Source organism: Crocodylus siamensis, chromosome 6, assembly GCF_052110815.1.
Source record: "Crocodylus siamensis isolate JL-2025a chromosome 6, ASM5211081v1, whole genome shotgun sequence".
NCBI lineage: Eukaryota > Metazoa > Chordata > Crocodylia > Crocodylidae > Crocodylus > Crocodylus siamensis.
In genome coordinates, this window is record NC_143400.1 from 45,206,920 (window position 1) to 45,278,118 (window position 71,199).

The 71,199-nt window shown below is 43.5% G+C and overlaps 7 protein-coding genes and 1 non-coding gene across 8 annotated transcripts; 3 read left to right on the top strand and 5 right to left on the bottom strand.

Annotated features, from left to right (window-relative positions):
- The first annotated feature begins 7,287 nt into the window (after positions 1-7,287).
- Positions 7,288-8,235, top strand: LOC149862541 (olfactory receptor 6C74-like). Its single transcript, XM_090053983.1, has one exon. The coding sequence runs from the start codon at positions 7,288-7,290 to the stop codon at positions 8,233-8,235; it is 948 nt and encodes a 315-aa protein (XP_089910109.1).
- Positions 8,236-18,539: 10,304 nt separating this feature from the next.
- On the top strand, positions 18,540-19,487 carry LOC149862542 (olfactory receptor 6E1-like). Its single transcript, XM_090053984.1, has one exon. The coding sequence runs from the start codon at positions 18,540-18,542 to the stop codon at positions 19,485-19,487; it is 948 nt and encodes a 315-aa protein (XP_089910110.1).
- A 7,029-nt stretch (positions 19,488-26,516) lies between these two features.
- Positions 26,517-27,473, top strand: LOC149862543 (olfactory receptor 6C74-like). Its single transcript, XM_090053985.1, has one exon. The coding sequence runs from the start codon at positions 26,517-26,519 to the stop codon at positions 27,471-27,473; it is 957 nt and encodes a 318-aa protein (XP_089910111.1).
- A 6,683-nt stretch (positions 27,474-34,156) lies between these two features.
- Positions 34,157-35,080, bottom strand: LOC149862544 (olfactory receptor 6C4-like). Its single transcript, XM_090053050.1, has one exon. The coding sequence runs from the start codon at positions 35,078-35,080 to the stop codon at positions 34,157-34,159; it is 924 nt and encodes a 307-aa protein (XP_089909176.1).
- A 12,825-nt stretch (positions 35,081-47,905) lies between these two features.
- LOC149862545 (olfactory receptor 6C4-like) lies at positions 47,906-50,001 on the bottom strand. Its single transcript, XM_090053988.1, has 2 exons — positions 49,961-50,001; positions 47,906-48,861 (listed from the first exon to the last, which is right to left on the bottom strand). The coding sequence occupies exon 2, from the start codon at positions 48,845-48,847 to the stop codon at positions 47,906-47,908; it is 942 nt and encodes a 313-aa protein (XP_089910114.1). The 5' UTR covers positions 48,848-48,861; positions 49,961-50,001.
- Positions 50,002-54,728: 4,727 nt separating this feature from the next.
- Positions 54,729-54,801, bottom strand: TRNAR-CCU (transfer RNA arginine (anticodon CCU)). The gene has a single exon. It is a non-coding gene; the product is annotated as a tRNA-Arg (tRNA).
- A 217-nt stretch (positions 54,802-55,018) lies between these two features.
- On the bottom strand, positions 55,019-55,963 carry LOC149862547 (olfactory receptor 6C74-like). The gene has a single exon (XM_090052984.1). It carries the CDS (start codon positions 55,961-55,963, stop codon positions 55,019-55,021), a length of 945 nt encoding a protein of 314 aa, XP_089909110.1.
- A 9,259-nt stretch (positions 55,964-65,222) lies between these two features.
- LOC149862548 (olfactory receptor 6J1-like) lies at positions 65,223-66,170 on the bottom strand. Its single transcript, XM_090053989.1, has one exon. It carries the CDS (start codon positions 66,168-66,170, stop codon positions 65,223-65,225), a length of 948 nt encoding a protein of 315 aa, XP_089910115.1.
- Between the last annotated feature and the right edge of the window lie 5,029 nt (positions 66,171-71,199).

The following is a 71,199-nucleotide window of genomic DNA, read 5'->3' on the forward strand; positions in this document are numbered from 1 at the left end:
CTTGTAGATCTTCAAGTCCGACCCCTGCCTGGGCAGGAGAAAAACTTGGCTCAAATGACTCCAGCCAGGTAGGCATCAAGCCTCTTCTTAAAGACCCCCAGGGTAGGAGCCAGCACCACTTCCCTTGGAAGTTGGTTCCATATCCTAGCCACCCTGACTGTGAAGTAGTTCTTATGGATATCTAATCTAAACCTACTCTCCAACAACTTATGGCCATTATTCCTTGTTATGCCAAGGGGTGCTAGTGGAAACAAAGTCTCTCCCAAACCCTTCTGGTCTCCCCTAGTGAGTTTATAGATTGTCACCAGGTCCCCCCTCAGCCTTCTCTTAAGAAGGCTGAACAGGTTCAGGTCCCACAGTTTCTCATTGTAGGGTCTGCCCTGTTGTCCCCGAATCATGCAGGTGGCCCTCCTCTGGACCCTCTCAATGTTGTCCACAACCCTCCTGAAATGGGGTGCACAGAACTGGACACAGTACTCCAGCTGTGGCCTGACTAGTGTCACGTAGAGGGGGAGGATCACCTCCTTGGCCCTACTTGAGATGTTCAATGTAGGTGCTTGAATCACCTCCAATGGCAAGCTATTCCAGACCCTGGGGACTCGGACAGTAAAGAAATGCTTCCTTATGTCCAGCCTGAAATGGTCTTGCAGTAGTTTATAACTGTTTGACCTTGTCATCTCTTAGGGTGCTCTGGTGAACAAATGTTCCCCCAGACACTGGTTGTCACCCCTGATAAACTTATAGGTGGCCATCAGATCACCCCTGAGCCTGCGCTTTTCCAAGCTAAAGAGCCCCATGGCTCTCAGCCTGTCATCATAAGGTCTGTTTTCCTGACCTCTGATCATGCACGTGGCTCTTCTCTGGACTCTCTCAAGCTTCTCCACATCCTTTTTTGGGCTCCTGCGGAGCCCAAAACTGGACGCAGTACTCCAGCTGCGGCCTCACCAAGGCCAAGTACAAGGGGAGAATGATGTCCTGGGATTTGCCTGAGAAGCATCTATGGATACAAGCCAGCATTTTCATCACTTTACTAGCTGGAGCATCGCATTGCAGGCTCGTGTTCATCTTGTGGTCAATGATGACCCCCAAGTCTCTTTCTTCCACAGTGCTAGCCAGCAAAGCACTGCTGAGCCTATAAGGATGCCACAGGTTTTTCCTCCCAAAGTGGAGAACCTTGCATTTTTCAGTGTTAAACACCATCAGGTTCTCATCCGCCCATTTCCTGAGCCTGTCCAGATCAGCCTGGATCTCCCCCCCGTCTTCTGTTGTGGATGCTTTACCCCAAAGTTTGGTGTATGTTAGGGTGGGACATGTCCTGCCTCCATGGAGCCAGCCTGGCCCAATGGCACGTGAACAGTTGGAGGCAGAACCCAGCCCGGACTCATGTGTGGCCTTCTGAGTGTAGCCAGGACCCTGGCTGACAGCCAGAGCAGCCCGATGATGGCCAAAGGTGCACCACCTGGGCCAGGTCATGACATGCAGCACAAGCAGCACTGGGTCTGAGGTGGCCAGAGCCGTTCCACAGCAGAGGGCCTGTGCCAGCAGTGGGCCCTGAGCACCCAACAGCTGCTGCTGCTGTGGGGGAGGGGCTGTGCACCCTTTGGGGGACCCACCCCACCCCCCAAGAAGCAGCCCTCACCCCTACACAACCCACACACCCACAGTCCCCCAACACACCCACAGTCTCCTCGCACATAATTCCCCCCACCCCCACAACCTTACTTAACAAGGACAGGGCCTGGGTCTGGGTCACACCACAGCCTTCCCCACTTCTATTTGGTGCTGGGGCAGCAAGGAAAGGGGCAACCATAGAGACTCTCTGGCCAGATGCCAGAGAGTCTCTCTGGAGGACCCTGTCTCCAGTTGCCTCGGGGTGTGTTTCTGGACCATGCCGTGTCCCACTTTTTCTCCACAGGTTTCTTTTTGATATCTGGATTCCCAGTTATTAAATTTAGAGCCTGCGCTGCAAATATGCAGTTTCCGCCGTGCCTCTTTGTGATGTCTCAAACTGTTTTCAGACACCTTAACAGACAGACGTGCACTTGTCTGGATGTGCCTTTTCTGCCTTTCTGTCCATTGCCCCTTCACATGTCATCTGGTTTATGTGCTTTTTTTAAATTTTCCCTTTTTTTTTTTAAAGGCTATACATATGGTTGGCTACACATGATTTAATACGGCAGCAGGTTTTTTTATTGTTAATTTGGTTTTACTAATTTTCCTGGTATATCCAAATAAAAACATATATTTTTAGTAATTGTTTTTTCCAGAAGTTGGGCCAGAAGGACTGATTAAGTTCATCCCTTTGTTCCTCACCAACAATAGCCATTTAGAGACCATCCTGTTCATGGTTCTCCTCTTCATTTTCCTCTTGATCCAGCCTAGAAACCTCAATCATTGTCACTGTCATTTTGGTTTCCTCAGGCAATAGGGGCTTTTCCACCTGTTCTGCTCACCTCATCATGGTTACGATACCATACTTCTGTGCTATTTTCAGAGACATCTGGCAAGTCCGGAGGGCTGTGAAGAGACTTTAACAAAACAGTTCCCTTTATTCTATGATGACCCAGTTGTTCAACCCCTACATCACAGAAAGAAGCAAGTAAAAATAATCTAGAAGAGCTCTCTTCTGCAAAGCATTTTCTCAGTTGAACTGGACACAAGAAATAAAGATAGCAAGAAACTCCACACTAGACTTTGTTGTTCTCTGTGATGGGGTGCAGGTTACAAGAAGAGGTGGAATAGAAACTGACCCGATCATCAGGAGTTGTAGTCAATGCGGGGTTTTCTTTTGACTTCAGTGGGCCCGGCATTTCATCCTTGCTGATTAGGTCCCTTGCATTTCCTATTAAAGTTTGATTTTCAACAGGCCTACATGGCTTTTTTCATCCTCTCTCTTTTCAGAAAAGTTCTCCAATAAAAGTGACTGAAGAGAAGACTAAAAAAAGCCACACTCTCCTCGAGACACTATTGTGTGATTTGGGGGTAAGAGCAGAATTTGTGCCAGACACATGGCTATTTGAGGCATTTTCAGTAAATACAATGGACATTTTTGTTTGTAGTGGGATTCATTCTTATGTGCCAGCATCAGTTCTGTTGGAGAGGCAATGGTGGTTCCTGTATAGGTAAATCTTTAAGGTAGCTCAGAGTTGGTAATGTGGTGGGCCAGTAGGGGGTGCTCCTGTGCTAAGCCACCTGCCTCACTGTGCCCAACCAGAAACCATGCTTAAGGTGCCTCCCCTGGGGTGCCTCCAGCTAGCCAACCCTCTTCCAGGAGCACACCCACAAGCCTCAGGTAACCTTCACCACCACCTGGGCCTTGGTCTTTGTTAGGGCTCTGCGCAGCCTGGGCTACACAGACCCTGTAGACCTTGGCGGTTCTTAGCCCCACTGTGGCATCTTCGGGTGCTTCTGTTAGCTTGTAGCATTCAAAAGTAACCTTCTCTACTGAAGTACTCCAGTAAAAATCCACACCCACCTTAGCTAGCTGAGCCAAGGGAGCTCTAACAGCTGTCTGACCCCTTTCTCCACAGGAATCCACAGCCAGCTCAATACATGCAGGTAGCCTTTTATTGTTCAGGAAAAGGAAGAATGGGATAGATAGAGAGCAAAGAGATTTTAGAGGAAAACACCTTGAGCAAAACAGAAGGGGTTCAAGGACCCTCTGAATCTGCAACTAAACTACATATCCCTAATATACTAACAAAATTTCAGGTAAGTTACCCACTTCTACAGCCAGAGGGTGGGAGAGCTCAGGAGGCACATCCTTCTGTGTGAGTGAGTTCTAAAATGACTGACTGTCCTCTTTGCCTCTTGCAAGACAAAGGAAGAGTGATGAAATACATTTTCAGAATGCTTTTTAATTATGCTGATCTCCTCTTTATTATAAATTTACTATAGATACTTTTATAATTGTGCTGTTGAGACCCTTAAGCGAAGTATGGGGTCCTGATGCTTTGAATACTAGAAGGCAAAAAAAGGAAAAATAAAAGTTTGAAGCATGTTTCCAGTTTGGGTTTCTAAACAGAACAGATGAAGGGATTCATAAGCTCTAAGATGAGCAGTTCAAGTTCTGATAAAATAAATGATAATATACATGATAAAAATGATTATAAAAGTTACGGTAAAGAAGTTTGGTATAAATACTGATTCATGTAAAGCCGTATAGTGAGTGGTTGTTCTATGCCATTATTTTGTTGCATACATCAAAGCAGAGCTCTCTTTGGGACTGGTGAAGTATCATTTTAGGTCTTGCTAACTGGTTCTTGTCATTATAAAATTAATCAATAAACTGATTGTTGGTTCCTTCAACCCTCCACCAGGAAACAAAATCCCTAACACTCAAAAATGGTCATTATACCTTTTTTCAAAAGTCTGTCTAGGTTCAGATTTTAAGACTGGAACACACGAACTGTTATTTACTGGAGCGCACTACTGGGTTGTCACCTAGCTTAGTGTTGTGGCTAAGAGGGGATGCAGAGGGGGTGGGTGAACATGGCACATCCAGATTTTTCCATGCCCTGCTCCTCTTCCAGTGCCATTTTCCAGAATTCAGAGGCATAAGGCAGTGCTGATTCAGACCCTGCACCCCCATCAGTCATTCTGAAAACCTGCTAATGCACCCTCCCTCCTAGAAAGAAGGATCCTCACAGCAGATCAGTATCATGATCCCCACTTTACAGCTAGGGGAATCAGGCCACTGAATGAAGCTATCATTTGCTTCAGGGCAACAAGCAATCCAGGGAGAGAGACAGGAATACGTCTCAGGTCATCTGGGTTGCATTCCAGTGAACTATCCAACTGGCTTTGCTTGAGGAGGAAAGTTTTGACAAGAGTTTTCTGAACTCATGTGGCAAAAAAATAGTTCTGTCTTCCTGTAGGGGAAAAGTCAAAAGGATTGAGCTTCATTTTTTTGTTTAGAAAGTCTTCTGCAAATTCTGTTACCTAATTGCTCTCCAGGGACAGAGACAATGATAGAATCATAGAATCAATGATCATCGAGTCCGATCCCTGCCATGGGCAGGAATAAATGTGAAGAAACAATGTGAAGGAGGCACTGTATATCACAATTCTTATAAACAGAACCTTACGCAAGGAGCAGCTATTTGCTATGGGGAACCACCTAATTTTTTATGCATTCTGTACTGAGGCATCAATCCACACATCTAAATAAGAACATTTCAGTTTGGCTGCTGCTGAGGAAGAGGGTCTGCTGTTTGTTTAGTTTTACCTGCATTTCTACAGTTTCCATCATAGCAGGGTCTGACTTAGGCATAAGGCTTGAGTTCTGCGGTGGTAGCCTAAAATGCTCATGACCTACATAATTGCAATGTAACAGGAATTTGGGATTACATTAGAGTAGTGCAGTCAGTGTTCTGGGACCCAGAGTAATAAGCCAACATCATTTGTGTTTCAAAAGGTTCTGGTTCTTGGTAATAAGCTACAGGCAAATATATCTGGTTGATAATCAAAATGGAGAGGAAGTAGAAAAGAAGAGTGAAAAAGTGATGAGAGGCAGAGGTCAGGGAGAATACACCTCCTCCATTGCATATTAGTGCTGAGATTTCAGAATACATTTGAGATTGAAAAATATCATAGGTCTGTAGATACTGCATGGTATGAGATTGATGAGCTTTGCTTTCGGCTTAGAAGAGCACATGCTGTCAGACTGCAAGAATTAATGGATGAAAGGGGGTGGTGGGGCAGGAAGCTCTCTTTTTATTCTTATTTTGGAGTAGAAACCATGCCAGCTGTCTCTGCTTTTAAAACCTGGTAGTAGTAGTCCTAACACAATAAGAGACCCTCAGTCTAATGGTATCTGTCTCTCAATATGAGTTGCTGTGAGGCTGAAAGGACCTGCTTGTGGTACAGAGTCAAAGACAAAGCCAGCATTGGAGCTTGGAAACAACCATAGAAATGCAGGAGACCAGATCTGAGTGAAGCACCCGGGTAGAAGCGGATTCTTGTTCCAGGTGTTAGTCCTGATAAGTGTTTTCATCGTCCACTGTCCACATCTCCAGACTGGTAAGTACCACCTTATGGGCTTCATTATTACCAGCGGTGATCTGAAACCAGATCTGGAAACTTTAGTAGCATCAGTATTGACTTTGAGTTGCTTTCCCTCAGCTGAGAAAAAGATAGGAGCTGATCAGTCTGAGTATTTCAAGCCTAGCTGCCAAATATGCTTTGATTCAGTCCACAGGAAGTCTCGTGCACTGAACAGCAAGCAGAATATGAAGCCACAATGTGTGAGGGAAAAGAAATTTGTAAGGACTTGGGGAAAATAGAAAGCTCGTTATTACAGCCTAACAACACAGACGACAATAACATAGTGACTGGTTTTGAGATGGGATGCAGAGGGACAGGGCAAAAATAGGTAGGGAAACTAACTGGCAGCTGCAGTCCAAACTTTCCCAGTTCTGTTCTGGGGCTAGTAGGAAATGAGGCTAAAATTGGTGAGAGCATAAATTGTCTATGCATCGTATTTTTTTTTTCTGTCTGGTTAGTTATTTCCTTTGCATGATGCACTTCCTTCAAGGTGTGCCAGAAAAAGTGATGACTTCCAAATATGTTTGTTAAGCGCCCATCTCACACTCACAGTTACTGTTATCATCCTCATACTTTTTGATAAGTAGGGCCAAATTCTAATAGCATTTCTACATTTTTTCCAATTGATTTTTCTTCCTGATAAGCCATAAATGTCTAACTAAGCTGCCATGACATTAAAACATTCACTTTAGCACATTCACACATCATGAATGTAACTGAAGTTTCCGTGGTTTTTGTCTCAATTTACACTGAGAACTAGGAAAATTATTCCAGCCATGTAGCTATTCAGGGCTGTTAGATAAAGTGCCTAAGAGGAGGGTGAAATGTAATAGAACAGAGGGAGCACAGAAGAAGAAAGTTATGTCCAGCAGTGTCTTGATACATACAATTTGAACTGGCTTCATTCATGTGTAGTCATAGGGAAACTTAAGCAAAAAAGCTTGAGGACATATTTCTTCTTTTTGCCCTTTCTTCCCTTTAGCTGAATACAGTCTCTCTCACTCCACTGATATATCATTTGTGTATCTGTCCTGATCCACGCCTGTGGTTCCAGCTGCCCTGATCTGTGTTTTCACCATATCCATAGCAGCTGTGTAGACAAAGCTTCTTCCAGGATGTTGAATCTAATTATTTTAACAATCAGTACTCAAACACTGTATCTTTATATCTTGTTTTCACAATGTATCTGTGCTGTCTAACTGGTTTCAATTGTGTTTTTTCTCTTAAGGTGAGCCAGAAGCAATGAACCATACCACAGTAGTGGAGTTCATCCTCTTGGGTCTGACCAGCGACCGCCATTTAGAGATTCTCCTTTTTGTAGTTCTCCTCATTGTCTTCCTCTTCATCTTGTTTGGAAACCTCACTATCATCACAATCACTCTGGTTGACTGTCAGCTTCAAACCCCGATGTACTTCTTCCTCCGGAATTTCTCTCTTCTGGAGATCTGCTTCACCTCTACCTTCATGCCCAGGACTCTCTACAGCCTCCTGATGTCAAGAAAAGCTATTTCCCTCCCCAGCTGTTTCATGCAATTATTGTTGCTCTACTGCTTTGGCTCCTCTACATATTTCCATTTGGCTCTCATGTCTCTTGACCGTTACATGGCCATCTGCCACCCATTGCATTACGCCACCATCATGAACAGCAGGCGCTGTGTTCAGCTAGTGCTGTGCTGTTGGGCAGTGGGGTTTCTCATCCTCTTTCCTCCCACAGTCATGATTGTCTTGTTGCCATTCTGTGGGCCCAACCTCATAAACCACTTCTACTGTGACATAGCCCCATTGCTCCAGCTCTCCTGCACAGACACACACCTCATTGAACTCATGGTATTTTTTGCAGCTATAATTATTGTACTTGGAACTTTATCAGTGTCTGTTGTTTCCTATGGTTGCATCATTGCCACCATCATGCGCATCCCTTCTTCATCGAGCCAGAAGAAAGCTTTCTCCACCTGCTCTGCTCACCTCATAGTGGTTGTCATATTTTACAGCAGCTCCATCATCAGATATGTCCGGCCCTCTCAGCGCAGTGGGAGAGATTTTGACAAATATATTTCTTTCCTCTATTCAGTGGTGACCCAGCTGTTCAACCCCTACATCTATGCTCTCAGGAATAAGCAAGTCAGAGAGGCCCTCAAGGGTAAGGCATTTTCTAAATGGTCTAATGCTATTGTAAAAACCAAGGCATGAATACTCTGGACATACATAATCATTGGATTCCTCCCACTTGTACGCTGCTTGAATGTGAGGCAGTGATGCACAGGATAAAATTTCAATAGACCTAAATTATTAATTTTACAAAGTCAAAAAGTAGCAGAACTTTTATTGTCACCATCTCTGTAATACAAGTTATAGAAGTGTGCTCAGAATAACCTACCAAGTTAACCATGTATGATTAAAGCGTATCTTCCGAAGAGGAACCTGAGGTCACTGAGAAATGCACCACCAACTGTAATAGGGTCAAGATTTCAACACTCTTTATTTCAGTTCCTATTCCCTTTCTTTAAAATTGCATTCATAACTGGCTTTCAGAGCTTTGCCAATCACCGTTGACCTGTTCAGAAAGTTTCCCCAGTGTAATTGACTGAAAGGAGGAGAAGGAAACATTTTTTTTCATGAGATTCAACAGTTGCTCGTCTGAGAACACACTGGCATTGATATCAGACACATGGTTTCTATAATTCTGTCTGGACACACAAAAGCTTGTGAATTTGTCATGAGAAAGCAACAACCACTATTCTCTCTGCATTCACAAAGCCTGTCACCTTATCAATGAAGAAGGTCAGACTGCATAAGATCAATTTGTTGTGGACAAAACCTTGTTGGGTTTTCTTTACCAGCTTCAATTGGAAGATACAAGAATAGAGTGTCCAAGTCCCACTGAAACTAAATGGGTTTTGTCTGTGTGTGTCTCTGAAACTCATTTGTGTAATTTCTTTCAGCTTCACCTTTTTCTTATTACCAAGTCAATGCCTATATATTTATTTTTATGCTGTTCACCAAATTCATGTCAGTTTAATTACTTATGCGTAAATAGAATCTATGTTAAAACATAGAGATGAAGGACTTTTCATTGACTTTTTAGTAGGCATCACATAAAAGGAAAGCTCTACTTTGGAAATTTAATATCTATCTATATGGATATTTTACTCTGTGTTTCCATTTCAGATGTTAAGAACCGTGGGAAAAAGCATACAAAGAATTCAAGACAACCAATAAAAAGGTTTCAGAGTGCTAAGCTAAATGTGGAGATTCCTATTTTCCATCACTAGCTGCAGCCACTTCACTTCGGGTTTATAGCACGTTCCTTTAAGACTGGGTGATGAGTTATTGCCATGATCCATAAACTGATTTAGCTAACTCTGCTTTCCAAATCCCGAAAGTTTTCAGATTCTCTGACTGCATCCAGACAAGCATGGCCATGCAGTATGTGGGGCCGCAGACACTCTATGATGTCACGTACTGTACCTTCAGCTGTTCTCCACACTGCAAGGAGCAGTGTGGGGACTTTTTTTTGACCCCTGGATATCAAGGTCTCAAAAAAAACTATGCAAAAAAAAGCAGAGTAGTGCATGTGGGGTCAGGATGCACCACTCAAAACCGTAGCCTGGCTGGGCGGAGTAATGCTTCAGCTGCTGGCTAGGCTCTGAGTGGCAGGATCACCACTGCTTCAACCCCAGGAGTGCCTGGCACCCCAGCTAAAGCATCTGGGGCCACCAAATTAAGCCAAATCTCTGCCGAATCAAATCAGGGACTGAACCTTCACACAACCCTAGTGACCACTATTTTGTCCTTTTATGTAGCTCTCCTCATTGTCTTTATCTTACTGGGAAACATCACTGTCACCATCAGATTTAATGAAGAATGCATAAGTAACTTTTATTAGTGTAGGAACATGAAGACTCTAATTTTGTTGCAATACAAAATGCCTGTATCAAACTGTATTGTGTTAAAACAGTGTGTCCCTTGTCTCTAGAAGGACTGTTCATAGAGAGACCACTTTAAGTATCAAAACAAGAGGAATTTTTATTGTTTTGTTTTAATTTTGTACAAGTTTTCACTTAGTTTTATAGAAAGTTAATTGACACAAAAAATCAAACAAAATAAAACAAAGACAACAAAACAGTTCCTCCATGCCCTACACCCTCAACAAAGGACAGTAGCATTTTTTAGGTGGATAAAAAATAAATAGGAAGAAAAGAAACACTGGGTCTTTACAGAATTCTTAGAGGAGCTTATCTGCAATTCATTCCATGGTATCTCCAGTAGAATTTTAATCCTTTCTTGCTCATTGTTTCCTGTGTGGAATCCATGAACCATGCCTGAAGTTCATCTGCCTCTGGAAAATGGTCTGCACATGATAGCACACCTTTAGAGTGTTTGCAGTCAAACTTTCAGAGGAGTGGGCCATGGAAGCCCTTGAGATATTTATGAGGGATTAAAGTGATCCTTTCATTCAAAATGTTGATGAGCATCTGCCTGAGCTACTTGCTCCAGAGGCATGCTCTCTGCCAATTGAGGCAGAAACCTTTATGAAATGTAGGGTATGGAATGTAAGGCCAACTTGAATTTTCCTCACCCAGTTCTAGAGGGATACTAAGAGGCCAGTAGTTAATAACATTCATTATAAAGGACTTAAGGTTATTTGGAAAAGGAAGAAACTGAGCAGTAGGAACAGCTGTCCCAGGGAGTGAGAGAATGGTCCCTCTTACTACAATGTGCTTTAATGAGACTTTGGAAGATGGCAGAGTCTATAAGTATCACAGCATCAGAGCATCATAGAATGATAGGGTTGGAAGGGACCACAGAATATCATCTAGTCCAACCTCCTGCTCAAAGAAGCATCCACAACTAGATCGTCCCAGCCAAGGCTTTGTCTAGCCAGGTCTTAAAAGCCATGATCCATAAACCGATTTACCTAACTCTTAGTTAATCTCCAAGGATGGAGATTCCTCAACCACTCTGGGTAACCTGTTCCAGTGCTTTACTACCTTCTTTGTGAAAATTCTTTTCCTAATATCTAACCTCAACTTCCCTTGCTTCAACTTGAGACCATTGCTCCTTGTTTTGTCATTAGCCACCATGCAGAGGCATCTAAGTCCATGCTTTTTAGAACGACCCTTCAGGTAGTTGAAGGCTGCTATTACTGCCCACTTAGTCTCCTCTTCTCCAGACTAAACAAACCCAGTTCCCTCAGTCTCTCCTCAGAAGTCATGTCCTCCAGCCCCCTCACCAGTTTTGTTGCTCTCTGCTGGACTCTCTCCAATTTGTCATAGATTTCATAGACATTAGGGCTGGAAGGGACCTTGGAAGATCATTGAGTCCAGCCCCCTGCCCAAAGGGCAGGAAGTCAGCTGGGGTCATAGGATCCCAGCAAGATAAGCATCCAATTTACTCTTGAAGGTGTTCAGTGTAGTCGCTTGAACCACCTCCAATGGCAGGCTGTTCCAGACCTTGGGGGCTCGGACAGTAAAGAAATTCTTCCTTATGTCCAGCCTAAAACAGTCTTGCAGTAATTTATGACCGTTTGACCTTGTCATCCCTTGGGGCGCTCTGGTGAACAAATGTTCCCCCAGATCCTGGTGGTCACCCCTGATAAACTTATAGGTGGCCATCAGATCACCTCTGACCCTGCTCTTTTCCAAGCTAAAGAGCCCCATGGCTCTCAGCCTGTTGTCGTAAGGTCTGTTTTCCTGACCTCTGATCATGTGCATGGCTCTTCTCTTGTCCTCATCTTTTCTGTAGCAGGGGGCCCAAAACTGAACACAGTACTCCACATGTGGTCTCACCAGTGCTGAATAGAGGGGAAGAATCACTTCCCTCTGTTAGGGTGACTGTATTTGGATCTTGGGGAGCATTAGATTTGCAGCTGAATACAAGGCTTTAGCCTGTGGCCAGCAAAGCTGCTAACCACAAAGCAGAATGATATATTCTAAGTAACATTGCAAGACACTTAGGCAAGCATTTTCCTAGCAATAAGGTAGTGTGTAGGACATATGATTCATTGTGAAAAGAGACAGGATGCAGCTCACCAGTTATCATCAGGAGATAAAGCAGAAGAGCTTGGAGATGAAGAAGGGGCCAGCAAAAAACACCAAGTGACCAGAGGAAGCGAAGATCAAAGTCTTGAGCATGTGCTCATAGCAAAAAGACATGTAAATGAATGAAATGCATAGGCAATTCCACACTAATGAAGTAAACAGTAAACAGAGGCAGAGCTTGAGGTAAGAGGAGATATGGGTGGAACAAAGAAGGGGCAAAGGTGGAGTAAATGTTAATGAGCATGATGCAGGTCCCCGGTTTGTTGGACCTTTGCCCAAAGCTGTCTCCATTCTGAATAAAGTTGTTGTTGAGCAGTGTGTGCTGGTGTTTGTTCCCTGTTTGCTCCCTATGCAACTGGATCCTGAGCAATTGGATCATCATCTCCGTAGTCATTGGGCTCTGCATGGAGTCGGGGTTTAACACCCTTCATCTGCTAGCAGAGATCCTACTAATGCAGCCCAGGTTGCTGTTAGCTTTCTTCACTACAAGGGTACACTGTAGGCTCATCTTCAGCTTCCTATCCACAGTAAGCCCCACATCCTTTTGTGCAGGGCTGCTGCTTAGCCAGTCAGCCCCCAGCCTGTACCAGTGCATGGGATTGTTCTGTCCTAAGTGCAGGACTTTGTGCTTGTCCTTATTGAACCTCATGAGATTTCTTTCAGCCCAATTCTCCAATTTGTTGAGGTATCTCAAATTCCTAGTCCTACCTTCCAGTTTATCTACTACTGCCCCTGCCTGGTACCATCTGCAAACTTGCTGAGGGTGCACTCCATTCCCTCGCCCAGGTAATTGATGATGAAATTGAACAAAAGTGCCCCTGGAATGACCCCTGCAGCACTCCACTTGATATCAGCTGCCAACTAGACATTGAACCATCAATTATTATCCCCTGATCCTGACAAACCAGCCAGTTTGCTATCCACTTTACAGTCCATACATCCAACCTGTAGTTCCTTAGCTTGCTTTCGAGAATGTTGTGGAAGACCATATCAAAAGCCTTTCTAAAGTCAAGGACTATGTGTATGACTACTCTGGCCTTCCACAGCCCAGAGAGAGAACTGCAACTGGGGCAATTGTGCCTGAGGACATTTGACACAAGCCACTTCAAGTCATTCCTCCAGTCTAGCAGCATGGAGAGTGGGCTTAGAGAGAAGAGGGAGAATTACCCCCAAAGAATGTCCCAGCACCTTGTGTAGGCCTTCTCTGCATTTACACATCATTTGTTCCATGAAAAGAATATGCCTTATTTCCTCCAAGCCACAGAAGTCATGTGTTTTATCATTCACTTTTTTGTACTAACATTTTTGTTGGTTGTTTTAATCACCAGTTACAATTCTTTTAAAAGAAAAAAGGTCGTGTTTGAAAGAGTTCTTTTTTCAAAGTGAAGGCATTATTACACTTTTTTAAAATAGTTCTCTTCTGAAATGGAAATGAAATAACATGACCACAAAGAAATGTGAGGAAGATTCGTGAGAATGAGAAAACAATTACCCATGCAAAATCAAGGACTGAACGTCCTTCCATAGAAGAGACTAGAAGTGTCCTGTGTTCAGAAGGTTCCCAAAGGCCTGGGTGATTTGTGTTGGCTCTGAATTTAGGATCCAGATACCTTGTTTTAGGATTATCCAACCTTAGGTGCAGTCCTGGGTGATCCTGTTCCACCATGTACCTTCCCAACCGTATTGGATATTCACAGAAATAACTGAAAGGAAAACTGTGCCTAGGTGCCAAGATCTGTAATTACAAAGATGCATATGTGCTCTTTGGGTGATAAAGTAAAAAAAAAAGGATTAATACAATGAATATGATGATGATATTAATATATTTCCTTCCCTTTCCAGAAAGGCTTGTAGCAGCTTACAATAACAGACAAACAGCCCACATGATATGAAAGCAGCAGACTTTCTCAGCACCACAATCCTTTAAAATGCTACCCAACCCTACTCACTTCATGTCTCTTGCCCCACATAGAGAGGTAGTCTCTCCTTGTCCCACATAGAGAAGTTGTGAACCAACAGCTCCTATTTCTCACACCATGCTACAGCCACCAGGCCAACCATTGGTTAGGCTTTATCTAGTTCCTTCTTCAACCCTCCTTGTGAAGCAGGCCCCACTGGACAACCAGAAGAGTCCAGAAGGAAGAGAAAAGGTGAGCAGGGATATGGTTCAGTGACATGACAACTTTCCTGGTTTGGAGGGGTGCCGGGGTTGTCGCCTGTATTCCTACTCTCCTTCAGTTTTATGCAATGAATGCAAGGTGCAGTGGATCCATTTGAAGAAGAGAGCTAGAGAGGGGCCTGGATAATCCCTGACCTACAGATTGGTCCTCAGGGTGATTTTGCTGAAATGTAGGATCAAACAAAACCTCTCAGGAGGAGGGAGCCCTAGAACTCAGGTCTCCCATTCCCTAAAGCACTGGTTTGCCCACTCTTTTAGACCCCAGGCTCCCCTTGGAGAATGTCAGCTCTTACTTTTATCTTGGATTTTGACTACAGAAAAATAATAAAACAATTCTTCCATTGCAAAGAACTCTGAAAGACCAGAGCAGGGCAGATTTGCTTTAACACTATGGATTTCTATTTGAAATCTCTAGGTTGATCCTGTGACTCAGGTTTGTGCATCCACCAGCACTAACACTGTGTGGCACCCCCATAAAGATCTCAGGACACTCAAAGTGCTGTGTCAACTGGCCAAGAATCCCTGCTCGAGAATCCTGAGCTACAACATGAATGGATTCTTCTTGTCTTCCCCCATTTGACTTCCCACTGGGAGGTGCACAGAGTAGCTCTCCTTTATCACAGGATGAAACAGAATCCTGTGCAATGCATAAGGGTCCCAAAATGCAGTTTTGTGGCTGAGTATGTGTCTTGGAGGTACACACAGAGATCCTCCCCCATGCAACCTCAAAAAGAAAAAGTGTAATACAGAAAGCCCCCAAACAAGGAGCCTGGGAAAGGGTGGGCTTAGGCTACATTGGAATCCATGGGGAAAACGAACCTGGCCTTCCAGGAGTGTTCCTAGGAGCTCAGAACTGGAGACAGTGCTGAGACAATATTCGGGGTATGGAGGGTTCGAAGCTTATAAGCCAAGATCCAAACACTACAGTCTGGCAAGTGTCCTTCAAGGGGAACTTGAGTATAACTGGGTCATCTCCAGGGAGGCAGCGACTGAACCTGACTTGGCAACAGGGTGTTTAGTTCGCTCTCAGTGGAGGGGGAAACTTTGAGTTTCTATCCCTTCCTTTTAGGGGGGTTTTTTCCGGTTCTTTATCACTTTCTTATTTCCTGCCTCTTAATGCCACTGTTATCTATGTATATACAGTAGTTTATAGTCATACGTTCATCAAAATTCTGCATGCTTAAGTATTCCTACAGTTCTAGGGCTTTCCTTGGGCTAAAGCTAAGCTGTATCTGCATGAACTACACTTTCAGAATGCTTTGTAATTATGCTGAGCTCTACCTTATTAGAAATTTACTATAGATACTTTTAGAAATGTCCTGTTGAGACCCTTAGGCCAAGTATGGGGTCCTGATGTTTTAATTACCAGAAGGCAAAAAAGGACAAATAAAAGTTTGAAGTCTGTTTCCAGTTTGGGTTTTTAAACAGAATAGATGGAAGGATGTATAAGCTCTAAGAGAAACCACAGAAGTTATGATAAAAAATAAAATCAAATACATTTTATCATCCTTTTTATCATTTAACACTCAAAAATGGTCACGATACCTTTTTTTCCAAAAGTCTGCCTAGCTTCAGATTTTAAGAGTGGAACATAAGAACTGTTATTTACTGGACCAGACTACTGGTTGGTCATCTAGCTTAGTGTCATCTCACACAGTGACTGAGTGGGGATGCTCAAGGGGCAGGTGAACATGACACATGCAGAATTTTCCATGACCTCTTCCTCTCCCAGTGCCATTTTCCATAATTCAGTGGTATATAAGGCAGTGCTGATTCAGAGGCTGCACCCCCATGCCCTATGCTCAAATCCTACTGATGCACCTTTCCTCCAAAAATGGTGGCAATCATAACGAAGTTGTAGTTTTTACATAGCTCATCTGGCTTAGGGCAACAAGCAGTCCAAGGAGAGAGACAGGAATAAATCTCAGGTCACCTGGGTTGCATTCCAGTGAACTATCCAATTGGCTTTGCTTGAGGAGGAAAGTTTTGGCACGAGATTTTTGAACTTGTGGCAAAAAATTAGTCCTGTCTTCCTGTGGGGGAAAAGTCAAAAGTGTCATCTTTTTGTTGTTGTTGTTGTTTAGAAAGTCTTCTGAAAACTGTGTTGCCTGGTTTTTCTCCAGGGACAGAGACAATGTGGAGGAAGCACTTGTATATCACAAGTCTTACAAACAGGACCCTAAGCAAGGAGGAGTTGTTTGCTGAGAGGAACCACATAATTTTTCTGCGTTCTGTATTGAGGCATCAGTCCACACATCTAAATGAAAAACTATGAGTCCTGTAGCTGCTGTGGAAGAAGGTCTACATTCTGTCTAGTTTTACCTGTGTTTCTACAGTTTTCATCCTACTAGGGTCTGACTAAGGCATAGGCACAGAACTTGAGTTCTGTGATGGGAGACTAAAATGCTGCTGACCTACAAACCGCACAATATAACAAAAAATTGGGGATTAGATTAAAGTAGTCTAGTCGGTGTTCTGAGGCTGAGAATAATACACCAACATCACCTGTGATTCAACAAGTTCTGATTCTTGGTAATAAACTACAGGCAAATATATTTTGTTGATTAAAATGGAGAGGAAGCAGAAAAGAAGAGTGAAAAAGTGATGAGAGGCAGATGTCAGGGAGAATAACCAATTCCATTGCATATTAGTGCCGAGATTTCAGAATAAATTTGAGATTGAAAAATATCATAGGTCTGTAGATACTGAGAGATTGATGAGATTTGCTTTCAGCTTAGAAGGATACATGCTGCTGGACTGCAATAATGAATGGATAAAACAGAGGGGGAAGCTCTTTTCTGGAATTTTGGAGTAGAAACCATGTCATCTGTCTCCACTTTTAAAACAATAGTAGTCCCACAACAATGACAGAAAACCTAACCTAATGGTAGCTCTTTCCCAATATGGGTTGCTGTTAGGCTGAATGGACTTGCTTGTGGTATGGAGTCAAAGTCAAAGACAACATTGGAGCTTGGAAATATCCACAGAAATGCAGGAGACCAGATCTGAGTGTAGGACCCAAGTAGAAACAGATCCTTGTTTCTGATGCAAAACACAGATGGTTGTCCTGACAAATGTTTGCATCCCCCACTGGCCACATCTCCACATCTGTAAGTACCACCTTATATATTTGGTTATTACCAGCAGTGATTTGAAACTAGAGCTGAAAATCATCGTAACATCACTACTGACTTTGAGGTGCTTTATTTTAGGTGAGAAAAATATATGAGCTCATAATTCTGAATATTTAAAGCCTACCTGAACAAAATATGCATCAATTGAGTCCACAAGAAGTCTTGTGCACTGAAGAACAGAAAATAAAGCAAAATGTGTGCAGGAAAAAAAATCGTCTCAATGTGTAAGCATTTCAGGGTAATAAAACATTCATTGTTACAGCCTAATGATACAGTCAACAGTTACATTGTGACTGGTTTTGAGATAGGGTGCAGAAGAAGAGAGCAAAAATAGGTGTGGAAACAAACTGGGAGCTGCACTCCAAACTTCCCCAGTTCTGTTCTGGGGCTCATAAAAGATGACGATAAAATTTGTGAAAGCACAAATTGCTCCCTCTTTCTGTTTCCTTTCTCTCACTCTGTCTGTCTGGTGTATTATTCCCTTTGCATGATCTAAATCCATCTTGTTCTGCAAGGAAAGAAAATGAAGGTTTCCAAATATGTTTGTTCAACACCCATTTCACACTGAAGTTTACTGTTATCACCCTCATGCTTTTTGATTAGCTGGTACATTCACTTTTAAACAGAATGGAAGCATTTGTGAAGTTGTCTCAACTGACATTAAGAACTAGGATGATGATTCAGACAATGTACTTATTCAGGGCTCTTAGATAAATTGCCTAAGAGTAGGGTGAAATGTAATAAAACAGATGGAGCCTAGAAGAAAAAGGTTATGTCCAACACTATATGCTGGTTTACAATTTGAAATGCCCCCCTTCAGTTGTAGAACTAGGAAAACTGAAGCATAAAAGTTTCAGGGCATATTTCTTCCTTTGGACTTTCCTTCCTTCATGTGCACAAAATGCAACTCCCTCCGATGATATATCAATTATCTATCTGCCCTCATCCATGCCTATGGCTCGGGTGCTATGTTTTTACCATACCCATAGGAGTTGCATATACAAAACTTCATCCAGGATGTTGAGTCTAACTATTATAACACTTAGTATTCAAACACTATCTGTTTATATCTTGTTTTCACAATGTAGCTATTCTGTCAAACTACAGTTGTGTTTTTTGTCTGAAGGTGAGCCAGAAGCAATGAACCATACCACAGTAGTGGAGTTCATCCTCTTGGGTCTGACCAGGGACTGCCATTTAGAGATTCTTCTTTTTGTAGTTCTCCTCATTGTCTTCCTCTTCATCTTGTTTGGAAACCTGACTGTCATCGCGATCACTCTGGTTGACTGTCAGCTTCAAACCCCGATGTACTTCTTCCTCCGGAATTTCTCTCTTCTGGAGGTCTGCTTCACCTCTACCTTCATGCCCAGGACCCTTTACAGCCTCCTAATGTCGAGAAAAGCTATTTCCCTCCATGGATGCTTCATGCAATTATTGTTGTTCTTCTATTTAGGGTCTTCCATATATTTCAATCTGGCTCTGATGTCTCTCGACCGTTACGTAGCCATCTGCCATCCACTGCATTATGCCACCATCATGACCAGCAGGTGCTGTGTTCAGCTGGTGCTGTGCTGTTGGGTGGTGGGATTCCTCATTCTCATTCCTCCCACAGTCATGATTGTCTTGTTGCCATTCTGTGGGCCCAACCTCATAAACCACTTCTACTGTGACATAGCCCCATTGCTCCAGCTCTCCTGCACAGACACACACCTCATTGAACTCATGATATTTTTGGCAGCTATAATTATTGTACTTGGAACTTTATCAGTGTCTGTTGTTTCCTACGGCTGCATCATTGCCACCATCATGCACTTTCCTTCTTCATCGAGCCAGAAGAAAGCTTTCTCCACCTGCTCTGCTCACCTCATAGTAGCTGTCATATTTTACAGCAGCTCCATCATCAGATATGTCCGGCCCTCTCAGCGCGGTGGGAGAGATTTTGACAAATATATTTCTTTCCTCTATTCAGTGGTGACCCAGCTGTTCAACCCCTACATCTATGCTCTCAGGAATAAGCAAGTCAGAGAGGCCCTCAAGGGTAAGGCATTTTCTAAATGGTCTAAGGCTATTGTAAAAACCAAGGCATGAATACTCTGGACATACATAATCATTGGATTCCTCCCACTTGTACGCTGCTTGAATGTGGAGCAGTGATGCACAGGATAAAATTTCAACAGACCTATATTTTTAATTTTACAAAGTCAGAAGGCAACAGTAGAACTTTTAGTGTCACCATCTCTGTAATACAAGTTATAAACGTGTGCTCAGTTATCCCTTTCACATACCCAATTATTCATGTATGATTAAACCATGCCTTCCCAAAAGGAATCTGGGACCACTGAGAATTTCACCACAGACTGTAATAGGGTCAAGCTTTCAACATCCTTTATTTGGTTCCCGTTCACGTTCCTCAAAAGGTATATTCATATTTGGCTTTCAGAGCTTTGCCAATCACCTCTGACCTGTTCAGAAAGTTTTCCTTGTAGACATGACTGAAAATAGGAGAAGGGGGAAAAAAATCTTTCCACAAGACTCAACAGTTGCTAATGTGAAAAAACACTGGCATTGGTGTTAGGCATATGATTTTTCATATTATACTGTCCTGATACAAGAACGTGTGGATTTGGCACATGAAAGCAAATTTCTTTACCAGCTTGAATGAAAAGCTATAAGAATAGAGCTATAGGAATATAACACTCTATATGTTATAGCTGTCTGGCTGTCTAAAGCCCATCTGTGTAATTTTTTTCTGGTTCACATTGCTCTTATTACCAGTTCTATGTGTGTGTGTGTATCTATATATATATATATATATATATATATATATATATATATATATATTTGTATGTTGTTCACCAAATTCATATCTGCTTAGATATTTATGGATACATAAAGTTTACCTTAAAAAAATTACACTAATTTGAAGGAATATTCATTGTGCTTGTAGCAGGCATCACATTAAAGGTAAGCTCCACTTCAGAAATTTACTAGTGATTAGTCCATTGAAACCTTTCTAAAAACGATGTGCTCATGACTTTGGATGTACTAAAAGATAAGCAAAATATTAGGCTCTGTGAAGCTTCAGTCCTTGATTAAATTCAGCAGAGATTTGGCCCAATTTAGTAACTGGTGCCTCCTCGGTCTTGTTGGGGGGGGCACCCAGGGTCTCTCCACAGTCAATTGCTGAGCTGGTGAGGGGGCAGTGGGAGCCTCCTGCGCGCTCCCTGGCAAATCCGAATTGAATGGGGCCCATTTCACACACCCCTACAAAATACCTATATATGTGCCTCTATGTATATAGATGTTTTATTCTGTGCTTCCATTTCAGCTGTTAAGAACAGTAGGAAAAAGGAATGCAAAGAATCAAAGACAACCAATAACAAGATTTGAGAAATTTCAGTGCTAAGCTAAATGTGGAGATTCCTATTTTCCATCACTAACTGCAGCCTCTCTATTTTGGGTTGGTAGCACATTAATTCTGGGTAATGAGTTACTGCCATTATCCATAAACTGATTTCCAGCCAAATATCTAAGCATGACACTATTCCATATTATCTGCACACTGAATCACATTTACACACCTACGTGCATTGCTTGGGATGACTTTTCTTGTTTATGGGCATCTGCAGCCACTAAACATGCTTAGCAGGTATACTATTTCAGTGGTCCTTTATAATTAGTATCACAAATTGTGTCAACAGAACTAATCTGATTACACATTGAACTTGATATCCGTGTTACTTAAATCCAGCATAAAAGTTGCTAGTTATATATTTTTGCCAAATTTTCTGTCTCTTGTAAATATATATAACTTGTCATGGTAATGTAGGAGTGATGCTGTAGCTGTGAGAGTCCAGAATAATGTGAGAAGCAAGAATTCTTTAGTGTGATATTTTTCTTGGACCAACTATGTAGTTGTGATAGTGGACAAATTGGAATTACAGACATTCTTCATCAGATCTGCTAAAGAATGAGAAATGCTTACCTCTTGCATAAGAAGCTTCTATTAGTTTAGGAACGTGAAGACTCCAGTTATGTTGCAATACAAAATTATATTGGATTAAAACAGTGTGTTCCTTGTAACCAGAAGGACTATACATAGACAGACCACTTTAAGTATCAAAACAAGAGGGATTTTTATTGTTTTTGTTTTAATTTTGTACACGTTTTCACTTAGTTTTAAGGAAAGAACTCCAAAGAAAAAAAATTAAAAAAAAAAACCGAAACAAACCCAAAACAATTCCTCCCTTCCCTATCCCTTCAACCAAGGGAAGTAGCAATACTTTGGAGGACAAGAAATATATACAGAATAAAGAAATGCATGCTCTTTACAAAATTCTCAGAAGAGCTTATCTGCAACTCATTCCATGGTATCTCCACTGAATTTTTAATCCTTTCTTGGTCATTGTTTCTCATGTGTGATCATGCATGAGGTTCATCTGACCCTGGTAACTGGTCTGCAGATGATAACACACCTTCAGAGTGTTTGCAGTCAAACTTTCAGAATAATGGGCCATGGAAGCCATTGAGATAAGTATAAGGGATAAATGTGGTTCTTTCATTCAAAATATTGGTGAACATCTGCCTTAGCTACTTGCTCCAGAGGCATGTTCTCTGCTAATTGAGGAAGAAACCTTTATGAGACGTACAGTATGGAATGTAAGGTCAACTTGAATTTTCCTCACCCAGTTCTAGAGGGATACTAAATGACCAGCAGTTAATAACACTAGCTGTCAAGGGCTTAATGTTATTTGGAAAAGGAAGAAACTCAGCAGTAGGAGGTGAGAGCATGGTCTTTCTCACTACAATGTGCCTTAATGGGACTTTGGAAAAGGGCAGAGTCTATAGTATCATAGAGTCAGAACATCACAGAAAGTTAGGGTTGGAGGTCATCTAATCCAACCCCCTACTCAAAGCAGAAGCATCCCTAACTAAATCATCCCAGCCAAGACTTTGTCTAGCCAGGCCTTAAAAACCTCCAAGGATGGAGATTCCACAACCTCTCTGGTTAACTTGTTTCAGTGCTTTACTACCCTCCTTTTGAAAATGTTTTTTTTTCCTTAATATCTAACTTAAACTTCCCTTGCTGCAACTTGAGACCATTGCTCCTTGTTCTGTCATTTGCCACCCTGGAGAACCATCTAACTCCATGCTCTTTAGAACTACCCTTAAGTTAGTTGAAGGCTGCTATTAAATCTCCTTTCAGTCTATTCTTCTCATGACTAAATAAGCCCAGTTCCCTCAGCCTCTCCTCAGAAGCAATGTGCCACATCCCTCTCGCCATTTCTGTTGCTCTCCACTGGGCTTTCTCCAATTGGTCCACATTCTTTCTGTGGTGCGGCCCCAAAACTAGACACAGTCCTCCAGATGTGGCCTCGCCAGTCCTGAATAGAGGCAAAGGATCACTTCCCTGAATCTGCTGGCAGTGAATCTGCTAATGCAGCCCAGTATGCCATTATCCTTCTTCACTGCAAGGGCACACTGACTGGCTAAGCAGCAGCTCTGCAGAAAAGGACATGGGAGTTACTGTAGACAGGAAGCTGAATATGAGCCAGCAGTCCCCAGCCTGTACCAGTGCATGAGACTCTTCTGTCCTAAGTGCAGGACTTTGTGCTTGTCCTTATTGAACCTCATGAGATTTCTTTTAGTCCAATTCTCTAATTTGTTGAGGTCTCTCAAATTCCTAGCCCTACCCTCCAGTTCATCTACTACTCCCCCCCGCAGCTTGGAGTCTTCTGCAAACTTGCAGAGGGTGCACTCCATCCCCTCGCCCAGGTTGTTGATGAAGAAATTGAACAAAACTCTCCCTGAAACAGCCCCTGATGCATTCCACTTGATACTGGCTGCCAACTAGAACTTCAACCATCGATTATTACCCTCTGAGCCTGACATGCAGCTGGTTTACTATCCACTTTACAGTTCATACATCCAACCTGTAGTTCCTTAGCTTGCTTGCAAGAATGTTGTGCGAGACAGTATCAAAAGCCTTTCTAAAGGAAAAGACTGTTTGTATGTCTGATGTGGGCTTCCATACTCAATCAGAGAGGGAACTGCAACTAGGGCAATTGTACCTGAGGTCATTCTACACAAGCCATTTCAAGTAATTCCTGCAGTCTAGCAGCATGGAGACTGGGGTTCAAGAAGAGGGAGATTCACTTCCAAAAATGTCCCAGCATCTTGTGCTATTCTTCTAGCCCATACTGAAAAGTAGGGCTGTGTGAAACAGCATCATTTTGTTTCAACTTCCATTTCACCGTTTTAATGGGACAATGTTTCTTTTCAAGTTTCATTTCATTTCATTTTGAAACTGCTGTTCTGTTTCATTTTGTCAAAACTGTTTTGCTGTTTCGACCCTGTTTTGATGTTTCGCCCATAGACTATAATGGGGAAGCACAAAATTGCCTATAACTTTGCAAAGATGGTAGCCCCTTCTAAGAGCATGAAGCCTGCCAAGTTTCAAGGAGATAGGTGTAGGGCTTTCTGGGAAACTGCACCTCAAAATCTTGAAAGCAAAACTCATGTAACTTGTAAGTGTGAAGGCACAGGGCAGGGTGAAAACTGCAGGCATGGTGGCCCCTGCTGAGGCCATGAAGACTGCCAGGTTTCAAGGAGATAGATGGAATGGTTTCTGGGAAGCTGAACCTCAAGCTGATGACAAGCAAAACTCATGACGTATGACTGTGTGTGTGTGTGTGTGTGTGTGTGTGTGTGTATTAAGGTGTGCCCTCACTGGCGCTTGGGCCTGTACATGGCACAGTAGTGTGCCCCAATGAGGTCTCCTCCTCCCCTACACTCACAGTCCGGTCCACCATTTTAAATGACAACAGGCAATAACTTAGTAAACAGCACAGTCCAGTTCACCACTTTAAATGACAACAGCAAATAATTTAGTAAGCAGCACAGTAGCACCCCCAGTATCTCAGGCAGCCAAACAGTCAGAGTCAATATTGGAGCAGTCTTTCCTCCCTGTTCCCCCTCCCTCTCCTTACTTTCTGTTTCCCTGCGGGCAAGTCCAGCTTCAGTTTTGAAACTCGAAACATTTCTAAAGTTTAAAAATGTTTCAACTGACCTCATTTCATTTCAAGGCTGTTTCGAAGCTCTTTGCTTTGTTTCAATTTCGCTCTTTCAAGCTCAAAACAAGTTGAAACAGCGTCAAATCACAACAGCCAGCAAAATTTTGCACCACTCTAATGAAAAGTCCTGGGGAGGGGCTCTCAGTCTTGGAGGCTAAGCAATCTTTTGACTGTCATGTCCTATTGGGTTCCTGGGAACCAGGTTGTAATCCAGGTTCAACCACTGAACATGGCCATACAAGCTGTTCACTCACTCTGTTCTTGCTTCTATTCTCACTTATGGACATTGCAAGGCTTTTCACACTGTGGATGGAATAATTCTGGGAGAACAGCAAACAAATAACCGGATGCTGATCCTGGTAGGGTGGGCACGACTCCTGGCATGAGAAAGCTCTGGGTTCTGCATCTTGCTGCCCCAAGGCTTTACTTCATGTGTACTGAATACAAAATGTATAAACTCTTTGGAAACAGGGGACAGAAATCCCTAGCTCAGTGGATTTCCTCTTGTGTTGGGCCCGTGAGTCATTTGTTTTGGTTGCACAGTGGCCCAATTTAACCTGAAAGCATAATAGAGTTTTCCAGCCCCATCAATCCCATGGCAGGAATTTAAAAGGACTGTGTGGGCACGCAGGACAGAAGTCGAATTGCGGGTAGACTAGTAGGGCACTGTCTCAGGCACCAACCTGGAGGAGGCACGAGAGTGGCAGCCGCTTCAGCCTGGCTGCCAGCACTGGTCCCAGCACCATCAACAGCCAGCGTGGAAAACTTCCGGTTTATGCCTCTGAGGTGGGAAATAGCAGTCCTCAAGCTCCTCAGCATTTGTTATGCCTAGGAGCCAAGCGCCCCACTTCTAGAGCAAGTGCCTTAGTCACAGAGGCTACTGAGAAAATATAGGAAAGGTCTTCACCCTTCCAAAAAGAGGGGGGACACCAGCTTTCCCTTACAGTGATCCCAATGTTGTTGCCTGTCACAAGGATACAGTGATGCAGGAGATATTGTCACTTCATAGCTGTCAGAATCAATCTAGGTGCAACATGATGGATTAAAGTAAGGTTGTGCTAAGGCTGCTTGCAGAGAGAAGGGAGGGAGTGTGGGCATCTATGGGTGCAACAGGATCTGTCCACAGAGTCACAGAAGAGTTGCTTTTATCATAATGAGAGAGCTCTGTGATTGCAGGGTGGGACACCTGGCCTTACCAGAGGCCGGCTAGGCTGATTAATGAAAGAATAGGAGAGTTTTGTACTTCCCCAGCTTGAAGGAGGTCATGTCCCCAGGCTACAGTTAAATTATTGGGGATGAGTGGAGTGTAAAGCCATAGACGTGTAGTGGACTGAGTGGGATGTAAGCCTTTATAAATGGTTCTTCCTACACAGTTGGAAACAACAATAAACATAAGAGTCATGTTTATGCTGTCTTCATGTCTGATTTTATAGTACTTGCATGACAGCAAAATGGTACCATATTCTATTGTTCAAGGAGGTTGCCACCCCACAAAACAATTAGCATCCATGACACCAAGAACAACTATTGTATTTTCTAGAGACAATAAAAATGAAAGTCAAGTGGGAATGTTTTCCTTCAACTCTAAATATTTGCTGCATTTTACAAAAGGGGGGGAAAGTTGCACAGTTTCTGAAACTCATGTCATGATTAACAAGCACAGCGTTATTCATAGTGTCCCAGTGGAATTATAGTGTAATTAATCTATGAACACAAAAGGAAGAATTGAACTAGTAGAAAGAGAGAGAGAGAGGGTGCTCCAAATAAATAGAAAATTATAAACAGGTGATGGAAATAGATGGGCCCTTTTGCTGTGGGCATGAGAACCTCCACATCCAGTTCCTTTGTGAGGCAGGGATTTCAAAGGCAAAAGACAATGAACATATTAATTTCTATCTCCATCATTACAAAAACTTAAAAGAAGAGTTACATAGGAATTATATACCTATTGGTAGTAGACCATAAGTAATATACTCTCAAAGACTGCTACTATTTTTCTATTTCTTTATTTTGAATTTTGATGAGCTTGAACTAAGCCATCACAATGGAGAACAAAACGATAGTGACAGAATTTGTCCTCCTGGGTCTCTCAGATATTCGCTGGCTGCAGATTCTTTTCTTCTTCGTGCTACTCCTCATCTATCTCTTGACCCTTATGGCAAATATTATCATCATCACCATCACCCTGCTGGACCAGCACCTTCAGACCCCCATGTATTTTCTCCTCAGAAACTTTGCTCTTGTGGAAGTGGGCTTCACTTCTGCTGCCATCCCAAAGGCTTTGTTTAACCTGGCATTGGGCACCAAGACCATCTCTATGGCCGGCTGCTTTACTGAGTGCTTTTTCCATGTCATTGTGGGCACAGCTGAGTTTTTCCTGCTGGCAGCCATGTCCTTTGATAGGTACGTGGCTATCTGCAAACCTCTGCACTATGCTTCCATCATGAACAGCCAGTTCTGTGGCCAGCTGGTGCTGGGCTGCTGGGTGACCAGCTTTCTGTATGTGATTACTCCACTTGTTCTGCTAGTCCAGTTGCCCTTTTGCACCTCAAACTCAATTGATCATTTCTTCTGTGATATTGTGGCTGTGCTGAAAGTTTCCTGTACAGACACCCACAATCTGAGACTCATGATTTTCCTGTTAGCTACCGGCAGCATACTGAGCACTTTTGCCATCACCATCATCTCCTACATCAACATCCTTTCTACTGTGCTGCACATCCCCTCTGCATCAGGGAGGCAAAAAGCCTTCTCCACCTGTGTCTCCCATTTTGCTGTGGCTTCCATCACCTATGGCAGCTGCATCTTCATATACATTAAGCCTGCTGGCAGCAGTGGGGTGGATCTTAGCAAGTCTGTGGCTCTTCTCAACAATTTGGTGTCCCCTCTCCTGAATCCTTTCATCTACAGCCTGAGGAACAAACAAGTTAAAGAGGCCTTGAGGAACACTGCCAGCTGCACCATCCTGTTTTTTAAGAATTTACAATGCCTTGGACAGTGACAAGTGGAACCCAGTACAAGGAAAGCCCTCTCTCTTACTCTTTTTCAGTCTTTCCCCCTCACTTCTTCTATAATCTAGTCGTGCTTTTACTCTCTCTCACTCTGTGTAAGAAAAGTGCCCGCCATAAGGAGCTTGATGTCAAATTGTCATCAAACTGATGGTATACAGTTCTGTCAGGACACATCTTAATTTCAATAGCCCTACAGAAAGACCAAAGCCTTGGGGACCGTATATGTGAGTATGGGAAATGGCCGCTACACTTCTCAGGGTTGAGGTCTCCTGCTCTACAACAAAATCCACAGTATTAATGTACATTTTGAGCATTTCCTTTCAGGTGTACAAAGCTCTTTGGTTCACAAAGACAATGTCATTTTTTAATGGTCCTTTAGTATTAAATCCTGCCTACTCTGCTTGCTATCATCATCATCATGAGCATGCTTTAGTTTTAGCCCAGAGATTTCATTTGCTTTTCTTGGGAGTCGGGTGCTCAAATTCATTTATACTTTATACTTCTCTGCATTTATGCATTTATGCATCTTTTATTTCATGACAAGTATATGCCTCATTTCCTTCAAGCTAGTTAAGTCATGTGTTTTATTATTCACTTTTCTGTCCTGACATATTTTGTTGGTTGTTTTAATCACCTGTTACACTTCTTTTAGAAGAAAACTGGTCATGCTTGAAAGAGTTCTTTTTCAAAGTTAAGGCATTATTGCATTTTTTAAATATTTTTCTTCTGAAATGGAAATGAAACAACATGACTACAAAAAATATGATGGAGATTCCTGACAAGGAAAAGACAATTATTCATGCAGAATCAAAAACTGGCCATGCTTTCATAGGAGGGGCTAGAAGTGTCCTGTGTTCAAAGGGTTCCCAAAGGCTGGGTGCTTTGGGAAGGAAAGTGATCAGAACAAGAAACCCTGGATAGAGATTATAGGAATCTGGTGTCACTTTCCCGCTCTTCCAGAGACAATGGTGAGTGTCCATAAGTAAAGTCCTTCTTGTTCCAAACCCTAGCTCCTCTGTTTTCCAAAAGGGGCTCATGATAACACTTTCTTCCAGTCTATTTAAACCCTGAATGCTGAAGCAGGGAACTTGACTCAATGTGTTCAAACAGCACTCCTAGACTTACACATTAGCTTTGGAGACAGCATTGACTCTCCCAGATGAAACAGGATCTGGCTTCTGATGTGTTTTCATGTTAGTCATTGTATGTCTTTTTAGAAGTAAAGTGTACCACAGCAGGCCCACAAGGGTGAGTCACCAAAGGAGTGGAAGCTATCCTACTACCATCTATATACATTGCTGAATGACTGCTAAATACAGGAGCACCACTGGGGCTGGGACACAGGGCCCTAAGAGTCCCCAGGTCAAGATGTATTTTATGAAATTGTACTCCATTTTGTTATTCCTCCATAATAGCCAAAGGATTAGCCTCAAATGGAGGGCTAGAGAGTGTGCTTATAATGCCTAACCCATGGCTTGGTAATAGGATCATTTTGCTGGGACACAAGTTCAGCCAGCCCTGTGTGGGGGCCCTGATCTGTGTCTCCCACTCTTAGCACTAGGCTCCAGCACTAAAGGTGGAAGTGCCCTCTCCATTACAGAGTTTCCTGCCTTCCCAAGGTGGAGTGGGGTTTAAAAAATGTGTAAGTGCCCCTTTCCCCCAATGCCATTTTCATGGCTCATTTACCTGCTTTAGTTCTACTTCCCTTTCTAAAGAGTGGAGTAGTGCTTTAAAGAAAAAACGAAGAGCTTTACTCAGAAAATTAATTGTTCTCATGTTCAGTATTTCACTATGGCTTCTTCATATTTTTTTTCTGTAATTAGGTCTGTACTCAATAAACATGCTTTGCCTACTGTATAGATATTTAACCTACAAGATGGATGAGGATCTTTTTTCTGTAGACTGTAGAACAGCTGCTGAATTGTGAAGAGGCTTGCCTTACAATTAAATTCATTACTTATTTTTGATTATTAATGAAGTCTATGTCCAACTTAAGACTGCTGTTGGAGATGATGAAAATGCATATTTAAAATGCATAACTATTCTTCTCTCATTCTCTTTGTGCTGAGTAAGTGTTGGAGTAATTCCTGGATGTCTCTCTATGAATAGATTCATGAGTAAAGACTATCACATCTATATGGGTCTTTCCTAGAAGAAAAGACACCTGAGATAATCAGTTTCCCCTGCTATAACAGTAGAAAGCCAACTTATAAAGGAATGAAATCCATCTTGAAAAAGAAAGAAAAGAGTAAGATAATTTTACAGCCTCTGCAAAACAGGAGATATTTGCTGTCAGTCAGTCCCAGAAGAAGCTCTGCAGAGGAGGAAGGGAGAGAGAGAGACATTTCATAGAAAGGGAAACTGTGCTTACTAGAGGGTCAGAAAGGAGCCTGAACACAGAGATCACAGGTGATGCCTTTTGACATGGATGAATGGTGATGCTCAAAAGCACCATGTGGCATACCTCTTTGGTGGGGATAGAGGAAAGAATGGAGGGGTCTCTGTTATTTCCCTGCCATTTTTTTTTTAATGTAATGATTTTTATGTTGGGGGAGAGGGGAGATTTATATATTTTAGAGGTAAGTAGGAGTAAGTTTTGTAAGCCTTGAGATGAATGGGGGTTAGGAAGCACAGTTACAATGGGCAGAGGATTGCTCTCCTAGGTAAGAGGCAGGGAAGTGAAGTGGGTGGGGTTGGGTAGTATTTTAAAAGACTGTGGTGCTGATTGGAAAGTCTGCTGCTTTCAGAGCTTGTGGGTTATTTGCCTGTTGTTGTAAGCCTTTGTGGAAAGACCTGTCTACAACCTTCCTTGTGAAACAGGTCCCATTGGACAACAACAAGATTCCAGAAGGAAGAGAACAAGTGAACAGGGATATCGTTCAGTCTTGTGGCTACTTCCCTGGTTTGGAGGTGTGCCATGGTTGTAGCCTGTGTTCCTACTCTCCATCCATTGTACACAATGAATGCAAGGTGCAGTGGATTCATTTCAAGAGGACAGCTAGAGGGAGACAGGACAATGCCTAACTTGCGGCTGGTCCTCGGGGAACTTCTGCTGAAATATAGGTTCAAAATCTCTCGAGGGGAGGAGGCTCTAGAGCCCAGGTCTCTCATGCCCTAAAGCAGTGGTTCTACATGCTTAAACTCCAGAATCCCCTTTGAAAATGTCAGCTCTTACTTCGCTGTTGATTTTTGACTACAGAAAAATAATAGAGCAATTCTTCCATTGCAAAGAACTCAGAAATACCACAACAGGGTAGAATTGTTTTAACACTATGGAGTCCTATTTGAAAATTCTTGGTTTATTTTGTGACTCATGTTTTCACACCCACTAGGGCTTACATCGCATGGCACCCCCCAAAAGGATCTTGAGGTATTCCAGGGTACTGTGTCAACTGGTTGAGAATCCCAGCCCTAGACTCTTGGGGTGCTTGTACATGCCACATTTTCTGCCCTTTCTTGTGTTGCAATGGAGTGACTGTTTGTATGAGCAGGGTTTCTGGATGCTTTAGAAGTCTTCCAGGACATAGTTTAGTTTGGCTTGCCGTTAATTAAAGCATCACATCCATGGATTCACAATGTGCAAACACAAAGGCACTCAGAGACATGTAATGAGCCTCTTTGTCTACCACATGGTGCCACAACAATCTCCTGCAGTGTGGTAGAAGTGAGTGGTGCACTGTGTGAGAGGCAGGGGGGAGACTGGGAGTGCGGGTGCCGAGTGGTGTGTGCAGGACAAGGACATGTCCACCAGGATACACCTGAATTCTGACAGAAATATTGACCTTTGTTCCCCCACATAAGACAGGTAAAGTTTCACCTTCCTCTCAGAGGTCTCCGAGTACTTCACTGGTGGAGGAAAAGATAAAAATCCTCTGTCGGACAGGGATCTGTGTGTGTCAGCGCTCCCGGCTGCCACCGCTGGCGACAGGCCAGTTTTGCTCCCTGTACATCTTTGTATATAGTGTTATGTTGAATGGTTGTTGATTAGTTCAGGTTATTATGCTTGTTGATACCTTTGATTTATCATATAGATTTGCTTATTAACCCTTACTTTGGTTTGCCTTCATTAATAGTAGTGGGCCACAGCTTGGGGCTAGGACACAGGCCAATACTCTGAGGGATTAACCCTTTCAGGTGTAATCAAATTATAGACCACTGGCATTGCACAGGCCTAACAAGCCTCTGCCCATGTAATTACCATAGCCCTTGTGCCAGGCCAGTCTTCAAGACAGCCAACCACATCATCTGTGAATGCCCTTACAGCCCTCCTTTCGGAGCCCACCATCTTATTGACATTCACCATTCTACCTGTTGCTGGCTTTCTGGCCCTCATGCTTCCAACATGAGTGAGGCAACACTTGCTTCATCATCATTATCATCAATGCTCCTGGCTACTGATCTTGTAAAACATCCTATATGTAACTGGATCTATTAGGTTTGCTCACAGTTAATTTTAGTGAGATTCAGGGAACGGAAGGACTTTATGAGACTTCTTTTCTACATAGTTTCTAGGCTCTATTTCAAAATCCTCTTCCTTATGTAAGGATCCTATAGGGTAGTACACTCCTTGGGGTTTTACAGTGCTTCACAGTCTCAGGAGACAGAAATCCACCTTCAGGGGCAGAGCCCTAGCCACCAGGCAAAAGGAGGACATGACTTCAAAATGCATGTATGAAGAGATGGCAGCCTATAGGTGTTGTGCCTTGTCCTGAACCAGTCACCATCAGATTGGGCCTCTCTAGGGACAGAAGTGAAGATGAATTATCTTCTCAGCTCCACTCTGAATCACCCTGTAGCTTAGTAAGTAGAAGCCTGGAGTGAACCTGAGCATGTTCAGAAGCGTAAGTTTAGGCACCAAGCAATTTTTGTGATATGTACTATAAGTACCAAATTACATTCACAGGACCCTGTAAAAGATGACATTATGGTTAACTGATAGGAACTGCATACAAGACACTGGGATTAATTTCTTGCCTGTACCACAGGCAGGAATTACTTCTGAGTGTTACATGTTATATCTGGCCAGCTCTGCAAAATACAAATAATGTTACTGCCTGTTTTATTACTTGTTTTGCAAATAGCCTGAAGTAATTTCCTCAGTGGATTTGAAAACCACAGGCTTAATAGGAAAAAAAGCACATATTAACCCCTCGTGATCATGTTAACTGTTTGTGTCTTGAAAATAGCTTCAAGAGATCAATTTTACCATGTTTAATGATTGGAAATATAAAGACCACAATCAATTAATGTGTTATAAAATAAAAAGACATTATCAACCCAGTCTGGGGGCAGCAACAAGGTGAATCAATAGAACAAGTAAAATACGAAAATTCACACACCTTTATTTCTACCTGGCTTGTTTCCCATGCCTGGTTCCTTTTTATTATCTGAAAGTGCATGCATTCTTTTGCCTTTTTTTTTCTAGCATCAGATATCAGAAGCAGACTGTAAAAACACCCATATGGTTTCCTTTTCTCTTTCTGTTTTTTTTTTTTTCTTCCCCTTTTGGATATCAAAAGTCAAAATCCTGTAACAACTTGCAGAAACAGCTACAACATGAGGTCAACATTCTGTAGCAATACAGCCACTTGGCATAAATACAACAAAAGCCATATACTTGTGCCAATGCTTGAGAAGAAATAGGTTGTTCAATTCTATGCAGAAACTCTCTGCAGATACAAATGGTAAGATAGAGATACAGGTACATATGATGATACAGAATGACATGAAAGCCAGTGAAAAATCTAGATCTCACTGACAATACAATATGACCTAAACACAATACCTAGCTCCTGATTCGAATTTGCTGACTTACTTGCCCCTACATATGCACCTGGGTGATTCTGTCCTCCACCTCTGGAAGGCTGCAGATGAAGGGATGCCTACCAAGTATGTGCATTACAGAAACACAAGAAGAGCCTATCTACATGGAATCCAAATTTTGCTTTATTAACAAAACATACAGTTCCATTTGCATGGAAATTCAACTTCAGTGCACTAAAGTGCAATAGGAAGTAACCCGAAAGCTTTAGCAAGGTCACGATTTTGCACTGGCCTCCACTAATACTCCTTACAACTACAATATGGTTAATCAATAGGAAAAACTCAAAACTTAGATCTTTCTCTTCTTACATAGTAAATTCGGTGACTTATATGATCTCTCACAGTTAATAGAGCAATGGATTGAGGCTGTCAATTATGGCATATGAATCCTGCAACAATAATTACCACAGCTAGAAATAACAACACCATGAACGTGGTGATGAGCCATAAAAATGTGGAACACAGACACAAAAAAGATAAGGTAGTAATACTAGAAACATTCTCATAAAGACACAAAAAAAATACTGTGGTAGTTAAAAAAATGGTTTGATTGCTAAGGTGTGAGTTAAACAAGGACCTTGTGAATTCAGTCTTGTTTGAAGTCTCGAAATCAAGACTAATATACTTGGCGGGATGCAATCACTAGAGACATTACTACATGTTTCTGGTCAGACCCTAAGATCCAGTGGTCTCTTTTGACCTGATGAGCTATAAAACTACTAAACTTGGTGTGTTAAGACAATGCCTGTCCGGTCAATCATTGCTTCTTCACAAAAAGCCTGATAAAGCAAGTTATGAAGTCAATCACGGCCTATATACATTGTGAACCTCCTCAGATTTTAATGATGCACTAAGAAAATGTCCTGCTACAGAGATCCTTCAGAGCCTTTTTGACTTGCTGGTTCCTCAGTGTATAGATGTAAGGGTTAAAGAGCTGGGTCACCACTGAGTAGAGAAAAGACACAGTCTTGTCAAAATCCCGCCCACCTCTCTGAGATGGCCGGATGTACCTGAAAATTGCACTGCTGTACAGTATTGTGACCACCAGGAGGTGAGCAGAACAGGTAGAAAAGGCTTTCTTCCTTCCCGTGGAAGATGGGATGCGCAGGATGGTGGAGATAATATAGCCATAGGAAATGATGGTCACGGTCAGAGTACCAGGTATGATAAAGATCAGTGCAATCAAGAGTAGTATTTCAATGAACTGTGTGTCCGTACAGGAGAATTCAAGCAAGGGGGCTGTATCACAGTAGAAGTGGTTCATGACATTGGGCCCACAGAATGGCAACTGGGTAATCATTACAATGGGAGGAACCATCAAAACAAAACCAGCCACCCAACAGCTGAGCACCAGCTGGATGCAAAATCTCCCATTCATGATGGTGGGGTAATGTAAGGGGCGGCAGATGGCCATGTAGCGATCAAAGGACATCATTGCTACATGGAAAACCACACAGGTACCCAAGTAGAAGAATGACAGTAATTGGATGAAACACGCAGGAAGTGAAATGGCTTTCTTATCCATCAGGAGGCTGTAAAGGGTCCTGGGAATGAAGGTGGAAGTGAAGGAGATCTCCAGAAAGGAAAAATTCCGGAGGAAGAAATACATAGGGGTCTGGAGACGATGGTCAACCAGCGTGATGGTGATGACAGTCAGGTTTCCCAGCAGGATCAAAAGGAAGATGAAAAGGAGAACCCCAAACAGGATGATTTGCAAATACCGGTTGTTAGTCAACCCCAACAAAATGAACTCCGCCACTGACGTATTGTTCATCACTTCTGGGTCAGCTTAAAGAGAAAAAGAAAAGGAAAGGAAAGTCAGAATTAATGCCAGGTTTCCTGGTAGTTTATGAGAATAAATACAGAAAACATCCTCAAGGACCTTTGGGTGCTTGGCACTCCAGAAGCCTTCAGAAAAAATAGTCCAGAAGAATTAAAACCAAACACAACAGGTAGCTCAAAAGACAGATACTTCAGTGAAAAACATGGATGCATGGTAGTACAGAAAAAAATAATGGAGGAAAGACAGAAGGGAGACTGATTTTGCTCACAGTTTTACCTTCATTTTAATAATCTCTTCAAATTAATTGGAACAGTTTGCAAGATTTAATCAGCTGCATTAACTCATGGCCTCCTGAGTGAAAACTAAGGGTTGGTATTTCTGATGAGTGTCTTCAATCTATCCATGGGTATCTTGCATCTATAAAAAGTGGAGAACCACTGCTTTAATTCTTGGGCACTTTCAAAGATCTTTTTAGGCCAAGTAGAACCAACCGACTATCTGTGAAGAGAGATAGGTCTGCTTTTACCATCACCTTTTCACTTTGTACAGATGAACGTGAATAGAAAGGCCAGGGGAAAATTTTGGAATGTCAGTTCTTTTTTCCACATTCCACCAGATTTCCAAATTTTGCTCTTTTCCTCTATAATTAGCATAACACTCAACACCAAGGGGTAAATCTTGCAGTTACATGACTACAATTGCGCCATGGAAAAACTTGAAGTGTTTGAACAAACATAAGTTTGAACACGTTTAAAAGAGGAAGCAGAGCTGCTGCTTGGGAATACCTGGCAGCTGTTACTGTCTCTCTGTTATGTCTGAGTGATCCTGTGTTGACTCATGATAGCTAACTCTCCCCAGTTTTGATTGTGAATGAAGGGGAGTTATAATGCAGCGGTGTTGCCACATTTGTATTGCCACAATATTATGTAGACACAGCAGTTGCTTTTTAAACAGCTTGCACAGGTATCCTCTAATTCAATTTTCACACCTTTCAATACAAAAAGTGGAATAGGCTATCTCATTGGCAATTTTGTCTATTTGTTTCTCCAAATTCAATACATAACAGGATTAACAGCTATACTGGCACCATAAGCCCCTTTCATCTCCCATTTCACAAAGTCTACAGTCTAATGCTTCTCTTATTAAGGAGGAGTCATAGAAGAACAGCAGCAGAGTCCTTGCACCTTTGCAGAAAGACAAATGCATAGATAACAGAGCTTCAAGGTTCTCGGACTTCACATCCATTACCTACTCACTTATACCTTCTGACCCCACATCCACAAGTTCCCTCAAACTAATTTCTAGACTATCATTTTGAGATTGAAAACTTTCCTGGGACTGGCACCATGTTGGCCAGGGACTATGTGATCAAAGCCCCTAAGCAGGGCACCTTTCTTTCTGCCCCCCAAAAACAAAATAATGAAAATAATAGTGCAGCACCTAGAAGGCCTGCAAATTGTTAACACTTTAAATTGTCAACTCATGAAACCTCTCCTAATCTTCAGTCAGATGTCGTGATGGTCAAAACTTGTCAAACATGTGGAACACTAGCAAAACAATGTAAAACAATAGCCTACAGCTACTAAACAGACCGCATCTACCTTAAGTCTGTGGACTGATGCTTTTCTGCAAAACCCAGGGGCTATGGATAATCCTCCTTCCTCAGAAATAACCCCTCCTTTTGAAGTTGTCTTGTATAGGAGTTGGGATGTGTGAGATCCATTCTCGCCACTGGGACCAATGCCTTGGGACCAATTAGCTAACAAGCATGGCTGAAGACTCCTTGAAAAAAACTCTGTTAAGAAACTTCAGGAAAAGGAAAGATGTTGTGAAAATCCATTGCCTTCCCATTTCCTTGATCTCTAAACTGGAGTTCATGAAACCGACATCTGCAAAACAGTTTGAAGCAGTAGACTCTTGGGGCTTCAAACTTTTTTTTAGCGAAGGAGCTGTGTTCTGCAGCCAAAAGAACTGCCTATCTCTGCTTAGTTTCCTTTTCTAGAAAGGGTCCCCTTGCATTTCACCAACACCTTCTTGTCGCACCCCTAACGCCGGTGCACCTTTGACCTGCAAGCCTGGGTCGGCACGACCGGCTTGGCGCGAGGAGGGGGATTTATGACTGGGCAGGTGGGTGATAACAGTGAGCAGGAGTCAGTATGATTTAAACACAGCGTGATGGTTTCACAAAAAAATTATTTTACTTATGCTTCTGATGTGCTGCAAGCGTAGGCAGAGGAACTGATTGATTTAGTTACAGCATGCAGATATCATCTTACCCAGTACTTACAGGGTGGGTAAGACAGTTGCTTCCAAGCGATTCATATAAGCCGTTGCAGTCTGCAGATTACTAAGAGCTCTTGATAAGAAAGATAACGCTAGGGTCGGAAGGGACCTCAATAGATCATCGAGTCCGACCCCCTGCATAAGCAGGAAAGAGTGCTGGGCCTACATTACCCCAGCTAGATACACATCCAACCTTCTCTTGAATACCCCCAGGGTAGGGGAGAGCACCACCTCCCTTGGGAGCCTGTTCCAGACCTTGGCCACTCGAACTGTGAAGAAGTTCCTCCTAATATCCAATCTAAATCTGCTCTCCTCTAGCTTGTGGCCATTATTTCTTGTAACCCCCGGGGGCGCCTTGGTGAATAAATACTCACCAATTCCCTTCTGTGCCCCCCTGACGAACTTATAGGCAGCCACCAGGTCGCCTCTCAACCTTCTCTTGCGGAGGCTGAAAAGGTCCAGTTTCTCTAATCTCTCCTCGTAGGGCTTGGCCTGCAGGCCCTTAACCATACGAGTGGCCCTTCTCTGGACCCTCTCCAGGTTATCCGCATCCTTCTTGAAGTGCGGCGCCCAGAATTGCACGCAGTACTCCAGCTGCGGTCTGACCAGCGCCCGATAGAGGGGAAGTATCACCTCCTTGGACCTATTTGTCATGCATCTGCTGATGCACGATAAAGTGCCATTGGCTTTTCTGATGGTTTCGTCACACTGCCGACTCATGTTCATCTTGGAGTCCACTAGGACTCCAAGATCCCTTTCCACTTCCGTGCCACCCAGCAGGTCATTTCCTAGGCTGTAGGTGTGCTGGACATTTTTCCTCCCTAGATGCAGCACTTTGCATTTCTCCTTGTTGAACTGCATTCTGTTGTTTTCTGCCCACTTGTCTAACCTGTCCAGGTCTGCTTGCAGCTGCACCCCCTCGTCCAAGTCGCTGATGAAGACATTAAAGAGTATCGGTCCAAGCACCGAGCCCTGCGGGACCCCACTGCCCACACTCTTCCAGGTTGAAACCGACCCATCCACCACAACTCTCTGGGTTCGACCCTCCAGCCAATTCTCCACCCACCGGACTGTGCAGTAATCCAAGTCACAGCCCCTTAACTTGTTCACCAGTATGGGGTGGGATACCGTATCAAAGGCCTTCCTGAAGTCCAAGTATACGACATCCACCCCTCCTCCTGCATCGAGGCGTTTTGTGACCTGGTCATAAAAAGAGACTAGATTGGTCAGGCACGATCTACCTGCCACGAACCCGTGCTGGTTTCCCCTCAGCATAATTTGTCCTGCCGGGCTCTCACAAATGTGAGCCTTGATGATTTTCTCAAAGATTTTGCCAAGGATGGAGGTGAGACTGACTGGCCTATAGTTACTAAGAGCTCTTGATAAGAAAGATAACAAAGATAGAGAGATAAACGGACTGGTAAGATGAGACAGGGGTACGCCAAAAAAATTTAAAAAATATGTAGGTGGAAGAGATAACATTCGTTGTGCACAATCTGTTTTTCTTGAGTGTATACACGGTTCTCCGCTCTCTGCTTTGGGCGGAAGTTCTTTCAAAGTTATATTAGGCGAAGGTGACCGATTACTATACACTAATCATAAATAATTAAAGAGTTGGCACTTGTGCTGTCTTTGTTTGCTCAGGTTTCAGGAAAAAGGGGGGTTATTTTTACTTGGGTGGTACTGGTTCTGTTTGGTCACAGGATGGTGCGCATAGTATATTTAATTAATTTTACAACTTCACTAAAGTCAGCTAATCTTGTTACTATAGGTACTTTATCTGTTGTGCTGGCCTGTCAAGGTCAGTTTCTCTCTTTCGTATGAGACGCTCAAGCGATTTGAAATGAGGCACAGACAGGGATGTGTATATGCAACACTGTTAATACAGAGGGATAAATTACAACCACAGAGTTTGTTGTGTTAGCTTCTGACCTTTTGTCTCTGACCTTTTGCCATCGGCATCTGAAATCAAAGACTTTGATCTTTGACACTTCTGTTCTCCATGGCTTGTATTATGGGCACATTTCTAAACTGCTCTATGTCTCCACCACAGTTGTACTGTCAAATGAGGGAGATCTGTGGGGCTAGGAGGAAACACGCCTTGATTGTACAGCATCCCACACCATTCCCACATTCAAGCTAAGGAAATATGGGCTCGATGAATGGACTGTAAGGTGGATAGAAAACTGAGTGGAGCATTGAATATAATCCATCTCTCTAGTTAGTAGACCTGTGCAAATAGGGAAGTATATGATTCAGATTCAGCCAATTTGGAGGACAGTGATTCAAATCACTTTCCCCATTCAATGAGGCTGAATCAGAATCAGAGATCTGATGCTGATTTGGAGATTCAGATTGGCTGGGGAGAGGCAGGCACAGCTGGGCGGCTACAGGTTCTCCCACAACTCCTCCAGCTGTGCCCACCTCATCCTAGTGAGAGAAGCCGCAGCAGAACCCCCCTTGGCTATCCTGCATGGCCCCATCCCCCACCCAACCCCGACTTCCAGCACTTAAAAAAAAATATGCTCCACATTCACTGGCTGCAGCAGCGGTGATCAGAGCCTCTCAGGGCTTGTGGTAGGGATCCCCCTATGTAGCACAGGGCAGTGGGGGGAAGTGGGGATTGCCCTCTCTGGTTGGCACCCATACAGCTGTTGTCACATTGCATGGCTGCAGCACAGCTCAGCAGAGTACCACATGCTGTCTGGGAGCTGGGTCAGCTCCAGCAGTCAGCTGAAGCCTGGCACCACTCAGCCCCAGATCCCAAGCAGCATGCAGCACTCTGCCGAGCTGTGCTGCACCCACGCTATGAGTTAGCAGTCACATGGATGCCAGGTGGGGAGCCAACCCCGCTGCCCCACACTGAGTAGGGGTGGGGCTCTGCCATGAGCCCTCAGAGGTGCTGATCCTCACTGAAGCAGCCGGTGAGTGTGGGGCTCTCTTTCTTTCCCCCCCCCCTTTTTTTTAAGTGCTGGGAGGCTGGGTCTGGGTGGGGGATGGGGCCGGGCAGGGAATCCATGTGGGCTTCTCCCATGGTTCCCCTCTCCCGAGGAGAGGCAGGCACAGCCAGAGAAACTGTGAGCAAACCTGTAGCCACCCAGCTGTGGCTGCCTCTCCCCAGCTGATCTGAATCTCCAAATCTTTTCTGAATAGATTCGGGGGCTTTGGATTCAATTTGAACCTTTTAATGGGTCTCCTAATTTGATTCAGATTTGGAGATTTGGCCACCAAATCAAGCCAAATCTCCTCTGAATCAAATTGGCATCCAAAGCTTTGCACAGCCCTATTGGTTAGAAATTTGCAGGATACATAAGTAAATAATATAGAAGAAGTGTGAATGGACTGGTGGATGGACAATATGAAATAAAAAGAGATAGAAAAACAAAGGAAAGAAAGAGATAATAACTTGCTCACACTTTTACTCCCATTTTTAATCACCAGTAAACTGGATTTGGAGCAGCATGGGGTAGACTTCTATTTCCTTACTAGCTAATTGCCCATCAAGAATGAAGGTTTTCAGGAAGCAGGTATATGGCCCCTCTCACCTTCCACTCACCCTTCAGGGCTGGCCATGTAAAGACTTCCTCCACCTTTGCCACCTCCTCCAGGCTTCAGCGTGAGGGGTTCCCTCCCCCTGCCTGCCTCTGCCTCACAGTGGGGCTTCTTCCTGCCTCTCCTCTCCTTCCCTCCCTTCCCACCACCTCCCCCTCCCTGCTGACTATTGTTGGGGCTGGGTGGTAGGGGGACACCACCACCATGACCCCGCCCCCCACTTCCCTTTCTTCCTTTCTTCTCTGCCACCCGGTCAAAACAACAGCTGCCACCATGACCCCCTGCCTGGGCCCATGCAGCCTCCCTCCCCACCGCCTCCCCATCCCTGCCAGCTATTGTCTTCTACAATTCATGTCATCATCTCTAAGACTATGCATTTTGTCTGTTTGTTCATTGGGCAACAAGCAGCAATAAGGTAGGTAGGTATGCTAACATCAAAAGACTATTTCAGCTCCTGTTTCAAGCATTCTGAAGACACACTCAAAGAGGAGTCTATCACTGTATTACAAATTTGGAAGCCTTTTCTGTGTTTACTCTCGCTTCAGTTGCTTCCTTTGACACCCCAACCTCCTCTTTCTTCAAAAGTCATCATTTGTACAGCTAAGTTTTAGTCACTCCCTGCTAATACCACTAAAGCTTGGTCCAAAGCAGGTTAGAGTCAACTAAGAGACACCTACTGACTTTCCTCAGCTGTGGTCAGTCCTACTCAGAAACCAACATCTCTTCAGAGGTACATGCAGACTTGAAGCTGGGGAGTAAATGTTGAAAACATTTGCCTAAAAAAGCAGCCAAGCTCTGCCTCACAAAAGAAGAGTCTGTCTATACTTAGTTTCTTTTTAGGTCAAATCCTCTGCATCTCACAGGACACTTGCAAAAGTTCCAAAGCTCTACTTTGTAAGTGTAAGTAGATGCTCCCAACACCTGTCTTCAACTTTGCCATTATGCAGGACAGCCTGGTCATATACTGCATACATGGGGACTCCCCACATCAGTCTTCTCATTCCCCTGTGGATTAACTAAGCATCCCCACTCTGTCTTCTGAGTTAATCTGTTTACGCTCCCCTGGTTTGTCACTCCTCAGTTCATCAATTATGCTCAGCGATCTCAGATTTTCTATTCATCCATTAAATTGGGCTCCCACAGCTTCTCAGTTCCTTAATGAAGCACTATATTGGCTCTGGTGCTCCTTACCTGCCTTGCCAGTGCTTTGAATTCACCATTGTTCTAAAAGAACCCACCGTGCCTCCATATCCCAGGAGTTTCAGACTGCAATTTAAATGAAGTTGCCTGCCATGCATTTTTATAGATCTAATGACTCAGGAGATGTTCAGTCCCATTGCAGCCCCCTTTAACTCCCTGGATTTGGAAGTTGGTGACTCTCTTTCCAGTGTAGACCCACCTCTCCTCACACCCCAGCCTTATACCACCTTGATGTGAAGTGTCTCATTCAGTAAGTAGCTTGTCTAAGTAATCACAGTCTCAACTATAGCTTCAGTGTCTTGTTCAGCAGATTCATGGATTGTTAATTCTTGAATCGCATCAAGTATACACACCCTCTGGATACAAGAATTCTTTAGTGACACTTCACATCAGTTCCACACACTATTCAGTAACAGTCTTGCTATTGCACTTGCTTCCCAAATGTTTACTTTTTATTTCTTTGCAAGAAAGGTTGACTACCACGAATGGGTTTTGACTGAAGAGTCCCTGTCCTGTAACTGACAGTACTTTATGCTTTACATCAGGGGTGGGCAAAATATAGCCTGCAGGCCAGATCTGGCCTGTGAGGCCTTTATATCCAGTCCATGGGGCCCCTAAAAAATTTAGAAAATATTTATCTGCTCTTTGTTCCTGCCAAAAATGACAGGAACCAGGGGCATTAGGACCCAGGGGAAGCCCTGGTGGCCTCCCACAACAGCACAGCCCACCAGGCCCTGCCCCACAAAGCTGGGAGGCCCAGCAGGGGCTTCTGGCCTGGGACCACATGGCTGCATTAGTGTGGGAACCTCAGGTAAGGGGGTGGGGGGGAAGGGCAGGGGAGGACCCCAGGCAAGGAAGGAACCCAGGGAAAAGTGGCCCAGGAAAAAGCTGAGCATGGAGACAAGTGGCCCCTCACCCTCCCTGTGCCCAGTACCCTGCACTGCAGCCACTTGCAGCCCACCTGGGGCTGCCTGTGCCTGCTCTGGACAGCCCCACATGGGCTGCGAGCAGCTCCTGCAGGGAGCGCCAGCCATGGGGCGGGGGAGAGGCCACTTTTCCCCATGCTCAGCTTTTCCCTGGGCTCCTTCCTGGCACAGAGGAAAGCAGCCCCTCTCCCACCCCATGGCCCGTGCTCCCAGCTGCATCTGCTCGCAGTCCACGGGCTGTCCTGAGCAGGCAGGTTTCAGACTGGGTGTATGAACAAACTTCTTCACAGTTCATGTGACTACACTCTTGAATAGACTCCCAGCAAGCGCCTACCATGGAGATCTTCAAAAGGAGACTGGATACACACCTTGCTGGGGTTATTTGACCTCAGCAGTCTTTCCTGCCAAAAATAGGGGGCCTGGACCTGATGATCTCATGAGACCTCATAAGATCCCTTCCAACCCTAAACTTCTGTGAATCACTCTGCCATCAGTAGCAATAGAAGTAACCATAGTAGTCAAAGTATTAGTAACCACAGGGTAGTTTTCTTATAGCACATGTACGTATCCCCTGGAATGAAGAATGATTCATTTAAAGCCATACTAGGAGAAATTAGAACCTTATCATGAGTGAATTTATCATATGTAAAAACCTGTTCACTTGCTAAGACCTGTTGTCTTTGTTTTTTCTCCCCGTTACAACTTTATTGCTTATGCTTTATCACAGAAGCTACTCGGTCAACTGCACCACAAAATTCTAAAAGTTATTGACAATGAAAGAAACTAGCACAAGCATTTTTATTCAGGAGAAGGGCTGTGATTAAATTGTCTGGTCTGAATGAGATAGAAAAACCACCAAACCACAAATCCTGAAAGAGAATATATGCAGCCTTTGCCTGGCTTAATTTTGCATTGATTTAGACAATAAGGTAGTAAAACCTTTTACAAATAGCATTTAGCCAGTAATTGCAATAGAAAACTAATAAGGAAACCTTTTTAAATAGTACACTTGGAAGGCAGAAGGAGTCAGCTGCCAGGGTCCAAAGGTCAACTTAACCTTTCCTTCCCAGGGGTTTTAAGTGTGACTTTTCCTTATACCACTTTAACTGAATGCTACCTGAGGTTGTGCTTCACTTTCCAATGAAATGGGATTATTTTGGGTTAGACAGGGGTGATGCAACCTGCATCTGGGATACTCAGAAAGGTACAGAAAGGTAATGCTCTTGTCCTAATTATTTGATATCCAGAGAAACAGTATGGTGAATTGGGAAAAAGGAATGCCAGAAATATAAGAGATAAATGCAGCATTTCTGTATACAAGAAGGAGTGCCATTTAAGGAGAAATATTCTAAAGAAACTTGTGAATCCTTCACCCGAGACATTCTTCTAAGAATCTTATTTATAAGAATTATATTGGCAAATCCCTTACCTTTTTTATTTGGGACACAAGATAGGACAGCGGTCCTGGGTACAGAGAAAAATATCTGAGAAAAATCTCAAAACAGCCAGCCCCCATCCACCTAAAGAGTTACCTGGTCTGGGCTCTGAGGTGTTAAGCCACCCCGTTATCTGACTAAGTAGCTTGATACCTACAAAAACTCACGCCTGTCTGAATTACATAATCTGTAAGGTGCTAACCTGCCTCATACCTCATGGTTGATCTGGGGATCTGTGCAAATGGGGATTCATGAACACTAAGGACTCTTTTGTGCAGTGGTTTCCCAGATATTTTAAAGAGCAGACCATGGCAAGTGGGAAGAGTGTGGGGAGACAGACATCTGCTAAGAGAATCTGCGCTGATCTGTTTCCATTTATAATGCAGAGAGAAGCAATTTGTCTTGGGTAACAAAATTAGCCTTACTTATCTGTGTTTGTAAACTTGTAAGTACTGCTGCAGGGGCAGTGGCCTCCTTATAGCACTGATGCAAAGACTGTGGATGCCAATGGGAGCCTCTCCACTGACTTTGAGCTGCTCTGGCTCAAGTTCAGGAATTCTGTTATCAGTGATGAGAATTGAAAAACCTGTCCTGTCCCAACTGAATTTCTGCTCGCTGGAGTTGGGAGGCAGGTAACAGTGCCATGCCAGGAACATCTGCCAACCTTGAAACATCTGCAGACCTTGATATCATAATAGCAGTAAAACCTAAAGTTGCCAGCCAAGGCATATGTATACTCTACTTCAGAGCTTTGAATGGTGGCAAGATCGTTAACAGTCTAGATCTTAAAACGGAAACTGGCAGGAGGGAATTTTCCATGCTTCTGAGCTTGAGTATATATATGCCTGCAGCTACTCTGTAAGATGAAAAGGAGACATAACCAATAGGGGTGTGCAAAATGGGCCATATTCAATTCAAATTTGGATTCAGCCCAAATCGGGGACAGTGATTTAATTAATTGATTAGGATCACTGTCCCCAATTCGATTCAGCTGAATCTAAATCTGAAGATTTGATGCTGATTCGGAGAATATTTTTTCTACATACCTCAAAGTACCAGGCATGGCTCTTGAATGCTGCAATGGTAGGGCAGATGGAGCGTCCCACAAAACACGGGGGAGCTTCCCGCATGCTTGACAGCGAACCCAGAAGTGGACCAGAAGTACTTCCCAAGCTGGAGGGTATAGGGGAGTTCTGGTCCACTTCTGGTCTGCTACCGAGCATGCAGGGCAGCTCCTGCGCTTCTGTGGGACACTCCATGCACCCCAGCATCACAGCATTCATGAACCACCTGCTACACACAGGTATGTAGAAAAAACATTTAAAGCTGTGTCTATATCCGAATCTCCAAATCTCTCCAAATCGATTCGGAGGGTTCCAATTTGATTCGGAGAGATTAAAGGGTCTCCTGATTTGATTTGGATTTGGAAATTGGCCACTGAATCAGGCCAAATCTCCACCAAATCGAATCAACGACTGAAGTTTTACACAACCCTATTATCTAGTTTTATTGTAAGCTGCCTTGGGCCTTTTTGTGGGGGAAAGTTAACATAGGAATCAAACAAATAAATAAATAAATGTTAGAGATTTTTCTCAGGTAGGGAAAAAACTGCATTCAGTTTCCTCCTCACCCTCTAAGTAGTGAAACTTGCCTCTCCCATTTTCTAGAAGTGTACCCTACCCACCAGATTATAAGGGAGTCTGGCAGAGAGCTGGAGGGGGAGTCGGGAGGCACCCTGCACTCATGCTATTCAGCTTGAGCCACTAGGAAGAAAGGAACATAACTTTTATGGGGCCAGAGGCAGGAATGATTTCTGGGTGTTACACTTTATGTATGGCCAGCTCTGTAAAATACGAATAATGTTACTGCCTTTCTTCTTGGAGGGGCCTATTTGATTACAAATTCATCCTTGTCTTGCAGATAGACTGAGGTCACTTCCGCAGTGGACTTGCCACAGGCTAAATAGGAAAAAAAGACACATATTAACCCCTCATGATAATGTTAACTGTTTGTGTCTTGAAAATAGCTTCAAGAGATCAAATTTACCATGTTTATTGATTAGAAATATGAAGACCACAATCAATTGAGTTATAAAAAAAAGACACATTATGAACCCAGTCTGGGGCATGCAACAAGGTGAAACAATAGAACAAGTAAAATATGAAGATCCACACATCTTTATTTCTACCTGGCTTGTTTCCCATGCCTGGTTCCTCTCTATTATCTGAACGTGCATGCATTCATTCACTTTTTTGTCTAGCAACAGATATGAGAAGCAGACTGTAAAAACACTCATATGGTTTCCTTTTCTCTTTTTTTCTTTCTGTTTTTTTTCTTCCCCTTTTGGATATCGAAAGTTAAAATCCTGTAACAAGTTGCAAAATCAACTACAGCACAAGGTCAATATTATGTAGCAATACAACCACTTGGCATAAATACAACAAAAACCATATTTTTGTGCAGCTGTGTGAGAAGAGATACGTTGTTCACTTCTACTCAGAAACATTCTGCAGATACAAATGGTGAGATAGAGATACAGATACAAATTATGATATAGACATACATGAAAGCCACTTACAAATCTAGCTCCCATTGACAATAAATATAACCTAAACACAATACCTAGCTCCTGATTAGAATCTGCTGACTTGCTTGCCCCTACATATGCACCTGGGTGATTCTGTCCCCCACCTCAGGACTGCCGCAGATGAAGGGATGCCTACCAAGTATGTGCATTAGAGAAAAACAAGAAGAGCCTATCTACATGGAATACAAATTTTGCATTATTAACAAAACATACAGTTCCATTTCTATGGAAATTCAACTTCGGTTCATTAAAGTGAAATAGGATGTAACCCGAAAGCTTTAGCAGGGTCACGATTTTGCACTGGCCTCCACTAGTAGTCCTCACAACTACAACCTGGATAATCAATAGGAAACTCAAATCTTAGTTCTTTCTTTCTTTTCTTACATAGTAAATTATGTGACAGCTAGAAATAACAACACCGTGAATCTGGTGATGAGTCATAAAAAGGTGGAAGACAAACACAAAAAAGAGAAGGTAGTAATACTAGAAATATTCACGTAAAGAAATAAGACACAAAAAATATTGTGTGGTGGTTAAAAAAATTGTTCGAGTGCTAAGATGTGAGTTAAACAAGGACCTTGTGAATTCAGTCTTGTTTGAAGTCTCAAAATCAAAACTAATATAGTTGGTGGGATGCAATCACTAGAGACATTACTACATGTTTCTGGTCAGACCCTAAGATCCAGTGGTCTCTTTTGACCTGATGAGCTATAAAACTACTGAACTACGTGTGTTAAGACAATGACTGTCCTGTCAATCATTGCTTCCTCACAAAAAGCCTGATAAAGCAAGTTATGAAGTCAATCAAGGTCTATATACATTGTGAACCTCCTCAGATTTCAATGATGCACTGAGAAAATGCCCTGCTACAGAGATCCTTCAGAGCCTTTTTGACTTGCTGGTTCCTCAGTGTATAGATGTAAGGGTTAAAGAGCTGGGTCACCACCGAGTAAAGAAAGGACACAGTCTTGTCAAAATCCCGCCCACCTCTCTGAGATGGCCGGATGTACCTGAAAATTGCACTGCTGTACAGTATTGTGACCACCAGGAGGTGAGCAGAACAGGTAGAAAAGGCTTTCTTCCTTCCCGTGGAAGATGGGATGCGCAGGATGGTGGAGATGATATAGCCATAGGAAATGATGGTCACGGTCAGAGTACCAGGTATGATAAAGATCAGTGCAATCAAGAGTAGTATTTCAATGAACTGTGTATCCGTACAGGAGAATTCAAGCAAGGGGGCTGTATCACAGTAGAAGTGGTTCATGACATTGGGCCCACAGAATGGCAACTGGGTAATCATTACAATGGGAGGAACCATCAAAACAAAACCAGCCACCCAACAGCTGAGCACCAGCTGGATGCAAAATCTCCCATTCATGATGGTGGGGTAATGTAAGGGGCGGCAGATGGCCGTGTAGCGATCAAAGGACATCATCGCCACATGGAAAAACACACAGGTACCCAAGTAGAAGAATGACAATAACTGGATGAAACACGCAGGAAGTGAAATGGCTTTCTTATCCATCAGGAGGCTGTAAAGGGTCCTGGGAATGAAGGTGGAAGTGAAGGAGATCTCCAGAAAGGAAAAATTCCGGAGGAAGAAATACATGGGGGTCTGGAGACGGCGGTCAACCAGCGTGATGGTGATGACAGTCAGGTTTCCCAGCAGGATCAAAAGGAAGATGAAAAGGAGAATCCCAAACAGGATGATTTGCAAATACCGGTTGTTGGTCAACCCCAACAAAATGAACTCCGCCACTGATGTATTGTTCATCACTTCTGGGTCAGCTTAAAGAGAAAAAGAAAAGGAAAGGAAAGTTAGAATTAATTCCAGGTTTCCTGGTAGTTTATGAGAATAAATACAGAAAACATCCTCAAGGACCTTTGGGTGCTTGGCACTCCAGAAGCCTTCAGAAAAAATAGTCCAGAAGAATTAAAACCAAACACAACAGGTAGCTCAAAAGACAGATGACAGTTGACTCATGATAGCTAACTCTCCCCAGTTTTGATCGTGAATGAAGGGGAGTTATAATGCAGTGGTGTTGCCACAATTGCATTGCCACAATATTATGTAAACAAAGCAGTTTCTTTTTAACAGCTTGTACAGGTATCCTCTAATTCATTTGTGACACCTCTCAATACAAAAAATGAAATAGGGTATCTCATTGGAAAATGTATCTATTTGTTTCTCAAAATCCAATACATAACAAACTGAACAGCTATGCTGGCACTATAAGCCCCTTTCATGTCCTGTTTCAGAAAGTCTGCAGTCAAATGCTTCTCTTACTATGCCTTCTACAAATTGGGAAGACTCCTCTGCATAGACTCCAGCTTCATTCTCCACTGCCAGTGCCCTGACTCACCCTGCAATTTAAAAGGGTCATAATCTCATCTGTGCAGCAAATATTTTACCTACACACTGCTATGTAACTCTGATCCAAAGCAGTTCAGGGGCAGTGAGGCAGCTTCTGCCAATTCTGTTCAGCTCTGGATCCGTGACGTTAAAAAAGAAAGGCCCATTCCCTGGTGTTTACAGATATAAATCCTGGATTGTTGAGAGTAGAACTATTTTCCCCAAAAAAGCAGCTGGACTCTACATATTGAAGACCAATCTGTCTCCTCTTAAGTTCCTTTTTTGGGGTCAGGTCCCCTGAATCCCATTGAGCTTTTTCAGCCTCCAAAGAGTTACCTTCTAAACACATCTTTAGGACTCTGATTTCACACCACAAAAGACCCCTTAGTGCCTGCAGCTACTCATCCCAGAAAAGATCTGATCTCCCATTTTGGCTAAGGGTTTCATTCCTAACTATATTATTTCTTATAGCTGGTTTTAGAATCTGAAATTTCTATCCTGATATGGAACAAGGAAGGATTTCATAGACCTTACCTCTAAGGAGGATTTGTAGAAGAACAGCAGCAGAGTCCTTGCACCTTTGCAGAAAGCCAAAGACATAGATAACAGAGCTTCAAGGTTCTCGGACTTCACATCCATTACCTACTCACTTACACCTTCTGACCCCACATCCACCAGTCCCCACAAACTAATTTCCTGACTATCATTTTGAGATTGAAAACTTTCCTGGGACTGGCACCATGTTGGCCAGGAACTATGTGATCAAAGCCCCTAAGGGGAGCACCTTTCTTTCTGCCCCCCAAAAACAAAATAATGAAAATAATAGTGCAGAACCTAGAAGGCCTGCAAATTGTTAACACTTTAAATTGTCAGCTCATGAAACGTCTCCTAATCTTCAGTCAGATGTTGTGATGGTCAAAACTTGTCAAACATATGGAACACTAGCAAAACAATGTAAAACAATAGGCTACAGCTACTAAACAGACCGCATCTACCTTAAGTCTGTGGACTGATGCTTTTCTGCAAAACCAGGGGCTGTGCATAATCCTTCCTCAGAAATAACCCCTCCTTTTGACGTTGTCATGTATAGGAGTTGGGAAGTGTGAGATCCATCTTTACCACTGATTGAGATGCCTTGGGACCAATTAGCTAACAAGCATGGCTGACGACTCTTTGAAAAAAAAATCTGTTAAGAAACTTCAAGAAAAGGAAGGATGTTGTGAAAATCCCTTGCTGTCCTAGCTAAAAAAAGTTGTACAGACTCTTCATTCCCACTGTTGGCAAGTGTTGTGCAATTGTATGGAGGAGATGTAGTTTCAGTCTTTGGCTTTAACTTTTGCCTTCTGTGAATCACTTATTACATCATATCCCTTCCTTGTACCTCAGTTTCCTGCACTCTGAAATGGAGTTCATGAAACCGACATCTGCAAAACAGTTTGAAGCAGTAGACTCTTGGGGCTTCTAACTTTTTTCTAGTGAAGGAGCTATGTTCTGCACCCAAAAGAACTGCCTATCTCTGCTTAGTTTCCTTTTCTAGAAAGGGTCCCCGTGCATCTCACCAACTATTCTGTTTTCCATGACTTGTATTATGGGCACATTTCTAAACTGCTCTATGTCTCCACCACAGTCGTACTGTCAAAGGAGGAAAATCTGTGGGGTTAGGAGGAAATAAGCCTTGATTGTTTCCACAACATTCCCACATGCAAGCTAAGGAAATATGGGCTGGATGAATGGACTTTAAGGTGAATGGAAAACTGGGTGAAGCATTGGGCTCAGAGGGTAATAATCAATGGCTCAATGTCTAGTTGGCAGCCAGTATCAAGCGAAGTACCCCAGGGGTCATTCCTGGGACTGGTTTTCTTCATTATCTTCATCAACGACCTGAAAGATGGGATGGAGGCCACCCTCAGCAAGTTTGCAGATGAGACTAAGCTGGTGGATGTAGTAGATACACTGAAAGGTAGGGCTAGGATTCAGAGTGACCTAGATAAATTGGAGGATTGGGTCAAAAAGAATCTCATGAGGTTCAACAAGGACAAGAGCAAAGTCCTGCACTTACCATGGAACAATCCCACACACCAGTACGGGCTGGGACCTAACTAGCTGGGCAGCAGCTCTGCAGAAAAGACCTGGAGGTAACAGTGTCCAATAATCTGAATATGAACCAACAGTATCCCTTGTTGCCAAGAGACTAACAGCATGCTGGGCTGCATTAGTAGGAGCATTACCAGCAGGTAAAGGGAAGTGATTACTCTCCTCTATTCAGCACTGGTGAGGCCACAGCTGGAGTTTTGGGCCTCCCACTACTGAAAGGATGTGAGTCCCACCCCCCACCCTCAACTGCAGAAAAGATGTGGACCAGTTAGACAGTTTCCAGTGGAAGGCAATGAAAATGGTGGGGGGGATGGGGCACATAACTTGTGAGGAGAAGCTGAGGGAACTAGGCTTATTTAGTCTAGAGAAGAGAAGACTAGGGGCGGGGGGGATTGAATAGCAGCCTTCACTACCTGAGGCGGGGTTCAAAAGAGGATGGAACTAGACTATTATTGCTGACAGATGAGAGAACAAGGAACAATAGCATGTAAATGAATGAAATGCATAGGGAATTCCATGCTAATGAAGCAAACAGTAAGCAGAGGTGGAGCTTGAAACGGGAGGAGAAATGGGTGGAACAGAAGGAGGGACAGAGGTGGAGTGAATGTTAATGAGTATAAGCCAAAGTGTATAAATGTGGGCAAAACTATTGTTCATTGCAGTTCCCCTGGTTCATGGGCTCTGTGTCTGTGATGGACCCTTGCTGAAGCTATCTCCATTTTGAATAAAGCTGTTGAGAGCCATGTGTGCTGGTGTTTGCTCCCTGCTTGCTCTGGCTAATGAGTAACAGGATCCATGAGCAATTGGATCATTGTCTCCCTAGTCATTGGGCACCGCAAGGAGTTGGGGTCCAAAATTCTTCAAAACAAGGTGCAGTGAGTGAGCATCAAGGGTGGCCTGGAGAGGGAGCTAGATGATGCAAACTGAATAATGGCCAGCCAAACACAGCACTTATATGGCTTGGTAAGGACCATATGAGTACATTACGTGGAATAGAATCTAATCTAGCTCTCTAATTAGTTAGGAGTGGTAATTAGCAGGATACATAAAAAATAAAGAGGTGTTAATGGACTGGTGGATGGACAGTGTGAAATAAAAAGTCAGAAAAACAAAGGAAAGAAAGAGAGAGATAATAACTTGCTCACACTTTTACTCCCATTTTTAATTACCAATAAAATGGGTGGACTTCTATTTCCTTACTAGCTAATTTCTCATCAAGAATGAAAGATTTCAGGGAGTGTATACACGGCCCCCCTCACCTTCCACTCAGCCTTTGGGGCCGGCCATGTAAAGACTCCCTCCATTGTTGCTGCCTCCTCCTCCAGCCTCCACTATGGGAGGTTCCCTCCCCACACCTGCCTCTGCTTTGCAGCAGGGCTTCCTCTCAACTCCCCTCCCTCCCCTCCCCCTCCCTGCTGGCTGTTGTCAGGACTTGGGTGGCAGGGAGCACTGCCACCGTGACCCCCCTCCCCTCCCCACCCCACTTCCCTCCCTTCCTTCCTTCCCTGCCACCCAGCCCCAACAACAGCTGTTGCCATGACCCCTTGCCCAGGCCCTTGCAGCCTCCCTCCCTCCCCACTGCCTCCCCCTCCCTGCCAGCTATTGTTGGGGCTCCCTTCCTACTCCCCTCCCTTCCCTCCTCCCTCCCCACTGCCCAGCCCCAACTACAGCTGCCACCATGACCCCCCTTTCACCTCCTCTCACCCTGCTTTCCTCCTTGCCCACTACCTCCCTCTCCCTGCTGGCTGTTCTGGTGGGGAATCGGGTAGGGAGGGAGCACTTCCACTGCAAACCTGGCCCTTCACCCCCAGGCAGGGAGGTATGGAGAAGCCCTGCTGCTTGGGCAGCCAAGGTGTGTTCACTGCCACCACAAACTATGTCATGCCAGGTCATGAGTGGCCAGGTCTGAAGGAAACCCAGGGGCAGAAGAAATAACCAAGAGCAGAACCAAAGTGTAGGGGAGCCAGGAAGCCAGAAGCTAGATCTGTCTGGGGGACCCATGGCCTCTATCAGATTCTGATCACTTATGTCTGCCCCAATCCTCAACTGAGGAGGTAATGTATTGGGATGAACACAAGGCCACAACAGCCTAGATTCAAAGCCACAGCCTGACAGTAGCATCCCACCAACACATTCTTGAATACCTCCTGGCCACCCACTCCCTTGTACATGCAGTGATGTGAAGCCCAGAAATCACTCTGGGGTATTCCCCATTGTGCTTCACATGTGCTTGAAGTCAGCAATCTCTGGCACAAATTTTATTTAATCCCAAGTTTTTTTCAGTGGTGCTCTTGGGCATTCCCTATGCAACATTTCCACTTCCCAGCACATGGGGAGTCTTACTGCTAAGACAGGTACATCCCTTCAGAAGAATGAATGTGGAGAAATCTCATACAGATAGTCCCAGCAGAACTCTCTCTTTCTGTACCAATAAGATAATTCTGTGTCAAACCAGAACTCAAGCAACCCAGGAATAACTCAAGCAAGCCAGAAAGCAGGTAGAAGGACCCATATTAAGGATGCCAGTGTTTCCAATGTGTTTATTTTTCCAGTTTTACAATCTTAGATATAGGCAGACAAAGTAATGTAGTTACTTCAGTATTTCCAAAACAATCATCTATTCCACTTCCATTTTTTTTCAGTTCACTTATTTGACTGATGGTTTTTAAAGCCAGAAGGGACCACTGCAGTTTCAAATCTAACATCTTGTTCATTCTGGGCCATAGCAATTCAAGCAGTAACTACTGTATAGGGACAAACACCAAGCATAATGGGGTACAGGTACTACATTGTCTTCTGACATACTTAATCAAAAGGCTATTTCACTCATTTTACTGCTAATAACGACACAGAGGGAACAGAGGGGGAACGTGTAGGCATTACATGCAGGGACAGAAAAACATAAGATGCAGTAAGGCAAAGAGAAGACTCAATTATTGTATTACGGTGTGGATTGTTATTGGCCACCCAGTAACATGAAACAACGATAATAGAAACCCCAGTCTTTACAAGCAACCACTTCTTCTTGTGGCATGAATATTTGTCCTGTGCACAAGTCATAAATCATAGCAGCTAGGGTGGGAAGGGATCATCAAAGAGATCATCAAATCCAACCCCCTACCATGGGCAGGAACAAAGACAAGATCTACCCACAACAAACCCATACTGGCTGTCATTGAAAAAAATCCTTCCTACTGGAAGTCTATTATACCCCAGATGGGACTTGAACCCACAATCTCTGACTTAGGAGGCCAGGGCCTTATCCATTAGGCTACTGGGGCCTACATAATGCAGTGAAATGTAAACCATCTTTTTTTTAAAGAGAGAAATTTCTCCTGGCTAGACTGGGTCATGTGCAGAAGAGCAATAAAAATACAATACACCTCACCTCTTGACCCAGTCAATCCTAACATGAGCGATCGCAATGCCTCCTAGTTGGCCATGCAGCCAGTCACCATCCTCATTCACTGAACTGCTGTGCCTTGGGAATCTTGGCTTTCAGGAATGTCTCAGATGCTTAGAAAATGCCCTGCCACCAGCATCCTTCAAGGCCTGTTTGACTTGTTTATTCCTCAGGGCATAGATGTATGGGTTAAACAGCTGGGTCACCACAGCATAGAAAAAAGAAATAACCTTGTCAAAAGCTTGTCCTCCCCGCTGAGCTGGCCGGATGTACCTAAAGATGGAGCTGCCGTACAGGACCACAACCACCAGGAGGTGAGCAGAGCAAGTGGAGAAGGCTTTCTTCTTGCCTGTGGAAGATGGGATCTGCAAGACGGTGGAGATGATACAGCCATAGGAAACAACATTTACTGTCAAAGTCCCGAGTAATGTAATAACAGCTGTAATCAAGACAGTTATTTCTATGAAACCTGTGTCCGTGCAAGAGAGCTGAAGCAATGGAGCAGCATCACAGTAGAAGTGGTCTATGACATTCAGGCCACAAAAGGGCAACTGAGAAAACAGAATAGTGACAGGAAAGACGAATAGGAAACTCACCAGCCAGCAGCCTAGCACCAGCTGGAGGCAGACCCTGCTGTTCATGACAGTGACATAATGCAGTGGGTTGCAAATGGCCATATAGCGGTCAAAGGACATCACAGCCAAGTGGAAATACACAGAAGTGCCAAAGAGGAAAAAGAAAAATGACTGAAGGAAACAGCTGGTAAAAGAAATGGCTTTGCTCCCTGTCATAAGGCTGTAGAGGAAGTTGGGAATGATGATAAGGGTGAAGCAGCCTTCCAGTAAGGCAAAGTTCCTGAGGAAGAAGTACATGGGGGTCTGGAGATGATGATCCACCAAGGTGATTACAACAATCGCAAGGTTTCCCATGAGGATCAAAAGCAGAATCAGTAAGAGAATCAAAAAGAGGAAAATCTTTAGATGGTGGTCATCAGTGAGCCCCAGGAGAATAAACTCCACCACTGTGGTGCTGTTGGTCATTTTCTGGTGCATCCTTAAATGAATACGGTAGAAACGTTTATTTAATAAGAACTATTAAAAAGGAAAGAGGCATCCCTTCCTTCATACCAAAATAACTATAACAACCTTCTTACAAGAGTGTATGTGAACACAAGACAACAACCAACAGTATGACGAAAGCAACCCCCAGGAACCCGAAGAGCTAGAAGAAGAAGGGGGAAAGTGGAAGGGATTGTATTGTCTGTTAACTTCTTTCTCCCCACAGGATCTAGCTGGGAACATACAGTGGATCTGAAATATACCATTGCAGAAAAGAAAAGGTGTGCATCAAATCCTTGCTCCTAAACCTCAGGTCCTGAGAAGTGAATATTCCCTTCTCTTCAACCTATCCCTGATCCTATTGGGGAAGGTATTTGGTAAAGCATCAGAGCCTGCAGCAAAGATTGTTATTTTTGCACATAGAAGACAGAGGAGAGAGACAGGGTGTCTATTAGGGCTGTGCAAGTCTTTGGACAGAGCTTCAGATCTGGAGAAGCTTTGGATGCTTTGGGGCAGGAAGCAGCACATCCGGGTCGAAGCGCCTCTTTGTTCGGCTTCCTGAAGCGCTTCGGCACCGCCTCGGAGATCCGGCCATAGGGTATAATGGAGAAACAATAAAATATCTATAACTTTGTTGTTTCTTGTCCAATTTGGATGAAATTTTCAGGGGTGGCAGACGCTAAAGAGAGGATGAAGCCTGCCAAGTTTCAAGAAGATCAGTGCAGGGGTTTGGGGGAGAACTTCCCCTCAAGCTGCAGACAAGCAAAACTGGTGCCATGGGTGCTTGTGGGTCTTACTGTGTCTGTCTTGGGGTGGGGAGGGGAGAGGCTGCTGCAGGCCTGGCTGCTGAGCTGCTGTGTTCCCAGTTACCAATCAATCATGATTCACTCAGAGACCACTCAAGGACCAGCTCAATACACAGGACCTAGCTACTACATAATGACTTAATAAGCATTAATTAGCACCTACAAAACCAGGCTAAGGAGAGGAAAGACTCAATACAGACAATCAACTGCCCAGGACAGACAGTCTTGGCACAAGTTTTGTCTGTCCCAAACCGCCCCCCCACCCCACACCTATCTCCTCCACAGCTGGCAGGCATCACAGCAGGGGCCACCATCCCTGTAGCTGTCACCCCGTTGCACCTTAGCACACGCAGTGTCACCCATGGCACCAGTTTTGCTTGTCCGCAGCTTGGGGTGCAGATGCCCTCAAACCCCTGCACCGATCTCCTTGAAACTTGGCAGGCTTTGTTGCCTTGGTAAGGGCCACCATCCCTGCAGTTTTCACCCCCTTGTGGCGTGACACACAGCTGTGACATGAGTTTGGCTTTCAAGAATTTGAGGTACAGTTTCCCCCAAACCCCTGCACTGATCTTCTTGAAACTTGACAAGTTTCATACTCTCAGCAGAGGCTACAATTTCTGCAAGTTTCATCCAAATCAGACAAGAAACAACAATGTTATAGATATTTCATTGATTCCCCATTATACCCTATGGCCAGATCTTCAAGGCAGCTCCGAAGCTTCAGAGCTCTGGATCAGATCATGGACATCTGAAGCAGCCAGACAGCTGTCGACTCACACAGACCTAATATCTATGCAGTACACTACTGCAGAGGTACTTACAGGTTTGGCGTTGTGAAGCCAAGTTGAGGACACGAGAGTTTTTCACCAGAAACAGCTACTCTCTGCATCACAAACAGCATAGATGCTTCTCACATCAGGTCCAAAGTATCTGTTCAAGCTCTTCCCCAAGTACTTGTTAAGAGCACACTTCTCCTTCATTTTGGCTGCACAGCAAAAAAAGGTTCTGGTTCCTCAGAGCTACCCATGGGCAGACAACTCAAATGAACCAATCACTGGGGTCTGCAACTGGTGATTAAGAGATTTCTCATGACTGAATTTAGACTCTAGGACACACAACGTAATGTGTGCCTCAAAACCAATCCTCTGCAAGTGGTTTCAAATTAAATATATCCTGTAAGAATTATTCCCTGAGAAACAGCAGCAATGTTCTATTGACCAAACTGAACACATAACTGAAACATTTCAGAGCCAATAAGTAATCTGCAAAGTTGCAACAGTCTTCTTCCTGAAGTCCATCCTCAAAATTCACTGCTATTGTGATACCCAAAAAACACCAGACAGTGTCACCTGCCATAAGGCCATCTCTGGTTGTCTGTTTATCAAAATATTTCATTAACACCCACCAGTCTATTATCCCATCACTCCAACCCAACTAATTATGTTAGCCTTTCCACAGTTGATCCCTTGATTTGGAGTAAAACTAGCAACGTTCTAAGAAAGGGATAATCTTTGCCTTCTACAAGACCCCGTGATCCTGGCCTAGAGCTTCTGCTGTGGGCTTTCAAAGCAAATAATAAATTATTACACTATAAATGTTGCTAGAAGAACCTTATCTTGTAAATATAATCTCTTCAACCTTCCACCTCAAAAATCATGTCCTGTTTACTTGTTCAGGTCCCAGAACAATGGAGACCTTCAAAATTCATAGACCAATTGCCAAATAACCCAAATACAGAAGCTAATAAACAGAGATGTTCTAACTGAGGTCAGTGCTGTGCTAAATAACAGCACACAAAGCAGCACTTTGTGACCCCCTCATGATGGTGCACCCTCCTCCGTTTCTCAGTTGCCACTTACAATACCTGCAGTGTGTGGTATCCTATACTTCTCTGTCACTGCTGGCTGGCTCCCATGAGGCCAATTAGCTACAACTATTTTATTTTCTGAAGATGGCCTGACAAAATGTTTTGGATGCCTCCTTCTGAAAGTTGGTGGGAAGAGCAGGTCTCATTCTCAGAGATATCTTTGGTTGGATGAATTCCTCAATGACGTCATGAATGATGTCATCTACCTAGACTTTAAGAAGGCCTTTGATATGGCATCTCATCCTGTTCTCATAAACAAACTGACAGGCTGTGATGTAGATGATTACAAAGTCAGGCGGGTGCCAAACTGGCTTAGGGGTCGCACCCAGAGAATGGTGGTGGATGGGTCGATATTGACCTGGAAAGATGTGGGCAGTGGAGTCCCACAAGGCTTGGTCCTTGAACCAGTGCTATTCAATGTCTTCATCAATGACTTGGACAAGGGAGTGGAGAGCACCCTGTCCAAGTTCTCAGATTATACTAAATTATGGGTCAAAGTTAACACACCAGAGGGTAGGGAAATGATCCAGGCAGATCTGGATAGGCTAGAAAAATGGGCAGAATGAAATAGGATTCATTTCAACAAAGACAAAGTGCAAAGTGCTGCACCTGGACAAAAAGAACCACCAACACACATACAAGCTGGGGGATGACCTTCTCCACAGCACAGCAGTGGAAAGGGATCTTGGAGTCATAGTTGACTCCAAGATGAACATGAGTCATCAATGTGACAAAGTGATCAACAAGGCTAACCGCACTTTATCATACAATAGCAGATGCATGTCAAAGAGGTCCAGAGGGGTGATGCTACCCCTCTATGTGGCACTGGTTAGGCCACAGTTGGAGTATTGCTTCCAGTTTTGGGCACCGCACTTCAAGAGGGATGCGAAGAATCTTGAGAGGGTCCAGAGGAGGGCCACTCAGATGGTCAGAGACCTGTGGCAAGGCCCTACAAAGAGTGACTGAGGGATCTAAATCTCTTTGGCCTTCACAAGAGAAGGTTTCACTAACATATAAGGAAGTTTTATGATATAATGCCTTGTGAGAAGAAGGGAACAGAAGAAGAGGATCTGGGCTCTCTTCCAGGTCTACCAGATAATCCCATGTGTTGCCTTTGAGAGAGTCATTTAATTACTCTTTGCCTTCTTTCATCCTCTGTAAATTGGTTGTGAAAAATAAACAATGTCAGCTTTGTACCATTCTGTGATATCACACCCCTCTTATATTTGAAAAGAAAATCTCAGCCTAAATGACCAAAGATAAATTCCTACTCCCATATTGTAAGAGGCGATCAGGGGCATGAAGGCATTGAGGCTCACAGAGAGGAGCCTAAGGGAAGAAGTCATCCACTGGAATGTACTAAGAACATGATTTATATGGTAAATAATAGGCCTATGCAAAGCAGCTAGTATTCGCTTTGGATTCAGATCCAGCAGATTTGGGGGACAGTGATTCAATTCAGTGATTTGAATCACTGTCCCAAATTGATTCGCCTGAATTTGATTTGAAGATTCAGCTGCTGCCAAATCCTCTGAATCTCCAAATCACACAGGCCCCATCCCCTGCCCACTCCAATGGCTGCCCTGCCTAGCCCCAGATCCAGGGCCTTCGGAAAAAAGCCCAAAAAATCCCCAACTCACTGGCTCCTGCCAGGTGGGGCAGGGACGATGATCCTCACTGCCCCCCACTGCACTGTGCTGTGTGGAGGGCTCTTCACGAGCCCCCAGAAGCCCCAAAGCTGCTGCAGGAGCTCGTGAGTTTGCGGGGGGGGTTACTTTTTTTTCTTAAAGGGCCAGAGCTGAGACAGGTGGGGCAGCCATGGGAGGCTGGGGGAGCGGGTGGGGTCAGGGGCTCATGGGAGAGACCCCCATGTGGCAGGGGGCAGCAAGAATATCCCCCCCCCCGCTGCCTGGCAGTAGCCAGTGAGTAGGGGCTTTTTTTTTAAAAGGCCAGGAGCTGGGACAGGTGGGGCAGCCTTGGGGGGTGGGGCCGTGAGAGTGAGCAGGGGTCGGGAGGTGCTTGTGGGGGCTGAGGGAGCAGGCAGGGGATGGGGCCTGGCAGGGGTCCCCCCACAGTCCCCTCCACCTTCCCCCAACCTCCTCTCTCCTGCCCCCTACTTACCAGCATGGAGTCCAGGTCTAGCTCCCTTGCTGTAGGTGGCAGGGACTGCCTGAATCACCAGAGCTCTCTGAATCTTTTCCGAATTAATTTGGAGAGCTTGAAATTGATTTGGATCTTTTAACTGGTCCCCTGATTCGTTCTGGATTCAGAGATTCGGCCACTGAGTCGGGCTGAATCTCCTCCAAATTGAATCAGCACCCAAAGCTATACACAACCCTACTAAATAACACTGTTGTTATAGCATGTATGGACCCCCTTATTTATGGGGAGGAAATTCTGAGAGTGCTTTAAGAAGAGTTTAGTAGACAACCCAGCACTAGTTCCAAAATCACATAGAGTCCCATGGGAGTTAAATATCCATATACTTATGGAGATCTGTACCCTTGCTGCCTCAGTGAAACCACAACCCTGAATTTGTGGACTTTCTTCTGTACGCAGTGTATGAAGGCAGTTAGGTGCTTAAGAACAAGGCCCACAGAGGTCAGCACACTGGTTGACCTAAACCTAGCACTCATGCAATTCCAAGGAGAGAGGTTTGGGCTGGGTTTTAGACCCCACTCTACAGAATGGCAAAGTATTCTATACCAGTTAGTCTTAGGAACTAGGAATGGGGCTGCCAGTCCGTGGCCCAGGAAAGTGCTAAAAATATTAGGCTGGAGAAGAAAGGCTTGTACCCTTTCCTTCTTTATCATCCTCTCATTATGCTATCCCAGTAATTATTTATTCCGTGGAAAGTAGGACACATTCAGCAAGGGGACCATGCAGAAACCCACCAACAATGGTCTACAACCTGACAGTTGGAAAACAGGCATGGAGAAATATATTCAAGTCCCCTCAGATTGTGAATGCAACTGAGTGCTCTAACCAGTTCATTCCTGGGAAGAAGGGATACATTCATATTCCTACCCAAAGGCTTTTGGCCACAAGAATGTGACCTGGATTGGGCCACACATTTAAGTGAGGTGAAAGAATACCTCACACTGGGATCTCAATGAAGGCATGGGCATAAGAGAGATGGAGCTGCTCTACGGCAAACATATTAAGTAAGAGGGTTAAGAGTAAAAAATGTGGACACAAGTCCATGGTAGTTAGGCAGCATTTCAGCACCAACATCATTTTGCAGAATTAGCTCCAACAATAATATTGCTGGTATGGATGTTTTTTACTGACCCACATCAAATGGACCATGATCCCTGGTTCCTTAGCATTCACCAGCTTCTAGTTCAGTCACTGATTCCTCCTTAGGCAACAGAATAGGAACAGGTTAGAGCTACCTATGCGACATGTGAAGCTTTTGGTGTAGTGATTTAATGATGTTGTATAACTGGCTTCTCTTTGGGATGATGCAGATTCTCTGTCATTTGAATTATTTCAGATGAGACTGGTTATCTGTCCAAAGCCTATATTATAACTCAAACAGAAACAGGAAGCTTCATGGAGAAACTATTGGGTGAGGAATCCTCCCATCCCCTCTACAGGATGACCTGAAGGATTGCTTCACTTCTATGAACTTTGGGGAGCTCACACCAACTGCACAGTCATGTTTATTCATGGACATGTAGCTGTGAAATCCCACAATTTTGCAAATGACAAACTAATGCAAGCTGACCTAATGATCAACCCTGAAAGTGCCCAGGAAATTAGAGACAAGCAAACATACACTTCCAAGGACCCTACAAAAGCCTTGGGATTTCCATGAAATCTCTCCCATGTGACATTACCTCAAATCTCAGTGGCTAGAGATGGAAGGTAATCTGAGGACAAAGTACTATTTTCCAGCCCTATCTGCAAGGTGAGGAACCGAAGAATGGACCAAAGCTGGGGTTTGCTCAGCTGCCAAAGAAGTTTGACAGAGTCACTACAAATTGGTCATTCTTACTGTGGTTGGTGAATGGCCACCCTGGTTCAATGATATCAATACCTCTAGTAGATAGACCAAAGGGACCTCACATATGTGAACACATTCTTCAACTACACATTTGGTTGTAAGATGTGCATACCCTACCTCTTCATCCCTTTCTACTTGTATTGAAGTATCTTTTTCTATTTATCTGCCAGAGCCAAGCATGCTGTGGATCACCCATCCAATCCACTGCATTGGAGAACTTCAGCCAACTCGATAAGAGTGCACAAATACTGTTTTATGGAGAATGCACTCAATGTAAAAGAGATCTCAACATATTACAGAAAAGTGTTAAAAGAGCTAATGCCTGCCACTTAAAGGCAAACAAGTTAAAATTAAAAATAAAAATAATGGCATTTCAACAATAAGTGTTATCAACCATTATAACAAATGCTGAAGCATAAAAAAATTCTCTTCATTTTCAAAATTAAAACAGCAGATTGCCTTTCTAGAAAATGCTAGAGCCAATGCTCTAGGGGAATATGGGTAATAATTCTTAATCATACCTTCTTGCCTGAAAGCTATGGGTCTGTGAATCTACAAGGACATTTATATACCATGCCATGAAAGCACAGCTCTCTATCTAATAGGCTGTAATGAGATAAGGGAAGCAGAAGGTGTCCTACCAAAAGTTGCCCATTTGGAAAACTGTAAGAAGGACTTGTCAACACCTCCCAAGAATACCACTCCAGACACAAAAGGTTGAAAGAGTAAAATAAAATCCTTTATTTGATGAGCAACTGAAAAGTATTTAGTGATCTGTGGAAGTCAAATCAGACCCAATTAAGTTGTATTTTAGGTACATGTACACATTCTACAGTCACACCTCCCATTATAATAATCACACCCTTAGCCATATTTCCTTTTATTCCTGCTTTATTTTCCCTCCCTATTTCTTAGGAAAAACCAGACATACTACTGACCAGCCCTTCAGCTCATACAACACTTCATTTCTATCACTTGTTGAAGGCATGAAGTATTTTTGGAGGTGGGGAATAGCAGACATGAGACAGCCCTTTAACCAGCTAGGGAAAGATTTTAAAAGATCCAGCTCACATGACAAATAGTAATAATTTGCAGATTTCCAAGATTTGGGGATCATCCACGAACAAGTTTGAAAAGAGGCAGGAAATTCAAATTTTCAAATTTTTTTTTTTTAGATTAATGACTGATTACCTTTGTGGAAGATATGTTTTAATCAAATATCAAATAATAGATCCAATACAGAAGGAACTGACTAAAATAAGTGGATGAAATTCCATGGTTTGTTATGATTTGGAATTTGGACTGCACAATGATATCAGACCTATTGGCATGACATCTGTGTATCTAGGTATCTACAACTGTATCTACATTACAACTTACACAGTCATCAGAAAGCACAGTTCTCTATATACAAGCAACAATACCATAAGGAGAGGAGATAGCGTCCTGCCAGAAGCTGGCCCTTTGGAGTACTGGAAAAAGGACTTGTCAATACATCATAAGAATAGTAATGTACAATAGAGAAAGATCAGGGAGCACTGTGAAATCTATCAAAAGACTGAAAGGATGTGGGATCTTTAAATTAAGAGCGGACATAAATGATGAGGACATGGTAAACACATTTAAAATATGCTGTGATTTGAATAGGGCTAATTTGGAGCTTATCACCTCACTCTCTTTTCACATGAAATCAAAGGAACTTTTTGGGTAAAGTGAAGGTCCAGGTAATATAGAACAGTGGTTCTCAACCACCAAGCTGTGGCCCAGTACTGGGCCATGGTGGGTTAGCTGCTGGGTTGTGGCATGAGCCCCCTGCTCAGCCCCCATCTGTCTGCCCAGGTGAGCAGCTTCTGCCACTGGCAGTGACATGTAGGGTTAACACTGGGAGGTGGGGCAGCCCTGGGAGGTAGGCACACAGCTCCTCCACTTCTGTACCAGTCCACAGCACAAAAAAGGTTGGGAATCACTGATATAGAAAGTGAGAGTAGATTATCTCATTGCCCCTGTCCATAAATTAAAATCTCTAAAAAAGAATTGAGCAAAATTCAAAGTGGGATTGGATAAATAGAAAACTATCTAAGCTAGAACAGTAAATGGTTGAAATAAATAATCCTTTATAGGAATATGAAACTAGGGGTTCCTGTAGATGTGCAGGATGCCTGTTCTGATGTGCTGTAATGAGTTTGAATTGCCCCACCACCATTTAAAAGCACAGGATGTTGAATACATGAGATGCTGCAGACACTTTAATTAGAGCAACTCCCGAGAGCCACTCTAATTAGTGCCCCGCTGCTTCAGGAGCAGATGTAAAGACACCTTAGGTTTCTAGGTTAAAGCCAAACTCTAACTATTAGGAATGAGGAAGCAATCTACGCAGAATGCAGACTGTCTCAGAGTTGGTTACACTGGGGTTCCTTCCATCTTCCTCTGAAGTATCTGGCCCTGGCCCCTGTCAGAGACAGAATCCTGGACTAGATGGGCCTTTTGTCTGATGCAGTCTGGCCATTCCTATGTCTCACTCCCCATTTTGCAAGTAGCAGCACAAGTGGAGAATAAATCTCATATGCTGGGAACCACAAGATTTTTGGTCCGGATAAAAGTTTCCTTGAAAACCTTCTTGACCATGTCATTCCGTAAGGTGTATATGAAGGGACTGAGAAGAGGGTTAACTATGCTACTGAGCACTGCAGGTATTTTGCGTATCTCTGACATGGACTTCTGGGATGGAACTACATACATGAAGATAGAGATGCTAGAAGACATTAGGAACAGGGTTAGGTGGGAGACACAAGTGTTAAAAGCTTTTCTTTGGCCGGTAGGAGTGGGGATGTGGAGAATGGTGGAAATTATGCAGGCATAGGAGATGATTGTTAGGCTTAATGAACAGAGAATGACAAGCGATGACAGCAGGAAGTCCATCAGCTCAATCATGTGAGTGTCAGAGCAGGACAGCTCCAGCAAGGGGCCAGAATCACAGAAGAAATGGTTGATGATCCTAGAACGGCAGTAGGGCAACCTGGAGATCAAGATGGTTGGAAACAGGACAGAAAGGACCCCACCCAGCCAGCAGCCCAGCACCATCTGAGCACAGACATGGCCATTCATGACAGTGGGGTAGCGCAGTGGGTTGCATATGGCAGCATATCGGTCATAGGACATGGAGGTCAACAGGAAGTATTCCACAGTACCCATTAAGAAGTAGAAGTAGGACTGAGCCATGCAGCCAGCAAAGGAGATGGTTTTATGCCCTGAGAGGAGGTTCTGCAGCATCTTTGGCACAGTCACTGATGCAAAACATAGATCCAGCACAGAGATGTTGCAGAGGAAGAAATACATGGGGGTGTGTAGGCATTTCTCAATGCAGACAATACACAAAATTACCACATTACCAAGTAATGTCAAGATATATGCAAATGCCACCCCCACAGAGACAAGAATTTTTGCCTTCCACCCAATCTGAAACCCTACAAGGATGAACTCTTCTGCTGCAGCAGTCCGGTTTTCCATCCTTCCTTCACCAACTGTGCTGAGGGGGAAAATAGTTCAAATGACTAAACAAATTCTTACAGTTTTTTAAGTTTAGATCATATCTCATATGTGCTCATGATTTTAAGTGGTACCTCTAGAACTATCTGAAAGTGAAAGATCTTTTTCCGTTTTTTTAATTGGATTTCCAATTGCATGAAAAAGCAGGGGTTGAAAAATCTTTCTTAAAAATAATAATAATAATAATTCCAGTTGCATCATCACAAAATTTAAAAATTACAGTATTTATTTTTTCAGTCAAAAAGCTTAAGATTCCAGCACTTGTCAAACAAAACAGCTTTCAGGTTATGGGGGTTTTTTTATTTCTTTTTTCTTTTAATTTCTAAATCTATCAAATGTTCAATATAGATGTGTTTGGTAGTAGCTTTAAGACATGAAATTGCCATATTTATTGTGGGTTTTTATCAGCAAAATCTTGAAATAATGGGCGTGACAGAAAATATTATTATCGCCTTTAAATCCCAACAATTCTGTTTCTATACTGCTTGTAAGCAAATGATGTTAACCTTTGTCCTACTTCAACTGTTGATCATATTCATCATGAATAATAAAAAAATCATTAATCAAGTGTTCACAGATTTTAATCTCAGAAAGGACCTTCATGATAACCTAGTCTATTTAGACTCCTTAAATGCCGGCCACAGAACTGTACCCAGTGATTTCTGCATTTTGGAACATATATCCAATTTTGCTAAGAGTAAAAAGCTATGCAATATCTTTAAGTTATTAACCTCCTTCAATCTCAGTGTATGAAAAAGATTAGGGCTCATATCCTGAGATAGCCAGGAGCTGAACCTGATGACACAGGAGGTGTTAAACTGTCCCATATTCTGTCTTGGTCTTCTGAATTAGTCATTTTGCTTCATTTTAAGTCTCAAAAGATTGAGAAGGGATCCTAATCCTTAGATAGAAAAATAGGGTTTGAAGGGACCTCAGGACATGACACCTAGTCCAACCTCCTGCTTGAGGCAGAATAATCCTTGTCTACACTATCCAGGCCAAGTCATTGTGCAGCCTGCACTTCAAAACTTCCAGTGATGGAGATTCCACAACCTGTTTAGATGATCTGTTTCCATACTTAACCATCTGCATTAATTAGAAAGTTCTGCCTACTATTTAGTCAAAATCTCTTGTCTTGCAAAGTAAAGCAATTCCTTCTTGACCTGTTCTCTCTGGACCCAGAAGAAAGTTGATCACCATCTTCTTTAAAACACTCTTTTTTTTTTTTTTTTGGATGGATGGGTATCTCTTCAGTCTTCTCATTAAATATTGCCAGTTCTTCCAACCCATTCCCATAAGTCACATTTCCTATACTCCTCATTATTTTTACTGCACACCACTGGATTATTTCTAATATGTCCATATCTTTCTTTCAGTGTGGTGTCACAGGATACCAGGGAAGGCCCTTGCAGTTCTAAGTGAAATGGAAGAATCCTTTCCCATGACTTCCCTGAAACACCTCTGTGAATACATCTCAGTGTGGTATGGATCTCTCTCTGCAATATTATTGTATCAACTCATTTTCCATTTGAAGTCCACTTTGACTATGACTGTTCAATCAGCCTAGGCAGATTATAAAAATAGTGGAACAAAATCAAATGAACATAAATTAGAGATCTGGCCAAGTATCACTCAATGGAGATGTAGTTGTTTACAACATTTCAGGGGAACGCGCCAGTTTGATATTGGTTGCCTCAGGTTGAATCTAATTCATCATGGTAGTGCTTACAGACTACCAGGAATTTGATGTGTTTGTTCAGCGCCTGGCACAATGGGGCCCAAGTCCATGATTAGGGTTTCTAACCATTACTTAGTTCTAATATAAATAACAATGATACAAGATAGACAACAACAAAGACTATGTAGCACTAATTTATCCTTTTGACCAATGATCCCCACATGCTTTACAAAATAAGTCAGAAATATTATGCCAATTTTACAAATGAGAAAACAGAGACATAGTGATTAAGGAGATTTTTTGGAAGAGTCTGGGCGCTTAGGTTCTTTTAAAGTGTACAGAAGTTTGATTTTCAGGAGCTTTTTGAAATCCCACTAGGCAACTCTGCTCTTCACAGATCCAAAATACCTTTAAATAACTGCCCCAAAGGAAAAAAAAGCATGATTCAAAGAAGGACCTGATCTGTGGCCATCAGACCCATTTATAGTGCTGGAAATATGAGAACCAGAAATTATGTTCTCAATTCTCATGCCTCTGAAAATGCCATTCTCCATTTCACCATCTCACACAGCCCAACTGGAAACTAAAGAACAAACATACTCACTTTTTGGATGACATCAGGAAGAAATGTCACCATCACCTTATTTTCATCATCGTGTTGCTTACATCAAAACACCAATAAGTAACTGGCCAGTTCTGAGTGATGTCAGGCTAGAAGAAACAAAATGAAGCATCCACTATTGTAATGCGGAGAAAAAGACGAGACATTACTATCATTGACTAACTAACCAGGGAAATACAATCAAGACATTTCCACAGAGCTAAATGAATCTTAGGGGGAGGTGCCTTCCCTGAACACCAGATTGTAATATTCACTGAAAAAGTTGTTTAATAAATGATTTTAAATAAGTCAACCCAAAATGAGGAAATGAAATCTTTGAACCTCTACAAATGTATTCTATTCCAGATCAACACTAATGTCTACTTGCTGTTGTTAAGTTATTATAGGGAGATCGAGAGACAGAGACAAACACAAGTACTGGCCTACTGTGAATATACTCTGTGATGACCCCCATGGTTGTGCAGGGGTCATAAGAGTTTTGCATCAATTAAGAGACATCTTTTCTTTGTCCATGGCAAGTTTCTGAGTCTCTGTGGCCTGAACATTTCCTGACCTTGGTCGTTTTAACTCAGCAGCCACACAGAAAGGAGCTAATATCTGGCATCTCCTCAGGAGAAGCAATTTAGAAACAGAGTTCAAATCAGTAGTTAGATACCCAGGGGAACACTATGAAATCGTACGCAATGCTAATCACAGCAAAATTCACAGCTAGTTGTCAGCATCAGTTGTCATAATAGATAATAGTTGATGACTGATAATCAACTGGCATGGAGGGAGGTTTTACAGATATGGTACTGAACTGAGTCCTCATAATTCCAAGTTCAAAGCCCAGCTATGCCACAGATTTACAGTAGGATTTTTCAAAGGCACCTATATTGTCCAAACCTGGGTCCCTATGCAGCCAATGGAAGATATTTATAGCTCTGACTTCTGCGAAAGCAGGCTTAAATAAAGACTGACCCCTATGGAAAAACCCCGGCCACCATTTCTCTGTGCTTCAGGACTCCATCCATAAGGAGGAGTTGGGTTAGGGTTAGGGTTAGGGTTCTTCAACAGTGCTCATTAAACTCACCCGTGGTACCACACAGAGATGGCTACACTACGTCCAGTTCAAAAAGCGCTCTGTGCAGGGTGTTGAAGGACCCTGTTGTCATGCATAGTGCATTTGTGGTCAAAAGGTAGAGAAACCACTGGTTCCCTTGCAAATGTCATAGTTTCATAGTTTCATAGTTTGTAGGGTCGGAAGGGACCTGAGCAGATCATCTAGTCCAACCCCCTGCCATGGCAGGAAAGAGTACTGGGGTCAAATGACCCCAGCAAGATGTTCATCTAACCTCCTCTTAAACACCCCCAGGGTAGGAACCAGCACCACTTCTCTTGGAAGCTGGTTCCAGTTCCTAGCCACCCTGACTGTGAAGTAACGCCTCCTGATATCTAACCTAAATCTACCCTCTGCCAGCTTGTGACCGTTATTCCTGGTCACTCCTGGCAGTGCTCGGGGAAACAGTGACTCCCCCAGTGCCTGCTGATCCCCCCTGACTAGTTTATAACAGGCCACAAGATCCTTGCTCAGCCTTCTCTTTTGGAGGCTGAACAGGTTCAGGTCCCACAGCCTGTCCTCATAGGGCCTGCCCTGTTGTCCCCTGATCATACGAGTGGCCCTCCTCTGGACCCTCTCCATGCTCTCCACATCCTTCTTGAAGTGCGGCGCCCAGAACTGGATGCAATACTCCAGCTGTGGCCTGACCAGTGCCACATAGAGGGGGAGGATCACCTCCTTGGACCTGCTCGAGATGCATCTGTGGATGCATGCCAAGGTGTGGTTGGCCTTCCTAACTGCCTCCCCACACTGCCGGCCCATGTTCATCTTGGAGTCAATGATGACCCCAGATCCCTTTCCGCTTCTGTGCTGATAAGAGGAGAGTTCCCCAACCTGTAGGTATGGTGCCGGTTGTTCCTCCCAAGGTGCATCACCTTGCACTTGTCTGTGTTGAAACCCATCCTATTCTCATCCGCCCACCCTTGTAACCTGTCTAGGTCTGATTGTAGCCTGTTGCATTCTTCCAATGTACCCACATCCCCCACATCTTAGTGTCATCAGCAAATTTGAACAGGGTGCTTTTTACCCCCTCATCCAAATCGCTGATGAAGATGTTGAACAGTGTGGGCCCGAGGACCGAGCCCTGCGGAACCCCACTGCCCACATCCTTCCAGGTTGAGAAGGACCCATCCACTACCACCCTCTGGGTGCGGCCCTCCAGCCAGTTGGCGACCCATTTGACTGTGTGGGTGTCTACACCACAGCCCCCCAGTTTCTTAATGAGAACGGGGTGAGAGACAATGTCAAAAGCCTTCCGGAAGTCCAGGAAGATTATATCCACTGCTACCCCTGCGTCTAATGATCTGGTGATCTGATCATAAAAGGCCACCAGGTTGGTCTGACAGGACCTGCCACTGTTGAACCCATGTTAGTTGCCCCTAAGCATGCAGTCTCCTGCTGGCCCCTCCTGGATGTGTGCCAGCATAATTTTCTCGAACAGCTTGCCTAGGATCGAGGTGAGACTAACCAGCCTATAGTTTCCCGGGTCCTCCTTCCTGCCTTTTTTGAAGATGGGGACCACGTTGGCCCTCTTCCAGTCCTCCGGTACCTCACCAGAGCACCACGAGTACTCATAAAGTTGTGCCAGGGG

What these genes read in the sequence shown, in the direction of transcription:
- LOC149862541 (XM_090053983.1), top strand. Translation starts at nt 7,288, where the DNA reads ATGAACCATACCACAGTAGTGGAGTTCATCCTCTTGGGTCTGACCAGC.
- LOC149862542 (XM_090053984.1), top strand. Translation starts at nt 18,540, where the DNA reads ATGAACCATACCACAGTAGTGGAGTTCATCCTCTTGGGTCTGACCAGG.
- LOC149862543 (XM_090053985.1), top strand. Translation starts at nt 26,517, where the DNA reads ATGGAGAACAAAACGATAGTGACAGAATTTGTCCTCCTGGGTCTCTCA.
- LOC149862544 (XM_090053050.1), bottom strand. Translation starts at nt 35,080, where the DNA reads ATGAACAATACGTCAGTGGCGGAGTTCATTTTGTTGGGGTTGACTAAC.
- LOC149862545 (XM_090053988.1), bottom strand. Translation starts at nt 48,847, where the DNA reads ATGAACAATACATCAGTGGCGGAGTTCATTTTGTTGGGGTTGACCAAC.
- LOC149862547 (XM_090052984.1), bottom strand. Translation starts at nt 55,963, where the DNA reads ATGACCAACAGCACCACAGTGGTGGAGTTTATTCTCCTGGGGCTCACT.
- LOC149862548 (XM_090053989.1), bottom strand. Translation starts at nt 66,170, where the DNA reads ATGGAAAACCGGACTGCTGCAGCAGAAGAGTTCATCCTTGTAGGGTTT.